The sequence below is a fragment of the Sebastes fasciatus genome, chromosome 9 (assembly GCF_043250625.1).
Source record: "Sebastes fasciatus isolate fSebFas1 chromosome 9, fSebFas1.pri, whole genome shotgun sequence".
NCBI classification, from domain to species: Eukaryota; Metazoa; Chordata; class Actinopteri; order Perciformes; family Sebastidae; genus Sebastes; species Sebastes fasciatus.
Window position 1 is genome coordinate 24142598 of NC_133803.1, and position 70315 is coordinate 24212912.

Here is a 70315-nt window from a genome sequence, read left to right on the forward strand (position 1 = left end):
GTTTGCAAAGAAAACAGGATGGTTGTTATCATAGAATTGTCGCTATATAACGCATACTTGCCAAACCTCATGATTTTCCTGGGAGACTCACGTTTTTGATTGCCCTCCCTCGGTTCCCCCCCGGGGTCAAAATTCTCCCGATTTATGACAAATTTTCACTCTTATTTTCCATTTTGTTATCTTAACCCGTTTCAGGCGCTGTACAGCATGTATAATTGTCTCCATCCGGACGACAAGAGAGCTACTCTTTGGTTTTGAAATCCTCCCTGTTTTTAAGGTCTCAAGGTTGGCAAGTATGATATAACGACATCGGAATGAATGACTAGTACTTGTACAGGTTACTGTATGAAAACAGTCTACCCTGGGGTACCACTTGAATTACAAAAGGCTATGCTGAAAAGGTTATAATGGAATTTTTGCCAAATGACGCCACAAATACACGGCATCCCCGAGCTTTAAGAGGCAATAAAATGCTCTGAGGGGAAAGGTGCCACATTGATCCAAAACTACATCTCAGTAATGATGCGTGTATTCCAAAACTGCAACACACCTTGGGAAGGATCATCCACAACCAGAAAAGGTTCCCTCCGCTATCAAGACATCAAATCTGCACTTAGTGGCTCTTGATAGAACGATATCAGTACAAGCTGATGCAACTCTCCAGGGAATTATGAAATTTACGCTCCGCTTCATCTGCTCAATGAAAATTTCATCAGCGGGAGTTTTTCCCGGGCCAGGAAGGGACACGTCTGAACAGCACCGGTGCAGCTCTCTGGTTGCACGTTGTGTTGTTGTGGAAGCAGATTACACAACAAACACAGGCAAATTACATAAAAAGAGTTTGTTGTATTGGAGCTACTGGAACAAAAAGGTCAGTGTCACAAATAATCCCTCTGCAAATGATCAAAAAAAGAACAAGCAGGGTAAAATACCAGAGAAATGAATATGAAAGATATAAAAAAATCCCTTTTCAATAAATAACAGCTTGCACTGCAGATTTCCCCTCTGAAAAGTTAACAGTATTAAGGACATGATTTTGAAATATTGCCTTTATCTATCGAAATAGCACTGAGTCAGCGTGAAAAGTTCATTTTGAGCTCCAGACCTCGTGACTCAAGGTGTCTTGCCGGCTGTAGGTTATCACTGCTGCTCGGAGAACAGGCGCCTGATAAATTATCAAATACATCTGCACGCTGCAAAGAACAGCCTGCAAACCGCTCCATCTCTTACACCCCAGTAGTCCTCAAAGTAGGGTCAGAAACCCTTTGGGGTCCCACATTTCCCAACATTTTTTATCAAGCGCAGCATTATATTTTATTAAGAAGGGCAGAATTTTAGTTACTACTCCCCAAACTGTTACCCCTATCACTCGGAAGGGCTCTTTTGTGTTTAATCAAAGCTAAAACTGACTTTTCTTTAGGATTCCCACGTCAGCTTTCACTGGTGCTGACCCATTTCTGAGCATTGATATCTACATGCAGCTGCCATCTCCTTGTCGTACAAACACCATACATTTTTAAGCAATCAAATAGGATCTCTGTCTTTCCCCCTCTCTCTAAAGGTGAACTGGGCTGTTGAAATATAAATGCACCCTTCGCTTGCCCTCTCCTTGGCTCTCGTTTTAGCCATCCGGCTACAACATCTTGGATTCTGAGACCGTCTCCTGTAGGAAGTAGTGAGCGTAGTCAATGGGGATGTTAGACACACACTCACATGCTTCCATTATGGATGGGGATTTTGGATTCACATGTCGCTCCCAGGCATATCTGACCCTGTCTTTGTAAAGACAGCTTTGTCTTTTTCAGACATTATGTCCCACCTGTGAGGTGATTAGTCTGTTTTTAGACGTACAGACTCGAGCACATGTTAACAGAGAAAGAGAAAAATCACTTAAAGTTTGGTAGTATGTTAATGAGTATGGATTAAACAGAGACAGGCTGCTTTTAAAACCAAGCTGGAGTTATAAGTTTCTCTTTCGTTGGGTGCAGAAAGAAATCAATAATTTCTGAGACAAGCATAACATGTGGAGATATCTGTAACGGGCAAAGAATACCACCATAGCATTGGTATTGGAACACAGTGTGCATATATAGAGGGACGTCTCCACTTCCTCCCGCAGCACAAAAGTGAAGCCAAAGTATATATAATTTTAGTTTGACCCATAATGCCCCATCTGCTAACATGGAGGGGGCAGGATTTATGACCTTTACTGCAGCCATCTACCAGGGGGCGAACAAAATGATTTGGCTTCATTTTTCGGGGGCGGTGTATGCAAATTGCTAAATTCTCGTGAGATGGTTAACGTTAGGTATTGACCTTGAATGGTTAAGGTTAGGACAGGTCGGGCAGCGAGTCTCGCATGATTTTTTGCACGTTTTGAGAGGGAGACAGGGTCCTTTAGGGAGCAGTCATATCTACTTTCTATGGCAGTCATTCCCAAAGACTGGGTCGAGGTGGGCTAAAGGACATTTTAATAAGTTCTCCAAATAAATTTGCAGAATTTCTTCCAGCCTTTTATTCAACATTTATATCTGCAGTACACCTTTGGAGCTTAAATGTTGATATTGTTCTGATAATTGTAGCCTACTTATAACATTGAATCTAATATGAAAAGGCTACCGTACATTCAGTTTGTTTTACTGATGAGAGGAAAAACACGAGAGCCTGTTAACTCTGCCCAAATGTATTTATTTGATCTCATTTATAGAGTATTTAATATATGTTTTCAATAACACATGCATAAAATTAAGTTGTGATTTATCAAAGATATATCTCTTAAAATGTCTGGTTTACCTGTTCAAGATAAGATAAGGTGATGCGGCAACAGCAGTAAAAATTGTCAGGAACATACCGGCACAAATTCGCTCTTCTCATGATTTATAGATAAAGACTGTTTGTGAATAGTGTCGCGTTGCAGAAAAAAAGTTTGGGAAACACTGGGTTGAAATTCCATACAAACATGCTAGCCTATTTAGTACACTAACTAAAACAATGAGATTTTTTAGTAAAGCTACGCTTCTGCCATTTTGGACTGAAAGGAACTACCGGACGCCAGTAAAACGTCCACGTACAAAGTGCCATACAAAAATTAAAAACTAAATTATTTCTATTCTATTGTCATATTTTACCGAAATGGCCTGTGTTGAACAATAAAATATTATAAATATGATAATAAGCGTTTCATTCCAAAATGGAGGCAGCAGCTGTTGTCAAAAAAACACCAGAGCTTCATCTCTTTGCTTCTACACTCTTTGGCTACCTGACAGAGCCTATATTGGCCTTCCAAACTGGGAGCGCTTGCTGTACTTTATGAGGCTGTCCTGGGGTGAAAACTAAACAGAAAAAGGTGGGGACATTTTTATTTTGTAGCCAGCAAGGTAAGCAAAACAAGCATACCCAACAACACGGTGCAGGAAGAAGACAAGATAGGTTTATATCCGTTTAAGTGCGGTGTTTGTTTGGCGAAGGAAGTTACCAGACAGTTAGCAATGGACTTCACATGACATTATTCACAACTTGGATTAATTTGATTGAAAACCCTTTTGATTATTTTAACCTTTGGACCCTTACGGACTAAAGGATTATAAAGAATCAAAGAACTGACACATATTTGGACTTTATGACTGCTTTAAAAGGTAGGGAGTCACCACTTTTTGCTTCTCTCTTGTTTACCATGCTGGTAAATGTGAATGAATTATGCATTAGTGGTCATTGTTTCCCTAAAATAAAACAAACGACTGAATTGTAGAGAATCTAACCGATCTAACAATGTATGACATGTCCATATTGACAAAAGTTTAATCATGTATAATCTACAATGATTAATGCCAGACTGGTTAGAACTATCTTAAACGGGTCACAGGTGTGATGTTTAAAGGTCCCATATCGTGCACATTTTCAGGTTCATACTTGTATTTTGTGTTTCTACTAGAACATGTTTACATGCTGTAAAGTAAAAAAAAACCATTATTTTCCTCGTACTGTCAGCCTGAATATACCTGTATTTACCCTCTGTCTGAAACGCTCCGTTTTAGTGCATTTCAACAGAATATTGTTAAAAAAGATGTGATAATTGTTTTTTTTCCATATAGCCGAGCTCTAATTAGGACCCATGGCAAACATGAACTCAATAAATAATTCCATAAATTAAAACTGCATATAGGCTGAATTGGCAGGTTTTTACTGGGGTATACATTGGTCTACTTTTGGGTAATTTTCAGCACAAATTATAACAGAAACATAAAACTATGATGTGAAATCATAAAAAAATTTAATTTTAGAATAAAGCACCTGTGAGATATGACAAAAAGTAAACCTCTTGAGTCTGCAGGTTGGTATAGGATTAAGGTTAATTTCCCAAATGGCACCAGTGTTTTTTACATTGCTGTAATATTTCTACAATAACTTATAGTGGATGGAGTGATACTTAGTGGTGGTGATGCTATGACCTTGGCATGCTCTCTCTCTGCAGACAGTTCACAGTCCGTCTGGAGCTGAAGTGGATGTCTGATTTCTCCATGGTGTTAATACAATATATAGTCATATAACACATTATAGATTTAATATCACCGTATCTGTCACATCCACTTGTTAGTCATTCATTAGACATTATGTATACAGTATATACAGCACATCCAGTTTTCTTTTTTTTTTATACTTTATTTGTTCCCTTTTTTCAAGGCTGTTTTCATATATGCAATCTACTGTTTGTAATTACAACAGCTTATAAAACCAACTTTTAAGTAGATGAGCTTACAGACAAACCCATCAAGTACACTATAGAGAAAACAACCTCAACATTCAAAACCAAAACAAAACCAAGAAAAGAAATAACAATAATAATAATGACAAAAAGAAAGAGTAGAGTTAAAAAAAAACAAAAAAACAACAAAGCAGAAAAAAACACATAACAAAAAATAAAAAATAAAAAAACAATAATAGTACAAAAATACGAGAGTAATAATAAATGAAATCAACAAATAAGTTAATATAGCTTAAAGGTCCCATATTATAAAAAAGTGAAATTTTCATGTTTTTTTATTATAAAGCAGGCTTAAGTCCTGTATAAATACTGTGAAAGTATCTAAACGCTCAATCCAGGGAGAAATACAAACAGCCCGTATTCAGAAACTCTGCATTTGAAACAAGCTGTCAGGATTTCTGCCCATTCGTGATGTCACAAATATACAATATTTACACCATTGACACAATTTTAAACGTAAACATTCTAAATATGTCCCAGGTTTATTTCCTGGTTGCAGAGTGTATGTGAATGTCATCAGCTGACAGGAAGTACACATGGACCCAAGCTGTTGCCTAGCAACGCAATTCTGTTGCAATTCCATCAAAATGTGCTAAAACGGAGCGTTTCAGACAGAAAGTAAATACAGGTATATTCAGACTGACAGTATGAGGAAAATAAAGTTTTTTTTAAAACATTACAGCATGTAAACATGTTCTAATAGAAACACAAAATACAAGTATGAACCTGAAAATTAGCATGATATGGGACCTTTAAGAGGCTTAAATAATGGCTAAATCACCTGCAGGCTGCACACATGGCACAACACTGATACACCAACATAATGTACCCATGCAGGTATATAAGTGACAGTAAGTGATGAAAGCACATGATTAGATCTGGATTATTGTGTTAAAGTGTGAACCTTAGCTCTGCTGAGGAGGCTGTGAAGAGGGAGAGAGGAAGAGGAGCACCTTGGTCCTGATCATCTGACGGCAGACGAGCTCCTCCCACCTCCTCCTCCTCTCCTCTCCTCTCCTCTCCTGTCTGCTACGCAAAGCAGCGGCTTGGACGCAACTCTACACAGCACAGCTCAGACACAGGCTCGTCTGCGTGAGCCGGAGACGGAGTCGAGTTATTATCCTCATGGTGTCTGCTGCTTTTCAGATGACTCAGTGATGAGAGTGGCCGAGAGGAGAGACGGACGCTTCTTTTCTTCTTCTATGTGGAGCGGCAGTGCGCAAAAGTGCGCTCCGTGGTTCAGCATCTTCTTCATCATCACCATCCTCCTCATCTTCCTCCGCTCATCCTGAGAGATCAACCCTCAACCCAAAACCAGAGAGATCCTCCCAGAAACCCCCGTGCGAGGTAACCACATTTTCCTTTTCTCCACATTACTTTCTGTGTGAAATCCACCGACACACACTGCTTTAATGCAACACTTGAATCTCCTGCGTCTGACAAAAAGGATGTTTTATGCTTTTTTTGATTAATTTATCAATTATTAAGCTAGAATAAATCCAGTATCGCCTCGCTGCAAGCTGAGTCTCTGTGCACTTTTAAAAACATGATCATTCATTCATGTAAAATGAGTCTCCCTGCAGATCACATTTAAATCCTGTGTAATAGAGTATTGATCTAACTAATTAAAATGCTACATCCAAATAAATGAGTGGTATAAGCTCCCCAAGAGAGCCATCATCATTAGATCCTGTGTGGGTTATATGCCATGTAAAAATCAACTTCACATTTTTTTAATGCATTAAAAGTTTTGAGCTGAAATGTGTTAAGTTAAGTGTAAATTAGATTTAAGCTCAAACAAGACACAAGTTCTGCTTTTAGTGCTGAAGACTGAAAGGTGTCATACTATATCTTGATTAATTAAGCTCAAGTCAAAGGGCAGACAAATGCAACTAATTGCCACCTTCCTTGTTCCTGGTGAAATGTAACGCCTGGATTGTAGCATCACATCTCCTGTGTCTGCTATCCGACCTGCCTGCTGAAATTCCAGCAGCCGTGTACCAACGTCACAGGATGCAAATTGGCACAGGCTGTGCAATTCACCTTTAATTATGAGCATGTGGGTGTTGGCTTATGTGAGCTGCCTGCTGCTTTTAGCTGCAGCATTTCTCAAAGGCGTAAAACAAATATATGAGAAATAGACATTTGTCCCCTTCCCAATGTTTGTAATGTCATCAAATGCCTCCAAAAGCTAATAGAAATCTAATGTCTTCCCCTCAATATTCAGCATTAAACTGATTCCAAAACACACTGGATGTCAACCAGCAACTGTGTGTTTGAACATCCAACATTAGGGATGCACAGATCCAACTTTTTTCGGTCTCGATACCGACAGTGATACCGAGAACCGATCCGATACAAGTGTATGATTAATAAGCTGTGTGCCTCACTGTGTGGAAGTGACTTGGATCAGTCTTTTATGTGCAAGCCAACATCAGGCTTGACTTAAACATTGCTTTCTTAACTTTGTAAAACAAAATGTAACAAATAAATACATTATTAAATACATTATTAATAATAATAATAAAATAAATCATTAATAATAAATCAATAAATAATAAATTAAATAATACATTTAATGCAAAATACTTAAACAGGAATAAAAATTCCAGTATATAATGTATATGGTAAATAAATGGTCACCGATATCCGATCCAGCTATTTGAGTCAGTATCGGCCAATTATCCGATCTGGTGCATCCCTATCCAACATGTAGCTGCAGGTTGAAGACTTCATACTCATAGGGAGAAATAATAATAATCATACTGTGCGGCAGGTGTGTGCACATTATTTTTTTTGCAATTGGCATTTTATTGAATTTTGAGAGACATAGAAATACACACAGACATAAAACAAGAAGTAAACGACAATATATACATAACTTAAAATAGAGGCATTAATCAGTAAAAAGAAACATTAAAATAAAAGTAGAAAAGAGGCTGTGTTGTAGTGGGGATCCCAAGTGAGCAATTGCATGGATGTGTGTGTGTGTGTGTGCGTATCTGGAAGGGAGCTAAGCCATGCATTTGTCTTTAAGAGCCATTAGAAATCTTTCCCATTTCAAGTGATACCTTTCTATCCTGCCCAGCAAAGAAGGATACCCGTTTATATGCCGCCACCTTGGCAGTCTGTGATTGATGATGCATGAGCAGACTTCCATTGCTGGACGAGGAGTCTCCTAGCCAACATAATAGCAGTCTGGAGCCAATCAGTTTAGATACGCATTAGGATTTTGACGTGTGTGTGTGTGTGTGTTTTAGGGTTCTTCCTAAACCCCCTTAAACCCCAGTTGCCCCCACCCTCCCCCCACATCTGACTGAAGATTTCGCCCCTGGGTGTTTGACTGGAATAAGTTCTCTGATGAAATTCAAATGAAACACGCCGTTTCTCAGCAGCAGCGTCAAAAGTGGGCTTTAATTGGTTGGTATTTAAAATAGGATCCATTCTTTTACAGTCTTATAGCAGCACTTAGCAACCATGCTCCAGAAAGTGAAGGTGAGGGTGTCATAATTACTATATAGGTGCAGATTTCTCATTACACTTAGATGTGCTGTATAGCGAATGTTAAAGAGTAACACACAAGAAAATGTAAGAAAATATCGAAAAAAATGGAATATTGCGATATTATGTTTTGTGATACTGTATTGATTGTTAGAAACACTATTGATTTTTAATTAATAGTAGGGCTGTCAATCGATTAGAATATTTAATCACAATTAATCGCATGATTGTCCATAGTTAATCGCGATTAATCGCATATTAATCACACATTTATCTGTTCAAAATATACCTTAAAGGGAGATTTGGGAGTGGACAAATATGCTTGCTTTATGCAAATGTATGTATATTTCTATAACTGGAAATAAATTAACAACACAAAACAATGAGAAATATTGTCCAGAAACCCTCACAGGTACTGCAATTAACATAGAAAATATGCTCAAATCATAACATGGAAAACTCAAGCACAACAGGCAACAACAGCTGTCAGTGTGTCAGTGTGCTGACTTGACTATGACTTACTCCAAACTGCATGTGATTATCATAAAGTGGGCATGTCTGTAAAGGGGAGACTCGTGGGTACCCATAGAACCCATTTTCATTCACATATCTTGAGGTCAGAGGTCAAGGGACCCTTTTGAAAATGGCCATGGCAGTTTTTCCTCGCCAAAATTTAGCATAAGTTTGGAGCGTTATTTAACCTCCTTCTCGACAAGCTAGTATGATGTGATTGGTACCAATGGATTCTTTAGGTTTTCTAGTTTCATATGATACCAGTATCATACCTTGAGCCCACTACAACCTAAAAATTGCAAGATGCGTTAATGTGTTAACGAAATTAGTGGCGTTAACACGAATTTGCGTTAATTTGAAAGCCCTAATTAATAGTTTCCATGCAAAGATTAAGTCAATATTTTATTTTATTTTCAAAGAGATGTGCCCTCTCAGTGTATGTGCCCTCTCAAAGTAGTGCTATGATGTTGGATGTTAAAGGGACTGTGATAAATGCAAATTCCAAAATAAAGATCTGTGCTAAACAACAATGTTAGCACAAATCTTAGTCAAAGGGTGGATGTGTTAAAACGCTCAAATACAATAAATGGAACACAACGACTGCTATAGAAATGATAACTGAAAGGCAACCTGTAGTGAGAAATTAAATTGGTGAGAAAAGTGGAATACAGACTGACAATAAAGGGCAAAAGGTCAATATGAAAGAGCGGTCGCCCTCGTTATTTTCATACCCGACTAATCACCGTGAATGGGGCGACTTTTTATTTGTGTCTAAACTGGGACAGATATTTTGTTTGCTTTCTCTTGTCCTGGAACAAAACTGTGTGAGTAATGGTGAAGTTAGATAGAAGGCAGCAAGCAGGAAGGTCTGCGGGATTCTCCTCAAAGTGTTTATGAGTCTGCTGTAAAGACGATGGTGGTCCAGGGAGGCGTTATGATTTCTAAATCCCCAAAGAAAAGTCAAGGCGTCTCAGTGATTTATGACTGGGCAAATATACAGGGTCAGTGGATGTTACACCATAATGTCAGGAGAGTTTCATGTGGGAAGGATAGAAAGAGGAGGAGGTGGAGGGGATAAACTGAATCTTGTGTACAATTTCCTGTTATTATGTTTTGTTGATGGAGTTCATCCAGTTGGCTCCACTTGAGCAACGAGGGGGGTGGAAGAGAAGAACAATAAAAGTTTTCCTAATCGAGAGCAATAGCAAATAAAAAGAAATTTAATGAGGTTATGATGGTTGAATTAGAGGATGAAATCTGTTAGCTGAGGCATACAGGGGGATCTGATTTAATGTGAATTTACTTTTTCTCTTTTAGTGGTTGGTGGGTTGCTTGATTCTCCCTTAGGAGATAAAAGATCTCTCATGAAAGGGAGCTTTCTGCTGTAAAATGTGCTCGAGGAAATCTGAAGGCCTTCATTTCTGTATTAAAGTTCAACTGTAACTAAAGACTCACCGGACATTGTACACCTGTTCAGCTGCTCATGAACTCAAATACCTATCAAACTCAATGACTTTAGGTATGTAGACATGGTCAAAGCGGTCTGCTGGAGTTCAAACCAAGCATCAGAAAGGTGATTAAAGTGACTTTGAACGTGGCATGGTTGTTGGTGCCAGACAGACTAGTTTGAGTGTTTCAGAACCTGCTGATCTACTGGGAGTTCAAACAGAAAATGATCCGAAAAAGAGAAAATATCCATGAAGAGTCAGTTCTTTAGGATAAAATGCCTTGTTGATGAGGTCAGAGGAGAATGGACAGACTGGTTCGAGCTGATAGAAAGGCAACAGACGGTGATAGCGCCCTCTACATTTTTGTTCTCCAGGGGTCGTGGATTTTTGTTTCCAGCTGACACTGTCGGTGCTGTAATTTGATTGGTGCAATGTCTGTGTGGGCGGGCACTAAAAATAGTTTGTACTATTGCTGTAATTCCACCAGACCCAAAGGCCCGTTGGTGTTAGCCGTTGCTTCGTAGTACCTGTGATTTGAGCACTCCGTAGTTTCACCGTGACTCCACACGTTAACACAGTCGTGTCACAGAAAAAGTCAAAGTCAGGCTAATGCTAGTTAGAATAATTCCTTTGCGTAATGTGAGACAAACACAGCATTGAGTGTTTGGGGAGGTGACTATAGGCTGACTAGTTTCTACTTTCTGAGTGGAAGCTAGTCAGCCGATCTCACTAGCTTTCCCTTTGGGAGTGGAATACAAACTTAACAACACGATGAGTCTTCCCAAATGTTGAATGTTGAATACAGACATCTTAAATCACTAATGATACATAACCAATGATATTTGCACTCTTTATGTTTGCGCATTGCATAGCAATGCTGTTTCTTCAAAATACAGCCCCCCAAAAAAGGTTTTATCTTCTTTAAAAAAAAAAAAAGGTAGGCTAAATTGTGCACAATAGCTGCAGTATCATTTTAGTTTATATTTATCGCAAAAAAACTATTAATTTACACTTTCATTTTCTTCCGTCTAGATTTGTATAATTCTCTCTATACGTGCCTGAGTCAAACTGCTTTAAATCGCTTACAGTTGGTTCAAAATGAAGCTGCCAGGTTGTTAACTAGAACCAGACGTTGGTCTCACATTAATCCTGTTCTGGCATCCTTCCATTAGCTTCCGGTAAAATTCTGAATAAACTATAAGATCTTGTTAATTACATGTAAAGCACTGCATGACCTCGCCCCCAGTTACATTTCTGACCTCCTTTCTTCCTTACTCTACCTCTCGACCGCTCGGATCCTAAAATCTTGGCCTTTTATACATCCCCTGCTCCAACTGCAAAACAAAAGGTGATTGGGCCTTTCCTGTCTTAGCCCCAACCCTCTGGAGTCACCTCCCTCAATCTATCAGAGCTGCTGAATTGCTTTAAACGGTTGGCAAGCCTTTTCTTTATAGATCTCATCCACATATAATTTGTTCATTTTAGTTTGGTCTGTCTCTTGGTTCAATGTTTTATTTGTGTGTTTTTAAAAGTGCTATACAACTAAAGTTTTACTAACTTATTTCCTGACACGAAAAGTGAGGAGATTTCAACTTTCAGTTCAACTTTAATAAATGCTGCCTATGGGACACTGCGAAAGGAGTGGCTTCCTCTTGTTCCCATAGCAACTGGGTTCACCAGGACCATGTATCATTATTTCCTGGGCACCTAGTTAAATAAAAGTCGTCAGCTGTCGTGCGCTTGATGATTGACTTTGATCCGAGCTAATGATCGCTCTGTTCGTCTCGGAGCACCGGGACGTACTCATTATGCTCTCGGCCTGAGCAGAATATGTGCACGAGTTAAAAACTGAGGCCGGATCCGCACTCCTTGATTTTTGGATATTTACACCGCTGTGATTAGGTTACCCGAGTACAATCACTCATCCAGCATTATGATGGTAATGTCATACAGATGTTTGTGTGTGCCTGTAGAGCTGGCTGGATCTCCCGTCTGCCTCCCCTGTGGACTGATTACTGATCAGACTAGCATTTCATATCAGCCTTGTGGGGGGAAATTGGAGGATTAGCAACAACTTCATGCTTATTCCCCCTACGTATCTTCCGGGCCTCCAAATCCTGTTGAAGCCATTGTTATTTTAAGTAGCTTGGCAGTCGAGCATGGAAGCAAGCTCTAATGCGCCCAAGTCTTCGGCGATGTGGAGTGGCAGAAAGCAAGCATTTTGGAGCAACCTCCCGTGCTATTCATGCTTTTTTATGATGTGAAAGTGAGCGACTGAGAGAGGGGGCCATGAAGCTGCCGGCTGCCAGGACCTCTTCACTCCCATCCTCGGTTCATACATAATAGATAAGTCACTGTAACTTACAGTACAGGGGCATAACTAGGCTAATGCCCAGATTTGCATATTTGTGCCGAATTCCATAATTCATGAGCGTGCAGCAGGCAGCGATCCATGGCGCAAAGAGCCACCTTGGTCCATATGCTGTACGCCACATCTCGGGCTGATCCCCTACTTGTGCACCCAACAGCGTTATATTAAAAAGCAGCATCGTGGCTGTCAATGGCGGGCACTTGGGAGCTGCGTCTTCATCATCAAAAGCCTCTGAACCCAGCCTTATTAAAAGGCAGTCAGAATCCGAAGACAGAATCAAACAACGGGCTTTTCCCTTTGCTTAATTTACTGCCGTTCGGAAATAATGGGGCCGTGGGTGAAAGAGGAGGGCGCCGAGACCTTCTCGTGAACACATTTCACGGGCCACTCTTTCATCAAGAGGTTCAAGAAAGCCTGACGCAGCCATCATCCACCGCCAAGTGTTACGGAGTAGATTCATCATTCAGCTTGATGACGGAGCTGAGTTATTTATTCATTACCTTTGTTCTCCGCTCGCCTCACATGAGCAGGCATCTGTCAGCCACATCCCTCATTATTTTAGTGTCATACATCCATATGTTTTTGAGATCACACCCACGTCTTGTCATGTTTGTCAGATTAATGGTATCTGTCGCTTCGGTGGGATCGCGACCCCGTCATGTGGAGTGAGATTTGTTTTGATTCAGATGCCTCTGCTCCGCCATATGTATCAATTTATTTTGTGGGTGTGAGCGCTTTTTTTTTTTTTTTGGTGAGTAACAGATAGTGAGATTTCCACTGGTTTCTGTTTGTGAAATATTGAAATATGTTCCTCATCTGTCTGATGGCCTGAGAGCTGAATATTTTAGCAACATTTTAATGAAATGATTTCACTGGAACAAGGCATTCGCGTGGAGATTTTCAAGATAATCAAGGATGAGGAGGAGCAGCTTTATGAATGTTGCATATTGAAAGGACTCAGATCAACTGCTGCATCCTCATTAAAAAAAGATCAAGTGTTTGTCAGTCATTTTGGAAAAAGAACTACAGGTAGGGCGATGTTAAATTCAGCTCAACGCTACCAGGCAAGCTGAATCCATTTGTCTCCTTTATCTGCTTTCCCTTTTTCTTTACACATCACTGGTAGTAATTTTAAAGGAACAAATGAATACTCATGAGAACAAAATGTCAAGCGTTGGTTGGTCCTCGTGGCTCGCGCTCTTGCCACCACCAGAAGCTGCGTTTGACATTTGTTTCCAAAAGGCGAAGATCTGGGTTTGTCTAAATATGAAATGTGATCTTTAGAGACATTTATTGTGGGAAGGTCAAACACCTAACATCAGCAGCGCAGATAATCTGTGCTTTTTATGAGTTAAGCACAGATGAGATGAAAATAATGACCTCACAGTGTCCTTCAGATCACAATCTGTAGCCCTGGTTCAGCTTTCAACACAAATATGTTGAAGTAGAAAACTGACTACCAAGAGGTCTTTTTACAAATAGATATAGTGTTAACAGTAAGTAAGCATTTAACAGGGACTCACTCAAGTTCTAGGCCCAGAGTAGTCTCCAGAGATAGCTATCTGACCAGTGTTAATGATGTCTCAGTCATGCTGGCTGTCGGAGGGTTTAGCAGCCGTCTCTTGAGGCTGTGCAGCGAGCTGTCCGCGGTGCTGAATGAGACTGTTCATCTTGGTTTCTGGGAGGGAGAACGCCCAGGCGAGCTCCTCTCCTTTTTCTCATCTCAGGGGAATACCACTTATCTGAAACTTGAAACTGAACTTTGAAATATGCTATTCCTCTGTCTTAGATTTTCTTCCTTTTTTTGGCTTAAAGGCTCGGAGCTGACACAAAGCAATTGTTACTGAGCTATGTGTATGTTAAAAGTAGTAGTGGTCGTAGTCGGCATTAAAACAGCACTCACAAGCAAGGATGTAATGCCATAGGATGATTGTGTGTTTAGAAAATAGAATATAATGGAGACCATCTTGCAATGGGATTACACCAGCCACGATGCCAAATTGGGCCAGGGGCGTAAAGTAGGGGGGCCAAATGGCCACTTCCTCACTCCCTACCCCCCTACTTTTGATGCCCTTAAGGGCTTTGCACACTTAATCCGTATTTTTCGTAAGCGCTTTATTAATCTGTCATCCAACAAAAAAAGTTACGCACCGAAACCTTTTATCTAAATTCCAATATCACAGATTTTTAATAACTGATAAATGTTTTTATTTGTATACCATATAGTCTCCACTGCTGAAGTGTTTGTGACAGTGTGTAGTATTATTATCTGGGGATATAAAGATATAATCAGCTTGGATCTGTTAATGAAACCATCATTTGAAGCTCCTTCAGATATCGGAGACATTCAGATTCCTTTAGATTCCTCCATGTTCAGATTTGTATATTCCAGTCGATAGTATATTTGTTTACTCTAATCTTGTAATTATAACATTTGTTTTACAGTATGTGTGTGCAGCAGATGTTCAGCATTTTTATTGTTTGACCAGTTAATAATTATGAGCAGCGATAATTTGGGTGTAAGAGGATAATGATGACTATTTCATATTTGCTTTTAGTTGTTTTTTCTATCATCTATGCAAACAAGCCCAGAAAGCCACATTATCTCCTAATTGGGATTTAAGCTAATGACAGTAAATAAATACACAGCACAGATTTGTATTTAAAAAGCTAAAAGGTTTTTCCTCTCGGTTGTTACCAGTATGTTGAAGTAAAAGAGGATGATTCATTTGCATTTTGTTCAAATGTGTGCTCCAGTATTAATGTACTAGCGTTCGTTTTAGTGTCAAGTAAATATTTCAGGCATACATGCAAAACACATGTTCAATTTATGTGTGTATGCATATTCCATTATTGGAAATACTTCATCTACTGGGGCTCATATTTGAGTATCACATAGGGAGTAGTAGTTTTTACATTCTATCTCCTCTATTTCATATTTGATAAGATCGTTTTGTTGGTTCAAAGAGTGAGTGTGTGATAAAAACGGTCCCAGTTAACAGGATGACTCGGGCAGAGCTCGGCCCAATAAAATTGGGACAGATTTTGCCCCTCACCTTCAGAATGACTTTTCATCTCTCGGCTTCCTCATTACATCACATCCCCTTAATAAACTGCAGTAGGATTACAAGGTGTTGGCCGGAGCACAGTGGGGATTAGGGATGGCATTTGATGTCAGCTTCCTGAGGTTTCAAGGAATAATCCTCATTTCATCACTATATGTAAAAGTACAGAGAAGGTGGTTTTGGCCGTTGTCCGCCATAGCAGTGAAAGTGAGCTCCAGTTTTCAGGGTTGTAACTTTGAAGTAGGGCTGGGCAATGTATTGATTTTACATTGATATTGTGACATGAGACTAGATATCGTCTTAGATTTTGGATATTGTAATATCGTGATATGGTATAAGTGTTGTTGTTTCCTGGTTCTAAAGGCTACATTAAAGTAAAGTGCTGTAATTTTCTGAACTTACCAGACTGTTTTAGCTGTTCTTTTATTTGCCTTTCATACCTAGTCATTATATCCACATTACTGATGATTATTTATCAAATATCTCATTGTGTAAATACTTTGTGAAAGCACCTATGGTGAACCCTATAATATCGTCACAATATCGTCATAATATCGAGGTATTTGGCCAAAAATATTGTGATATTTGATTTTCTCCATATCACCCAGCCCTACTTTGAAGGGACGCTGACGAGAGTAAAAGGTTATATGTACATAAAAGCTTGCATTTTTATATGAAATATATTTAGAGCTGAAATGATTAGTCGATTTATCAATTGAATTAGGGCTGCAACTTACCATAATTTTCATTTTCGATTAATGTGTCAATTATATTCTTGATTAATCGATTAGTAGTTTGGTCTATAAAATGTGAGAAAATGGTGAAAATGTTGATCAGTGTTTCCCAAAGCTCAAGATGACGTCCTCAAAAATTCAGAAAATATTCACATTTAAGAAGCTGCAATTAGAGAATTGCTCAAACCAATTAATCACTTATCAAAATAGTTGCAGATTAATTTAATAGTTGACAACTAATCGATTAATCGATGATGGGCAGAAAATGAATCGGCAAAAATTTTAATAGTTTACTATTTGTCACTTTCAAGCAGGAATCTTTGCTTGAGTCTTCTATGGTAATAAATGTAATATTATTGGGCTTTAGGTAATTGTGATGGGCATTTCTCACTACTTTCTGACATTTTATAGAATGAATAATAAATCAAATCAAATATAGATATTTTTGAGCACTTTGAACTACCATAAAAGCTTCCACCTTCTTCAAATTTAAGTGTAATATTATTTACCATATCAAAGTATCCTCATACAACGGTTCGTATGATTTCTTACGAAAAGTTATTCCTAATTTTTCCTGCGTTTTCCTACGAATATCCAGCAACACCTGACGCACGTGTCAATTTCCGCTCCAGTCTTTTCAAAATAAACTTCAGTCTTCACAGGAAACAATTCGATTAGGTTTCGGCAACAAAACTATTTAGTTAGGTTTAAGATAATGTCGTGGTTTGGGTTAAAATAACTCCGGAAGTGGTGTAACTTAAGTACGGAAGTTACATGTTAAATAAATCAACGTTTACTTCTGGTTTCACACGGGGTATGAACATTGGTCTCTTGGGCGAAAGTCTGGTGTTTTTTGACCGATCCATCCACCTTGACCTCATCCCTATATGGCGTTTGTCGCTCTTTATACTTACTGGTTCACTTTTAAGTGGATTACATAAATACAAAATGATTTCGTAGGATATATACAAATTACAGTGCATTACATTTTGTAGGTATTGCTACAAACAGTGTATGAGAACAGCCTGACTATATACTATATAGATCCACCACTCCCAGTTCCTGAGGTTCAGTGTGCAGCAGATGATATAAGTTGGGGATGTATTGCTGTGTTTGTGTCAAATGCAAGAAATCAGTTGCTATTTGCTCTCTAAACCGCTGGTATTCTGTAAGCTGTGTTTGATTTTTTTCCCCCCTCAAATAGGTGAAGTCACTAGAGAGGTACTTTGAATCGTATTCCGCTCAGAGAAGTTTGTGCAGCCGTATGTGTACATTGGTGATTTCCAGAGCAACAGATGCAGTTGCATCCGCCTGTGATTTAATGCAAGGAGCGTCCCACATGGGAAAACTCATTGCCCAGCAAATTAAACTATTACCTCCCCAGTTGGAGTTAAATACGGAGAAATTACTCATTTAATGTCTGATTACTCCCTAATACAGCCATCTAAACAATGACAACCACTCATTCCCACAAGTAAATGCTGCTTCTTTGCAAGATAAGGGCGGCACAAGCTTGTCAGGGTCACAGTGAAGTTTTAAGAAAAGATGCACGCTAACAACGCTAAAGAATTCATCTGTTCGGATTCATTATGAGATGGCTCTCTAGTCTGCAGATTCGTCTTCATTATCCAGCCAAGCACCAGGCAGATAACGCCGCCTCATTTGCTTTCCGAGCCTCAATTTTCCCCGAACGATAATGCAGCTTCTCTTTTGTGTTGCTGTGGTAAAGACAAGCAAGCCATTTTCAATATGCACGCAGGATTACAAAGGTTAATCATCAATTTAAAGCTAATCTTTGTTAAATACCAATAGAAGCGTGGCGTGTGCTCGAGACCGATATAATCAGGCAAACCCCAAAACAATCCTCTATCTAAATGAAGTGAGAGATGGTTAATCTAGGCTTTACAGCAGGGGTTGATTAGCAAGGAAGGGAAGGATGGCATCTCACTTCTCCACTAATGTCCTATTGTTCTACTGTTTGCTAAATTTAGTTGTTGAATCTTTTGCACTTACCTCAGAAACTTGACATGCTTTTAAGTAGAATTAGGTTGAGAGGGTCACAAACATTTTCTCGCCAAGTTAAAGTGTGCTCAGTCCCAAGTTACCTGCTTTTGCTATGAGGAGCCTGCTGGAGAAAACTCATATACATCTACCCTTACATCATTGTTGCTATGGAATTGAGATAATTATGGAGTTTTAAAATTATGAAATCAAGGACAATATCCCTCTTCCCCCCCGTCTGGGAAAATGAGTAATTCATTTTTGCCTTTTTTCTCAGTTAATATGCAGGCGACTGGGAACACAGGATCCTAGTCATTATCTGGTCTGGTCTGGTGAAACATGTCTGCCAAGTTGGCTGATTAACATTTGAGCTTCCATCCCACCCAACACGTTCTCATCCCCCAACTCGCCACATACTGACGCTTTGTCAGACACCTCAGCATCACTTTTCGTTCGCAGTAAACACATGCTTTATGTTGTGAATTTATTTTTTAGTGTCAAAATGCTATTTCCCCAAGCCCTTCCAAAAAACTGTTTCCCACGTGACCTGACGTAGGTTTCTGCATGATGACGCTGCTACATGTACAGTATATATACAACCTGATAGTCAGTGTATTAACGTTACATACAGTAACTTAGATGGCGGTTGGCCCGAAGCAGACAGTGACCCGGCACAGAAGCGAAGCAATGAACTGCTGTGGACGCCACATTAGTTTGGATCCAAAAGTCAAACATTAACAGAAACAAACTAAGCGATCGATGAACGGGTTGACCAGAAACTCCCCTGTTCCTCGAGGTACAATGACTGTTTTTGTGAAAGGGGTCTGGTCTTGAAGACCGTGATATAACGGCTTGAGTTCCCCGTCGGAAAGGACTGTCTGATGGCAAGGTAAAGTGGTGAAAATACTACACTTAAACTGATAGTAATTTTTTAGGTGGCTAAAATGTGATTTTCTCCCGTCCACAGCCGCTTTACCTCGCCGTCAGACAGCCTGTTCCGACAGTAACTGAAGACGTTATATTGCAGTCTTCAAGACCAGACTCAATTCCCAAAACAGTCATTTTACATCACAGAACGTGGGGGTATAAAAATTATTTATACAACCCCACTTAAAAAATCCGAACTAACCCTTTCAGTTATTTCCAAACTTAGCACAGCTAACGTTGACTCATCTAGTGCTTCACATTATTCATAACCTTATTGATCTGCTTACTTTGGAAACCTGCGTCACTGCTTTTAGCAACGGCTCAGTGGGTGTTTCCATTTGAAGAAATCTGAACAGAACACAGATGGACCCGCCTTTTAAACCACGTCACCACAGCACTTTCTCTAAGCGTTTAATATTGACACAGATGGGTTTACATTACAGTTAATGGAAAGCCCGGTACGTCTCATACCAGCACTAAAGGGTGCCTTGTGCGGTGGTATGGAACACCAACGGCTGTGACAAAGCGTTGGTATTTGGCGCCCTGGGAATGAGAACGGACTGTCCCACCGTGTTCATAATTGTCATGATACCAAAACAAAATGACAAAAGGGTTATATTCTTATAAAAGTATAGGAAATAATAGTAAAGTTCTATATTATTTGGACAAACTTGTTGACTACTGAAATAATCTCCGGACAAAACATTGCATTTCCTATCTCCTGTCTCTTGGGCAGGAATTTAAAATAATGGGAAATAGAATCAGCTCACCTTAATGGCTGAGGCAGTAATTCCATTGACAAGGTAGACTCCTTTAATAAGCCCCCGAGAAAATCAATAACCTGAACTAATTTCGAAAGGACTCCGGCTCGTCTAGACAAACACAGCATTCACACCTAAGCAAACAAGCCTCGCAAAGCCATTTGTGAAAGGCTCTTTTCATTGATATTGCAGTGAGAACAAACCAAAGCTGTTTTCTCATCTTTGCTACAAGATGTAGTAACAAAGGAGGCCAACAAGCAATCCTGCAGATGCCCTTTTGATGTTTCCTTTTATTCCCCCATTAGGGCCCTGATGCTGGGTCCACAAACTTCTCTAATTAAGAATTCGTCTTCAGCAAATTCACCCATAAAATGGCCTATGCTGCAGAACGTGGGGTGATAAAAGGAGTTATTGGGCCTGCGACCTCCTTTGCCTCTTATCTCCCATAAACACTTCAGTTGGTTTTACAGGGCCATGGAGGAGGCAGAACGAGCAATAAGCCAAAGGGGAATAGTGGGGGACTGATGACTTATTCATGAAGAATGGCGCAACATGAGGGCACTGATGAAATTGACAGTGAGAAGTCCTCATAATATAAGTTGTTATGTCGTTTTGATAAGACTCGTCTTGTGCTTGAAGTTGATTAATCTTTGGCCTGGGCTTCTTTTCAACATGCACTCTGGTGATGTTTTTAAGCATCAAATAGAGAGTGCCTGTGCTCTTCTTTTCTGAGATATAAAATAATACCGCATTAGCCTTCCCAGGGCTCTATCATTAGCTTGTGGGTTCACACCAGCAGAGACGAAGCGCTATGAAAGTCACCCTGCTGAAGTGACATGATGTTTTATTCCCTCTATCTTCTTAACCTGATTCTGTCACATCCCCAGAGCTGCACGGATATTGTCATAAAGTCGCAGACAGGTCTATTTAAATGAGCCTGAATTCTTCACCTAACAACTCGGTTTTCCCTTTCACGTGCATTAAATTCAGCTAAATCCAGGACTTTTTCATCTCCGTTTGTGCGTGCTCCAGTGATTTAAACTGACGGTAAATCCCACCTGGCTTTGCAGGCTGAACACAAGGAGAGTACGGTAGGATCGCACTCAAACCGCTGCTTCTGTTATGTTTGCCAGAAAGAACAAGAGGAGAAAGTATAAAGTAGCAGAGAGTGCCAATTCTCGTGGTTATCCTTCCTTGAAAATGTGTAAACAGAGCCTCGCTGGTAGTGGAAGCTCGGCTTAAAAGCAGATGTAAAGCCCAGCTGGCACAAGAGTTTTCACTTCCTCTCAGGCAGAATGGAAATGTTGCACTGAGGTAAGGCCGACTTGCTGCCCGGTGCAGTGGTGTGGAGCGGCGCAAAGGCAAATGCTGTAAACAATGTAATGATAGAGCGTACGACAGCTGCGCGGAGCTATGATGGTTTACATCAGCCCCCCCATCTCTGCCCAGTCAGACCTCTGAAGCACTCCCTGCCAGAGAGGCAGGGACTCTGCACGGGGAAATGGAGCTGAAGATTGTTATTATAGATAAACACTTCCCTCACGATCTAGTTTGCCCTGCGAGTAGGAAATTACAAGGATGTTGCTCAAAGTTGGGCACAGAGGCAACTGATTACATTTGCCTCCGAGGTGCTAGTGTGCTCAGTCACAAACTGTGCTCAGCGTCTCGGCAAATGATGCTGAGCACAGTTTGTGGCCCGTTATGGTTATTTTGAGAATATATATGAAACACATTTTCTCTTAATTGATTTGTTTGACAGAAAATTAATTGGGAACAACTATGATAATCGGTTAATAATTTGTTGTTGTTTAATTAAGCAAAAGTTGAAAATATTTGTGAAGGTTTGCTGTTTTTGTGTGACTCTTATTATTTTGGTCTGTTGGTTGGACCAAACAAGATGTTTGAGGATGTCACCTTGGGCCCACAATTTTTGACATAAAATATTTGACAGATTAATTAATAAAGATAATAATCGTAGTTGCGCCAATGCGGAAGTGCCATAAACTTGCATTATTTCTAATAGCCAGCAGGGAGCGACTCCTCTGGTTGCAAAAAGAAGCCTGATTGTATAGAAGTCTATGAGAAAATGAGCCTACTTCTCACTTTATTTATTACCTCAGTAAACATTGTAAACATGAGTTTATGGTCTCAATTGCTAGTTTCAAGTCTTCTTCAATACAGCATGATGTTCATTTAGTAAATTATGGTCCCATTTAGAGTCAAATAGACCATAAAGCAGGGGATGCTTTAGGGCGTGGTTACCCTGTGATTGACAGGTCGCTACCACGGTGTTTTCCAGTCTGGGAGTTGTCCGTGTTTTCGTCTTGAAAAATGTCTTATTCAGTGTTTGGTTGTACTTAGCTCCACCCTCTCGTGTCACTTCTGGTTGCAAAAACCAAGATGGCGACGGCCAAAAGGCCGAGCTTGAGGCTTCAAAACCATAGTTCACAAACCAATGGGTGACGTCACGGTGACTACGTCCACTTCTTATATACAGTCTATGGTTGCAGTCTTTTATATATTGCAAAAAGCTAGAATATTTTCCAATTTAAAAACAAAAGTTTGCCTGAATCATGATATTTTTTCTAAATGTACTATGATTTATACTTACTGTCTTTTAAAGGGTAGGTTTGCAATTTTTCAAGTCCGTCTAAAAGCAAAAAATTACAATTATCAGGTGCCCATATGAACTTTGAAACAGGTTTTACTTGCCGTAATAATTCCTCTTTGTTCGTACTGGACATTGAGAGATCATTTCCTAATGCTCTTCCAGTGTAAGTGATGGGGGACAAAAGCCACATTACAGTCTTTAGTGTGAAATGTCCTCTGTGTGTTTCCCTCTTGAGCTGCAGTGGAAGAATAGTAGCTTTGGTAAAACAGGAGGAATGATTAGAATAAAACCTATTCCAGTATATATATGGGTTCATATTGTTTTTCAGACAGACTTTAAAATTGTGAACCTATCCTTGATGAAATGTTGCCTGGTACAAAACACAATTCATTAAAAGAATGACTTAGCAAGTTTCAAACTTCTGCACTAATAGATGACCGAAGCCACCTCCGATCCCTCTGATCATGTTACAATCAATGACCGGCACGTGAGGCGACAACTTGAATTACTTATGCAGATGAGGCGGCTCGATACTGTGAAAGTTCCACTTCAAGGTCATTAGCTGTGGCTGAATGACACTCAAGAAATGTGTGTGTGCTGTCTGTGTCAGTTTTTCCATTTCTGATCTGCATATCTCACAGTTACGCTTGACTGATTTGTCATTCGCACGTACGGCACAAACAAAGGAAGCTAATCCTGTCCGTGCACTAATAAGTCGTGTACACTTGGGGTCAGTTGATATCTGCTTTCTGACTTTCTCCAACTAGATCTCACTTTTCTGATTGTGAGTAAACGCTGGCCCACACTAAAAGATTTTTCAAATCTTAACAGGTGTTGAAAATGTGGGAGACCCCCGACATAACGACATGTTATGTTAAATTGAACAGTTTTGTTCCTATAGTTAGTGGAGAGCAACGATTTGGCCGAAACAGCACACCACACACTAACAGATTCATTCATGAACAACAAGAGTCCCAACTAAAAAATGGTAATCTCGCAAAATCTCTCACGATCAAACGTGACTTTAGTGTAAACAAACATGGCGGACGACGGGCAGGAAGAATTAGTGATGTTAGTTTTTGCATTACTGCAAAGCTGCAGCTGCCATGACGGCGGTTGTTGTCATTACGCTTCAGTCAGCTTGGTTCCCAATTGGATATCGTTCTTTCACACCTGACTGCGTCATTGCCTGTCCTCGAGGTTGCCCACACACAACAGGATATCCGATCCTATACTAAACATGCTTATTACACGGCTTTGTTGATTACATGATTCTGGTTGGTCAATCACGGCGTTCTACGGTCTGTTATTGCTTTATAGCAGACCGTTGCTATGTATAACAGACCGTTGCTATGGGTGCAGTTCTGATCTCAGACTCTACCGGACCGTTTTTGTGTCAAATTATTGATTTCTGAAGTAAGTAGCTGAGTAATAAGCGGGATAATGTACAACAAGCGGGTCATTGTTGTAAAATAAACCCCTTCAGGGCGATGCAAGAAGGTGGTCCAGCCCTCTGAAGATTGCCCTGTCGTGGTTTATTTCACCGCAATGACCGGCTCGCTGTACATTAACCCTTACCTAATATTTATGATTTGAACTCGGTGCAGATCGGGGGATGTAAAACCTCTTAACAAACCTCACACCACAGGAATATATGAAGATTTAGAACCATCAAAAAATCAGGGCTTTGCTGACATTTGTTGGGATGGGGGAATTGGGCCTGATTCTCGTGTAGTGTGCATAAGAAACTATAGATGCACTGTTTTGTTACAGCCTCTCTCGGCCACATAGTGTGCTCCCTCTTGTGTGTTTACTGTATATGTGTCGGTGATCTCCCACTGCTGCAGCAGCAGGGGAGCCCCATAACCAGTACTGACACATCTAACTGTATAATGCTCCGACCTCTGATGCGAGCAAACACAGGACACCCCTGTGGGAAACAGCTTTAAGTTGAATGCATTATTATCAGATCGCTAGCTGCAGCCTGCTGTGGAACCACTTCAGCGCTTGGCAGCCAAACAGCACATCACAGAAGGTCCAAATACTAAACCTCGAGTTCTGCAGTGCTGAATACATATTTGTGATGGCAGGAAAAACACTGGCAGATCTGTGGCGTGCGCCTACCAAGAGCATGCTGTTGTGCCAGAGCATGAGAGAGAAGTTATGTAGAACTACAACACACACAGGCTGTAGTTTGGGGAAATAAACATGAGATATCTTAGTTGACCTCCTCGACGAAAATACCATGCCCCTAGTGTGCATATACCTTAGTTAATATGTATTGCATGCTTTGCCCTGGAGTGCAGCTCACACAGTGCATAATTCACGACGTGGCTAAGGTGGGATTACACTCGATGTATTACTTAATGCTGTTTATGAGCTGTAAGATTGATGCCGTTTAATAAACAACACTACAAGATCATAAAACTCTCTAAACATTACGCATTTTTCTGCACTTTACTCATCAGAGCTGAGATATGTTTGTCAGCACCCAGCAGGCGTTCCCATAGTTTTTCCTCATTAAACTATTCATCAGATAGGCCTCATCAAAGATTAAGAGTATCCTCACAGTTCATTACAAGATGCCCTGCTTTTTATTTGATGAAGTAATTCATCCATAATGCATGTGTATATTGCAGTTTTGCAGGAAGCCTGCGAGACTGGAGAACAGCGTCGGCTTTCCAAAGGCTTACACCCAAAGAAGAGGGAATAAAGTTGGTGCATTTTGTTTTGATTAAGTCGGCATTTCAGAGCGTTCCCTCTGCGATGAACTGCGGAGCAATTACTTTACACGGGGAAGATCAAACTCATTGTGAGAACGAGGAAAAGGCTTGATGGAGAAGCATGATAAGAATTACAGTAGCATTAAATCGGTGGAGCAGAATTAGCTTTATCTCGGCGCCGGTGATGAGGAGGCCGTTGCAGCGGGGAGATCTCGACGCTGTGAAAAGCATAGGTGCTTTATCAGAAGTGGCAGGCTGATGAGGATCATCAGGCCACTCTCTGATTGAATTACTTCTCATACAGTCTGTTGTTGTTTCTGACCGACCACGGAGCACTTCCCTGAGTGAGTCAGCGTCCCGAGGATTGGTTGCCTCCACTCATCCAAGGGTGATGACCAAGTCAGCCTATTTTATCTTGCGAAAATGCCTCCTGGGAGTCCAGACAATGTCAGTTGATGCTTGAAATAAATCTCAGAGCGTTAACAAATATCAAAGCTGAACTGGAGGAAGCCTGAGCCAGGGTATGCAGCGAGATAACGGGAGATTGCCAATCCGGTGTCAGTTCAACAATGGTGTGTTCAGGCTTTGTAGCTGGAGGGGCAACGCCATGGTGAAATGACACTTTGTGGCTGAAGACAGCTTTGTTTGAACCCTGTCATTTCTGCCATAATCAGGAAAACCAAGACATGTCTTTATGCAGATTTTGCCATTGTAGCATAAACATATATTTTGTCCATGAGGCCTTCATCAAGTTGGGTGGCTCATGTTCTACTTGTGCACAGATGGCAGTGGGCAGAAGGATCGGTAATTGGAAGAGACTGTATTGCATACTGAACCTCTCTGCAGGGAGCTGGAAACAGTGCTATACTGTGAAAGTTTAACTCGATGTATAGAAGATCACAGTTAACACACTGTAATTAGTGCCCGAGGCTACATGTGTCTGGGTGTACTAGCAAATGACAGATTACGGGCTCTTGAAGTCCGTAATGAATGCCTCTGCTGACAAGTGGGTGTGGATTAGGTCATTGTCTTACTCATGCGCTCCCGAAATAGCCAACTATTGCTTACCATCAGAGCTGCAGTGTAATTTCTTCTCAAAACAAGAAAATGTTTTGTCTCCATCCTCAGTGTCACCGTATGAAATGCTGCTCAGGTGTCACATAGAACCGTCTATATCACTATTAGATAGTGATGTATAATTATGGCATTATGGACTTCTCAGACTCAAGGTTGAAAGTCTAGTGCAGGTTTCCATCATTCGTCCAATTTATTATAAGTCCAGTATCAGATAGAGTTGGGCCAATGAGAAACATTTTTCAAACCGGTATGATATTAAGCCACAACACTGGACCGATATACCAAATTTTACCATTAGGGGTCGCATTTGAGTCAAAAGCCACTTTAACAGCCCACCTTAAATGAGCCTGGGCCGAAACTTGTCGCTAACTTGAGGGCTAACCCCCTTCACTGTAACAAAGAACGTATATTGAAAAGAAGTGAGAGCCAATTGTTCGTTCCATTGCAACACCAGCGCCCAACAGCAGAGCTACGCCTCTGCCATGTTGGACTGAATGCGACTACCGAACAGCAATAAAACATCCACCTACAAAGTGCCTTACAAAAGTAAAACAAAATGATTTCTATTCTATTGTCGTAATGTTAATGTCTCTACCGAAATGGCCTGTGTTGAACAATAAAAATATAATAAATATGCGCACTACACAGACCATGGATGTATAGGAGGTTGTGCCCTGTGCGTTACTAAATAGCCTACATCTACATTAACTTCATCATGTCATGCTACTAGCACTACTAGCTACTGGCCAATAGCTGTTTGTTTGGGAACAGAGACGTTAAAACATCCACCACGGTACAGGCTTACAGCATGCAGCCCATGGGTGTATTATAAGATAATAAAAGTGATGAATTACAGCCTCTCTCGACCAAACACTCGCTAACGTTACGGGCCACCGGGTTTGCAATACACCGGCAATACTACTTTCTAGTAAACAAACCACTTCCCCTGTCCCACCTCTACTGAAATGTGATCTCCTTCATGTTGCCGGCCTCGGCTCACGGCCTGTCAGAGACTAGTGGCTCCGTTAGTCCGTTTACAAACAAACATAATATTATGCTAATCACGTTGTCATATTGCTTATTACTAATACGATACAAGCTGGAGTTAGCGCTGTGACGCCGTCGGCACCTGTTGCTGATGTAGGCTGCTTTTTAATTTTCCAGAACATGTCATAATAACAAATGCCGGTTCAGCCGGTTTGCATAAAATCAAAACGGAGTAAGCTTGTACACCGGACCGGCAAAACCGGAAATCGACCCAACTCTACTATCTGACAATGACTAGTTAGTAGACCGAGACATTTATGTGTAAGGGTGGGATGGAAATTGGGGATTCAAGTAAAAGGGGATGAACAGAGGATCAAATGATGGGCCAGGGCGCGATGTGGGGAGGAACTCACAGCTTCATTGCCCTCCCCTGTGGTTCCTGTAATGAGAAAGAGGGATGAGAGGAGGCAGAACTGAGATAAAAGAGAGAGAGAAACCCACCTGTAGAGGTAGACACATGAAAAAATAGTAATTGATCTGCTAACTATGATGTTGTGAATGCAGGAAAATGATATAAAATTAGTTTGAGATACTTATCCACCAGGTGGCCCCAGAGGAGAGTGTTACTGTGACACAGGTCCCAGTGGCATTGCAGCGACTTACACTCAGTTGCCAGTTTATTAGTTACACCGAGCTAAAACTAATGCAGTCTTATACAACAGTCCTGCAATACATCCTCCCTCCATGAAGGTTATAAATACGGCTGCAACAAACAATTATTTTCACTGTCAGTAAATATGAGTTGATTATTTTCTCAATTGATCGATTAGTTGTTTGGTCTATAAAATGTCAGGAAATGGTGAAAAATGTCGATCAGTGTTTCCCAAAGCCCAAGATGACATCCATAAATGTCTTGTTTTGTCCACAACTCAAAGATATTCAGTTTACTGTCATAGAGGAGTAAAGAAACCAGAAAATATTCACATTTAAGAAGCTCAAATCAGAAATTTTTTACTTTTTTCTTTAAAGAATTACTCAAATCGATTAATCGATTATCAAAATAGTTGGCAATTAATTTAATAGATGACAACTAATCAATTAATCGTTGCAGCTCTAGCTATAATGTTCAGTTTTTGTTGAAACGAAGACGTTTTGATGCAACTTTATGATAATTTTTTTAGGATGTGCATTGTGATGTAATACTAACATAGTCTTGTAAAAACAAAAAGAGCAAGTAGTTGTAGTCATTAGAGTGTCAATAGATCTCTGAACCTCTTATCCACAGATTGACACATGGTCTTGGGAGCTTCCACTCTTCTTTATTGTGACAGCTGGGGGTTAAATGCCTTGCTAACGGGCATCTAAGTCAAGGGCACCTCTGTTGTGTTTTTCTAGAGAGGGAAGGAGAACATTACTCATTCCCTAACTGCATTTTCCTGACCAGCCTGGAGATTGAAAGTGGCAACTCTCTGTTCTCAAGCTATTTACCAGTAATGTAAATAGATGGCGACAACTCACTCATTATTTCATCACATCATGGTCAAGCTGGCTTTGTGGGAGGATTGAAATGCGCAGCAGCACTCAAGGTGTCCCTTTAAATTCCCCTTGCATGCTGATTTCCTTAGTGTTTTGGATACTTAAACCTGCAGTAGGCAGAATATTTTCTGGCATCATTGGGCAAAAATTCCAGATAACTAGACTTCTGCACCTCCTCATGGCTCTGTTTTCAGGCTTTAAAAAAATCTAGCCCGTTACGAGAGACTTCGGCCAATCACAGGTCATTTCAGAGAGAGAGCGTTCCTATTGGCTGTTCATTCAACGGAGGCAGCTGTCAATCACTCGCAAACTCCGAGCAAACGGTCAAACTAGGCAGCGCTGATGAAATATGAATTAATAATCTGTTACTGTAATGCCTATTTCTCGCCTCAAATGTTTTCAGAAACATCTTGGAGTGTACTGTTTAGCTGTAAAATGAGAACGTTTGCTCCGGCTTGTGGGCGGTGCTTGGTATTTCCTCAACAGATCTCAACATGGTTGCCGGGTCACAAACTTTCTCATTTTACAGCTGAACAGTACACTACAAGATGTTTCTGGAAACATTTGAGGCGAGAAATAGGCATTACAGTAACAGAATATTGATTCATATTTGATCAGCGCTGCCTAGTTTGACCGTTTGCTCGGAGTTTGCGAGTGATTGACAGCTGCTGAAAGACGGCAGACTCCAGCTCGGCTGTGATTGGTTATTTCCCTCCAGTCTGTGAAATCTTGCAGATACCATTAGGAGCATCGGAGGACACAGAGGCACACAATGTTTTTTCAGATTAACTGTCTCATGCACTACTGTCAGGATATAGTGTTTTATAAAAATAGATTTTTTTAATCATATTTGCTCTAATTCTATCCACTGCTGCGTTAACACATAGTTGCAGCTCCTGGTTTTGTTCCAGAGTAGACCTAATTCCCCCTAGAAATTAAACATGTTTTGGAGTGTCTGTATGAGACGTATTTGAATCTAAGGTAAAGAGAAGAAAAGATCATCTTTATCCTCCGTGAGAAGCTCAAGTCTTACGTCGTTGTAACAGAAATTAATAAATCGAGCCAGGCATCCTGCTGTGAACCAAAATGCATCCATAATTTAAAACCCATCCTGTATGTGGGAGTACAGCTTCAGAGTAGCAGTTGGATGTGTGTGGGTGGGTAATACATTGTACTGTTTTTTTTTGTTTTTCTGAGGGCCTGTTGGAGAGAATGGCTGAGGAAAAGAAGAAGGAGCAAAGGGGAAAGTGCAGAAAAAAATAGAATGGTGTTGAGTGCTTTTCTGTGTCCCAAGTGATAGTTTTTTTGGGGGATAGGTCACTGTATCTTGCAAGAGATCATCTAACAATTCTGTGAGCTCGTGAAACAAGAGAAATACAAGAGGCCGGGATGGAAAAAGACAAAGAAAAAACCTGGAGATAAGGAGGTTTGTTTCTGCACTCTTCTACCAGCCCGTTCACACGTTAAGGCGTATAAATGCCACGATAATGTGCAAGGCGTTTAGCGTGCAATAAGTACACCTTTATTGATTACCACGTTTCATTTGTACGCCATGTATCCTGTACTGACGGCGTTGTAAACTCATCTGCATATAAATGCTACGGTAAGAGTTAGTGACGTAGTATAAACAGCAAGAAAGACCCTGGTGGTGGGTGGTGAGGTGGACAGGTCCAACAAACACAGGACTTTTAACAAGGAGACACATATTCATGACCGTTGTTGACTGGTATTTGTTAATGACTTAGTTTACTTACTTATTTTAATCCCAACCATGATGTTTTTTCTCACCCTAAGTTGTTTTCTTGCCTAAACCTAACTGCAGACGTTTGCGTGGCGTACAAATGATACGCGAAAAGGCTAAAATGCGTACACATGACACGCAGAATGACCGTGTAATGTAATGGTATTTATACATCTTCCCGTGAGACCAGGTTGCTTCTACTTCAGATTACATATTTTGTCTTCAGCCATGCTGAAAACATATCCAGCTTCCATCGTAGCTGCATTTGTGTATTTATGATATGAATAATATCACCAATTAATACTTTTAACTTCCTCACTTGAAATCAATCCATTTAATAGCACAAAAGCCTCACTTTGCAATCAAGCTTTATTGCAGTAGTAATGATTTTGTACTAACGTCTCTAATGAGCGCTCATTAGAAAACAAAGCTGCCCTGTGCCATACCTGCTGCCCGTCACAGTTAATGGCGGGGGCCCTGCTGAATATGAATGAGGGTTTTATTCTGTAGACGTATAGAGGCGGCTGTTTGGGTTGATTAGTGGGAACCTGGTTTCCTGTGGCACTAAGAGGACCTGTGGAGCCCTCCTCTTAGCCTGGTGGGATATAATGAATAGTGCAGATCTGTTGGCTGTGCTGTCTGCTCAGGCAGCACTTTTGCTCCGGTGACAGACAAGTTTTAAAGCCTAGATAATGATCGACAAGTGCAGCTCTCGTGTGGGGAGGCTCTGTATCACAGGTTCAAGTGGTTGATTTTGTTATATAAGGCCTTTGTCTGTACAGAGTTCCATTTTCATTCCCACTTACTCATAATCATACTTCCAGAAGCATATCCCTGCATGCAGGGAGACATCTTGAGCCAGCCATGTCTCCTAAAAATGATGTTCCCATACAATGAAACTGCATTGTTAAAAATGGATTTTCTTGCAGATTTGACGTTGGATTTGACGGATCACAAATACCTTTTTAATGATAGTCTGCGGAAGTGCACATAGGGAGGAGATCGGGATGGATGGATAGGTCAAACAAACACAGGACTTTCACCCAGCTGTTAATGTCCTGTGTGAAACCAAAAGTCACTGTAGACTTATTTTAAATCTACATCTGTAATTTAAATAACGTAATCAACATACTTATTTTAAGCCAAAAATTATGTTTTTACTAAAACTAACAAAGTTGTTTTGTTGCGTTTTAGTTTTTTTTTGTTTCAATTTATAACCACATGTTTAATGCCAAATTCACACCAGGCAGCAGTGAAGTGTGGCTAGCCGCAATAATAATTTTTTTCTGTGGCCAGGAGGCGTGTTCATGTGTTTCAGGCGGGAAGAAATTCTTTATAACATAGTACATGTCCCAGGAGTTACAGGATCTGTTTACTGATTGGCTACGAGTCCTCTCTCGCCGCACTTTGCCGCTAAAAGTTAAACTTTTCCCAACCTTTAGTTTGGCTGCACTTCGCCGCAAAATCAAACGGCCTCAGTTTGCTTAGCTCGGGAGCGACCGCCGCTGCTTTTCATACACAGCTCCCCGCAGGCCGCACGTCGCTGCTGCTCTGGTGTGAATTCAGCGTAAAACTGCGCAGAAAATAGGTTTCCTCTCGAAACGTAATTGAGAATGCAGTTTAGTTGTATGAGAACGTAATTTTGCAGGAGACAGGGTTGCTTGAGCAAATCACAGAGCTAATGCACACACAAACTCATTCACTTCACTAATCATTGATTTAATTGACGACAGCGCCAAGTCCCCTTTGCTTCCTGTCTCAAATTGATCCCCTCTCATTACCAAACTGATTGAAATTGAACTGCAAAATACTGAAACTTACCAATGTCTAGCCATTTTAAAAGGGAGGGTGGAAATGATATAGCAGTTTTCCTCCAGATGCCAGCTGCGATACCTCAATGCTCGGTATTTGCTGATACAGATTATCCGACACTGCTGTTTTTTCCTGAAATGTAAATTCTGTACACATTACTGTGACTGGGATCATTTTTATTGAGGCTAACGTGAGGCCAGAGATTGATGCGGCACTAAAAACTGAGTTAGTGGCCTATTGTGACTGAAAGAATGCAAGTGCAAATATGTTTTATTGACACTGACAATGATACCAAATCTACTTAATAAAGTAATATTATAATACTCATCCAGCGTATAAGGTAATAACAAAAGTATTTGATAAAATACAACCCAGTCTATATATAGTATTTCCAGTTTCACCCGCATTTCACCAGAGCTAAATTTCACCTTGCCAGCTTTGGTTTCGTCACACCTTCGTGCTCACACCTGTAGAGGATTCAGATGCTGCACCTCCAGAGTCCCTGGAGGAAAATGAACAGAGGCAAAACATGCAAACTGCATACGCAAAGACCAGAGCCCAGATTTGAATCCAGACTGTCCTGCTGTGAGGCGGCAACGCTCACACTGAGCCACCACACACACACACACACGCTGATGCTACTCTCCGGTGTCACTGAGGCCATGGTTCTTCCCTGCCAACCTGGATGTGTAACCTTCCTCTGGCCCCACAGTGTTCAGTGGAAATAGTCTCGGTTAAGTGGTCAGCCATGTGCCTGAATGAAAAGCTGGAAAAGATATGCATCAAGTGCTGCATAAAGCAATAAGGCCCAGTGGAATGTGAAACAATGGATCCTTCCAGGTGGCGGTGCGCTGTGAGAGGAGTGGGGGGAATTGGATGAGACAGGAAGCTCGTCTGGCTGCCTGGCTGTTAGCATTGGACTTGGCAGCTCTCTGCCAGGGAAACGCTGACAGGCAGGCGTGCCTGTCACAGCACATAAGTGCCTCCTTGCACAACCCCGGGCCCTGCAGGGCAGGTCAGCTCTCCTGCGCTCAGCTCACACGCCCAGTCCCACACTCAAGCCTCAGACTGGAGTGTGAAGCGGGGGGCATGTGTCACAGCCTTTATGTGGTTGACAGACTCTGAAAGGTGAGAGGAAGGCCACCGGTGACAAAGTAGAAATGAGCTATGCACATACTTCCCACGTACTTTGCCTAATATTAAGGGCTTCTTTAATTAAATTGTACTGAAACATAATTAATAAAAACAACTCACGTACACAGATTTCATCAAAGTTATTTTTATGCATGCCTCAGTAATCAATGATTATCCTCAAATTTAATTTGTTGACACAGACCGGTTCTCATTATCCTAAAATGTCATCTTTCTTTTACAATGATGGATCATTTTGGAATTAAACTATTAATTTTTTTTATCTGTTACCTTGGTATTTTACTGTAGAAACTCACCGGGGATTAGGCAAGACGGAAATGTCACAAGATGATATTTCAGAATCAGAAATACGTCACACTGATCCCTTGGGGGGAATTGGGATGTTACATTTGCTCTTATATATATAAGCATAAAGAAAAGAAGTAAAATAGAAGTAAAAGAGTATGTAAAATGTAAATTATGTACATAATGCTACAATATATAACAGTATATATAGAGTTATATGTAAGGGTTTAATGTACAGAGAGCAGGTCATTGTTGTGACATAAACCTTGACATGGCGATGTGGCGGTCTTGCATCGCCCTTAAGTGGTTTATTTCATAACAATGACTTGCTCTCTGTACATTATCCTGCTTATTACACGGCTACTTACTTAAGAAATCCATAATTTGACACAAAAACAGTCCTCCACAGTCCGACATCTAAACTGCGTCCATAGCAACGGTCTGTTATACATAGCAACGGTCTGTTATAAAGAAATAACAGACAGTAGAACGCCATGATTGACCAATCAGAATTGATTATCCAACAAAATCGTGTAATAAAAATAAATAATAAAAATAAGAAATGAGAAATATAAGAAATATGTACAAATATGTGCATCAAATACATACAATGTCAAACCACAGTGTAAATGAGTAAATAAAGTATTGCACAGTTGAATTACTGCACAAATTATTGTACAGTTAAGTCAGTATTGCACGTAAGTAATAAGAGATTATGGGGTAGTAGCTTCTGACAGGTGAAATCAGTCCAGCTCCAGTCTATTGATTCAGAGTGTTTGACAATCTGAGGGCGGAGTTGTAAAGTTTGGTGGCTACAGGCAGGAATGACTTCCTGTGGCGCTCTGTGGTGCATCTCGGTGGAATGAGTCTTGCACTGAATGTCCTCCTGTGTTTGACCAGCAGGTCATGGAGTGGGTGGGAGACATTATCCAAGATGACATGTAACTTGGACACCGCCGTTAGGGAGTCCAGCTCCAACCCCACAACGTCACTGGCCTTGAGGATCAGTTTGTTGAGTCTGTTAGCGTCCGCTACTCTCAACCTGCTGCCCAGTTTTGTCTAAAAGGTAACTCTCGCGAGATAGTTAAGGTTAGGCGTTGACCTTGAATAGTTAAGGTTAGGTATTGACCTTTACGGGTTACCTTCTTGACATGACCCTGCTGCCCCAGTACACAACAACAAACAGGATAGCACTGGCCACCACTGACTCATAAAACATCCACAGCATTGTCCTGCAGATGTTGAATGAACTCAACCTCCTCAGAAAATAGAGATGGCCTGATCTCGTGGTTGGAAACGGGTCACCAGTGCCTTTGCCCTCTTCAAATCCACTAAATTGTGTTTTAAAACAAAAATGTATTAGTGTGGATGTAGTTCGTTGGCCCTGTCCAAGCTGCCTTCAACTCCTCTGTTGCCAGTCGGCCTGAAACCAGTGATGGTCTCCATGCTCCTCCAGACCTTTCTCCCAGCTTCCTCCTGTACTCTTTAGCCTCCATGATCTTCACTTTCAGCTCCCTTTGTATTGTTCTCAGCTGCCTGTTACCATTTCTAAAAGCCCTCTTCTTTTGTCAGCCTCTCTTTATAAAGAGGAGGTAGAACAGACTTTCTGTATTTCTTTTCTGATTGACAAAATTGGACAGAAAACGCTGCAAAGAAAAAAAAGTACTTAAAAGTGCAGCCTCCCTGCTGCTGTAGACCTTTTCATTCAGTTGCTAGGGCAACAGCTTTGGGCCAAGTTCACTTACGGTCAACTGCTGCATTAACAAACAATGCAACAGGAAATACGAAGGGGCCCATTTACAATGTTTATGTTGTCAAGTTTGAAATGGTCTATAAAAAACATGGAATATCACAGTTCTTTGATAATTTACGCCTTTTTCATTTTAAACCCTCAATAGATGTAATTACAGTAAATGTCATGTACAGAAAGTGAAGCAGGAATTCAGCATCTTACTGGTAGTGAAGACAGATCACCCTCTGCACGCTAAAATCACATCACAGTGTGCAAAAGTGACCTCCATAGAAGAAGAATCAAATGATCTGTAACCAGGGCTGGGAGGATACACCTATCTCCTGATTCAATACTATCACGATACTTGTGTGGCGATTCGATATGTATTGCGATTTTTAAGTATTGCGATTCGATATTATGATTTATTGTCATTTTTTGTTAACTTTTTTAACACTAGACCATGGGAAAAAGTTGAATCATACACTTTTAGGGACTTTCACTTTGGAAAATATCTTAATTAATACAGTAAAAACTGTTTGATATTCAGCATGTATGTAGTCAGAGATGTCCTGAAGTCAAATATATCAGTCATTGTCAGGCATTATTTATCATTTATCAGAGAATAAAGACATTTCCCTCACAATTTAGTGGTATTTTCTTTTTAATTTATAAGGGACATGTACTGTTTTATACTTCTGGTGAATATAATCGAATCAATCTTATTCCATATATGTATTTTGTATATACAGTTCCCTTTATTAACACCTTATTTGGGAAAACTGGACATAGTCACACGTGTCTACTTCCGCTAACTTCGCCAAGTCTGCCGCTAGCTCTTACTGTCAGCTCCGTTCTCTTTATATGACCATGGTCAGCTCCATCGGGGCCGTTTGAATGCATTTAACATAAATGTCAGTATACGGGTGCTCTACAGTTGTAGCGTCGGCTGATTTGACCACGGAGATGAGAGTGACGGCTGGCTTGACCGCACGTTACCGCAGTACGATAACGTTTCCTGTCTATGACAGAGTTAGCATGCAGCTTCAGCTCTGCTTTTCCTATGTATGAAACCCAAAGTGTTTCCACTCTTTACTGTATGTGTAGTGTTTACCACTTTGGAATGTGAGAGTGCAGGTCGTATCCACTCGGAGCCTCCGCCGTTTTCTACTTTCTCATTTCGGCTCGCTGCAGCCGGCTGCAGTTTGTTTTGGTTGACGGATACGGAACGGATATGACGTCACGTTTCTCAGACTACAACAATAAAAGCAGTAACTTTTTAAAAAAAGCAAATTTATTGATTTCAAAATTGTAAAAAAAAGAATTGCGATACATAGGTGAATCGATCTTTTTTTCCCCACCCCTACCTGTAACCCATTTTTGGCCTACAATATAAGTGATGAGTAATACACAATCTGTCTGCTGTATGTATCCAGAATAGTACTCTGTACTAGTGTGTGTGTGTGTGTGTGTGTGTGTGTGTGTGTGTGTGTGTCTGGCAGTCTGTTCCCAGGCAGGGAATATCTTGGTTTGTTGAGATTACCTTACCGTGGCCTTTGCTGTGGAAGCTGGATGTTTGCATAGCCCTGCCCCGTTGTTTTGACTAGCGCAGTGTAAGCAACAGCTCTCTCAGCTTTTTGTTTTTTAAATTAATTCCATGACATATAAAAAAAATGTGTTCTGCTATTTCAGCTTCTTGCTACAGAGCAGGGGAACATTTTTACATATGTTATTTCTTGGCAAACCATTTCACAGAGCATATTGAAGGCAAGAAAACAGGGCAAATATTACAATATTAAACAGCCCTTGTGATAGAAGATAAAAAGTGAAGACGAGACAGCTAATTTGAATTTTCCCGTGGTTTTGAAGGGCTCCTCAGCAACATTGTACGTCTAATTTAATGCTCTAAATCCTTCTCCTTGTGTTTGCTGAATTTCATTGCCCCAGTATTGATCTTCCTTGGCATGTATCGGAAATCAAAGTCACCTAGAAGTGAGAACTCATCTGATTCCCTGCAATAAATTTGTCTTTATAAGTCTCCAAATGCCTCGACTTCGGTGCTCCGGTGGGGTATCGATTCGAGTGTGGATTTTGACCCTCTAAAGGAAGACAGAGCGCTGGCCTCGTCTCCTGGCCTTCAGCCACAGTTGCATATCTCAGGCACATTTTTTAACGAGCTGTCTGGCTAAATGTTTTTCAGCCGGAGAAATTACAGTTTCAATTGAAAGTGACTTTATAGAGTTCGAGGAGAAAGCAGATGGGAAGCGGGAAGATGAAAAGAGACTCAAAGAAAGATGAATTGAGATTATCCTTTTGAGATGATACACTTATAACAGACATGGATTGTATTTATGGCTGGATTGCTTTTTCAGGGGAATGAGGAAAGTGCCATTTCAGTATAATACAGACATTCATTCTGCTTTATATGCCTGAAATCTGAAAGCCTTTTCTTCTTTTTTTTGTCTTTGTTCTTCCCTACAGATGTGCTGTGGACTGCCGATGATTTCTCCTCCTCCTCCGGTTCAAATTCAATGGCAGACAAAGACTGCACTTCTCACTGCGCTTGTTATCACTGAGCTCAGAGAGACAGATCTCGTCCACAGCTAAACCATTGTCTCCTTTCCTTGCTTCTGTGTCTTTGCCAATCTTCATACCATCACCATGACTTGTTACCTGGCGTCTGCCTTTCTTCTGGTTCTCCAGACATATGCTGCCCCGCCTGATCTCATCCAGACAGGATTTGGCATTACACTGGACCCTATGGACCTTGATCCTGGACTAGCAGTTAACGTCTCTGGAGATGTACCCTCCTCTCCACCCCCGGGGACGAGTAAAAGAGCCCCACACAGTATCATTATTGGGGTACGCAAGGGGGGCACGAGAGCTCTGTTGGAGATGCTCGACATACACCCTGAGGTTGCTGCCGCCGCCACCGAGGTGCACTTCTTCGACTGGGATGAGAACTATGCCAAGGGCTTCGAGTGGTACCGCGACTTGATGCCATACTCGTACCCACACCAGATCACAGTGGAGAAAACTCCAGGCTACTTCACGTCAGCCCTCGCGCCAGAACGCATCTGCGCCATGAACTCGTCCATAAAGCTGCTGCTGATCTTGCGAGAGCCGGCCGAGCGGGTCATCTCCGACTACACCCAGGTGTACTTCAACCGGCTGGAGAACCACAAGCCGGTGCAAGCCATCGAGAACCTGCTAGTGCGCAACGGAGCCCTGAACATCCGGTACAAGGCCATTCAGAGGAGCCTGTACGACGTCCACATGCGCAACTGGCTGCGTCACTTCCCCCTGGAGCAGATACACATCGTAGACGGGGACGCTCTGATCCGAGACCCGTTGCCGGAGCTTCAGAAGGTGGAGCGCTTCCTGAACTTGCCTCCAAGGATAGTATCCTCCAACTTCTACTTCAACCAGACCAAGGGGTTTTACTGCATCCGAAGCGACGGTCGAGAGCGCTGTCTGCACGAGTCTAAGGGACGTCCTCACCCGGCGGTGAACAGCACCGTCCTCCAGCAGCTCCGCTCCTACCTGCAGGAACACAACCGAACCTTCTTCAGGCTGGTGAAGCGCACCTTCGACTGGCAATAAGATCACAAATCAGACTCACGGGAGCCACTACCTTGTCCTGCGACGACGACAAAACGGGGGCATAAAGCACTTTACAGAACTGACATTTAAAAACCCCTTTGAATAGCCTCTCAATAAGAACTGTTGTGATCTCTGGTTTCAGCAGAGCAGCTCTATATTTACATGATAAGGCAGAAAAATTGTAACTAGAGGCGTAAGATTAAATGGAAGAATCTCCAAGCTTAATAAGTCATTTTCTCTGTGCTGGAAGCGTTTAAGTGATCAAATTGCAGCGAAAACATTTATGGACCTGATGAACTTCTTTTCCTCTCTCTCTCTATCTCTCTCTCTCTCTCTCTCTCTCCCCCTCTCTCCCTCTCTCTTTCTCTTTCTCTTGTTTGATATTCTTGTTCTTGATAATAAATTGTTCTGCTTTCAAATGTACCAGAAAAGTGGCATGTTTCTCTCCATTTCATTCTGGCCATGAAAAAGCCCCCGGAGCCCTCTCACCTGTGTTATTTAGGGAGCATACGAAGATCGGCAGAGGCATTAGAATAAGCCTTTGATTTGCTGTGGTGGAAGGTAGACATTAATGCGAGGAAATGGGTACCCTGGAGCAGCGCTTTAGTAGTACAGGAATCACTAATGGCTTTGGACATTGAAGGTAGCCTGTGCCTGCAGCTAAATCAGTCAAATCTCCATAGTCAGCAAGCTCAAAAAGAAAAGAAAAATCCAGGGAGCTGCTGTTGCATTTTGCTCTAACAACTTGCTCAGGTGTTAAATGTAGTTGTTAAATCAGAAGCTGTAAAACATTCACAAATGATACTGTTTCTGTGTAGATTATGTCTTTACTGAATCATACATCGCAGGCAGTTTTTCCCAGAAACATCCCATACGACAACAGATGAACATGGGTCATGTTTCTTTCATTGATTCGGCTTTAAACAGCAGCCAAAGCTACAGCTCCACTGGGATCTAATGTTCATGTGATCTCCCCTCTCTGTCTGCTGGAATAAGCACTATAACTCTCCTGAGGCGGGTAGTCGCTACAGTGGATCTATATCCAGAACAGAAGATGGGAGGGGGGGCATATAGCTGTGGGCTATATAGAAATATGTTGAATATTTATATGAATAGTGTAGTACGCTGGTGACCCGGGGTTTTAAATTATAATTAGACTGGGAAATGTGTGTACACAAGTTCTGTGTGATGACAAAGGCAGTGCTAAATCCCCCCATACCTCGCGCTCAGGGATTTTTCTCCCTTCTGCTCACCAGGGGGCACTTGGACTCCAGAGTTACTCATGAGGGAATGAGGAAATGTGTCTAGACGTGCTCTTTCTAGGATCCCCCTCTGCCGGTGCAAACACAGGTGAAGAGCCTTTGACAATTACCTCCTAACCCTGGCCGACGCCTGTCTGCTCCGGTACGTATCACCCTGCCGCTCAGCTGGAAGAGAACGAAACAAGCGGCCTCGCCACAACACACACACACATACACATGCGTTACCACTCATTCCCAAGGTGTTACATTGGCGCAGCACACTGTTTCCATTAAGCAGGTGGGCAGGAAGGACAAAAGGGCATGTTTTGCTTACAATATGAGAGAACACACCGAACAAATCCCCATTTATAGCCTTTATTTACTTGACGCAGAGTTGAGTGAGTATGCTTGCTGTTCTTACAGAAACACTGGCAGCTGCATAGTGCATCTGTAGCTGTCTAATGTAGGACTCTAAAGAACTGCAGTCAGCAATGGGTTGTTTAAGGCTAAGGATATTTTTTATCAGCAAATCCCCCTGAAGCTCATATCATTGCAACAATATGACTCTGTCATGGAGTTCTGTAGGAAAACGCTTTCATACAGTGTTCAAGCTGTGACTACACTGTCATTTGTTTGTAGGTTAATCCCTAAAATAATACTGCCACAGCAAATGTATCGTGTGTTATTCTTACTGTTTATATATCAAGACCACAATGGAGATTCTGGTCTTTAGTGTGTTATCCTTGAACAAGAGTAGACAGCCCCGCTAGCGGCTCTGTGAGGCTGTACTTATAGCACAGTGGTGCCAGAGCTAAATGCTAATGACAGCATGCTAACATGCTCACAATGCTAAGCCCGTTTGCATGAAAAGGCATTTGAATGACACGATAATGCGCTAGGCATTTAGCGTGTAATAAGAACGTCTTTATTGCTTTTGGCGTCATTTGTACGCCATGTAGTCTGCACTGACTGCAATTTAAACCTATCTGTGTGAATATGCTACACTCAGAGCTAGTGACGTAGAATAAAAAGTGAGAAATGACTGCATGTGGCGGGCGGGCGGGAGGGGAGGTGGATGGGTTCAACAAACCAGGAGACCGTTGTTCGAGACCGGTGTTTAGCTTTGTAAGTTACATTAGTGTTTTTTCAGTGACGTTTGTGACGTGTTTTCTGCACCAATATTTTGTTGTTTCCGCACATATATAACTTAGTTTACTTACTTATTTTAAGCTCAACCATGACTTTTTTCCTAAACCCTAACAAAGTGGTTTTGTTGCCTAAACCTTACTGCGGATCTATCTAGAGCCAGTTGGTGTAAGAGTGGCGTAGATCATTTGGAGCACAGCCAGTGAGTAGAGTGTGTACGTGGGAAGTGAGTGGTGAAGCAAGAGAGAGAAAGAGCGGCAACGAAAGGAGCAAGTAATGTTATTGACTCCGGACCAAGCAGGAAAAGTTAACAGAGTTTGGTTTGTCCATTCTTGTCTACTGTAGAAACATGGTGGACTCTGTGAAGAAGACCCGCTTCCTATGTAGACATAAACGGCTCATTCTAAGGTAACGAAAACACAACGATTCTTATTATCAGGTGATTATACGCTAAAGAAAACATACTTATTAATATTATACTCCATTTCTGCCATTAGATCCCCCTAAATGTTACACACTGGTCCTTTAACTACATCACCACAGCACTTTACTGTTATGTTAACTTATTGAGATATTTCAGTCTAAAAAGTAGTGGACCAACCAAATACAAGCTGAAAATCTTGCTTTTTATTGTCATCTGAACTAAACTGAAGCCAGCATTATCTTCATCATATATTTTTAAAGGTGCTAAATTCAGAGCATCAATATGGCAGCAAACCAGCAACCATCTGGTTACACAGTCTGCCACTTAAATATGAGGCCGAGATCGGCTGAATTAGAGCTCTCCTATTAAAAACTGCAATATGTTGTGCAGCACCGTTTGTTCAATCGCCTACAGCATTTTGAGTACTGCTTTTTCTGTTATACAGGAAAAAGCACATGTTGCTTTGGTTCTGACACGCTATAATGCAAGTCATTTAAAACCCTTGACACTAACAAGTTGCTTTAACTAATGGCCATAGTGAGTCACTTATCACCGCGTGTCTTTGATAACTGCCAACCTCGGGCGTAATTAAAGGTTTGAGGGGTGGTCTGGAGCAATCTGCTGTAGATGTTTTGGCTGGTCGTGTCATCCTAGAAGCCTCTAATGATCTGTCTGGGATTGTGATTGATGAAGCACTTAGCATCGAATCAAAGCACAAGGAACGCTTGCAGCTTGCTAAGCTGTTTCCAAACTAACAGCCACTGTATGTATGCGCGATACAAGTCTATTACGGAGGTGTCCTTGATGCGAATTAATGACCTCAGTGTCAACATTAGAAGCAGAACCTAATGCACATTAAGAGTCGACTGACATGGCTCAGCAGGTATACACAAGCTATAAACAGCATGGGTCAGTGAGTCGGGCTACGTCCTTAGTTTTATTTTGTTTAATTCATGAACACTGCAGCATTAATTAATAACACACTGAAGGGTTCACTGTTTAATGATGATACAGTCCTTTTATAGGATTTCAAAGATAACCTTATTGCCAACTGAATGAGCATCTTTGTGTTCTCTATTAAATCCACCGTTACTCCACACAGCTGTGCACACAGGTGCGACCATCTGGATGATGCCTCTGAGCTCGCATCACTATGAAGCTATTTCTAAAAACATCAAGGTGGCTCCTTTTGCAGGATAAAAAGAAAAACACTTTCATTCAATTCTCTCAGCCTAGACATCACCCAGCAGCATCAGCGGGGTGTTTTTAGTTCCTCTATGTTGCTGGCTCAAATGCAAGAAGCCTGCGGGGAGTGATGCATACAATATAGCCAACAATACCGTACACAAATCCAGCCCACTGAAGCCTTTTTACATCTTGCTTGATCAGGAAAAGAACAATGAACATAAATCTAATGAGATCAGGGACCCGGAAACCGACATGTTTCCCAAAATACACGTTGGATTATCACGAACACAAAAAGGCTCGGAAACATAAAAATCGCTCAGATAAGTGTGTTTTTCACACGTATTTTACAGGCTCCTTGTTTTTTTCTCCCCCCTTTGTGATTACTTATTCATTTGTTTGTTGATTTATTTTTCATTGCCTCGGGTGCAGAGGGCATGTGTTTGATGTGCTCTCATGGCAGTCTTTACAAAAGGGGAAGGCAGGCTGCTGCTGCTGCATTCAGGTCAAAGGGAGGAGAAGGAGACATGTCTGCTCGTTCGCGGCTGCATTATAAAAGCCTCTGATTAATCCTTTGAGGCGATGAAAAGAAAAGGATGTAAAAAAAAAAGCTGAGGTGAGATCAGGGCTACGAGTGCAGAGCTCATTGTAAAAACTGTCTGAGTCGGCATGTGTGAGTGGTGGCAAAATGAAGCGCAACTTCCACTTGCTAGTTGACCTCTTGTTGATCTGCAGGGGACAGAATCTCAATAGAGAGTCACTGCTGCAGCGTTTAAGCCCAACCTATTTGACATTTCTTTGGAATTACTGCCAAATTAACCCAATATTTACCTCAAAATGTATCAAAAATTACTTTATTATAAACATGATTTAATAATTATATGCTAAAATAGCATATAATCGTTAGAATATAGAATATAGAATATAGAATATAGAATATAAAACACTTCTGATCAGGCACAAATCTCACCATTGTGTGACTTATTGTCTACACAAATGTAACCTGATAGCTAATGTAATGATTCAGGGAGTTTTATTTAAGACATTTTAAATAAGTTATTTCCTAATTGTTATCTATTTACCAGCAGACATGGAAATAAAGCATATCAATTAACTTTGTATTCTTTTCCTGGAAATGTATTAAATAAATTACCAGCCATTGAGAAATAACGGAATATAATTATTAAATAATGTTTATAATGCAGCAATTTTTTATAAATTTTGAGGCAAATATTGGGTTTTTTTTGGCAGTAATTCCAAAGAAATTTCAAATAGGTTACTTGCTAATTATCACCAAATTACCATGAAATTTGCAGACCTGTAAAATGAAGTGTTATAAAATATGCTAATGATTTTGCTTCATCTCCATCGCTACCAGTGGCCATAACATAAACCTATAGTATTGTTATGTTACCCAACAGGGTGCCATGTTTCTGTGTTAAGTAACATTGAGGATATGGGAAAAACACTACAAGAACCAGCACTCTCGTTTTGAACTCCACAAACATTATACTTGTGTTGCTATGACCTAACGAGACACCCTTCATCTTTTTTAGCGTCACTTCACACTCGGCGCTCCGTTTCTCCATATGTCTGAGTGCTGATACAGCATATAGATTTTGCGTCTGTTCTTGAGGCTCCAGTCACTTCTGTCCCTCAGCCTCTTTTATCCCTCAATCCTCCCCAGCAGCTCTTGTCTATTCAAATCAAGGGCTGGCGGAACAACGCCAGAAGGCATTTCACTCTGGAATATGAAATCTACTCTCCTTTGGGTGTACAGTAGAGCCCTGAGTCCCCGCTCTGATCCCGCTCTGATCCCTCCACAGCCAAACAACAACAGTCGGAGTGCACATGGCAGAAAGCATATCATTTCACTGCTGGCTTATACTGTTGCAGCCCGGGCCCTCAGGAGCCAAGTGTCACACAATTGCTATTTCCAGCCATAGCAGGAAGAGGGCAAGAGGGAGCAGACGAATGCTAGAAGGTCTCTCTGAGCTCCATTGAAGTCTGTCACTCTTTCTGCCTCGCCTTCTCCGTCAGCTGGGATTCCAGCTATAGCGCTGGATGCTTAGCGCCTCTTTCGTTCATTCATCTTCTTTTTCTGTACTTTTTTTTTTTCCCATGGTTGCTTGGCTGCGGCACGTCATGGGGGGAAGGTGACATTTTGACTCTGCTAATTTTCCAATGACGTCCCTCATCACTGTCTGGATTTCATCGTTTCGAGCTCTCTCCGCGAGCCCACTCACATGATGGATCAGGTTCTTATTTTTAGAACATTAATTTACGTTATACAAATTAAGTATGCTTCACAAGTGACTCGGGCACCTTCCTATTGCTAATTCATTTCAAAGCAGCCCCCGTGTGTTGCTCCATTTGCAGGCAGAGTACAGAGATGTGGAGATAAAGCTCGTTCAAAGGGATAGCACAGACTTCAGAGGAAGCGATAACATCGGCTCAGTCCCCCTGAAGTCCTTAGTAAAGTGAACAACCTACCCCTTGGGGTGGTTGTTAATCCGCCAGCCTTGTGGCAGCTAAAACAGGTAAATAAGCCAAATGGAAGGGCAGGAAGGAAAGAAAAACTGAAATGAACAACCTCTCAGTATCACTTCTTGAAAAAGATTACGAAAATTATACTTTTATTTCAAACACTGGCATGTTTCAGAAATGTCTTATTCAGCGTTCGGTTGTGCTTAGCTCTACCCTCTCGTGCAACCCGTTCTCACTCTCAACTCGTCAAATACCGCCGTTTGGTCAGTGCCCCTCGGCACTGGAAACCGACGCACAGAAGCACCCTTTAGCAACAGTATGTGACGAACCTGTAAACCCATCTGCGGCGTTATTCGACTGTCAGAGCAAGCGATGAGAGTCCGTTCAGGGCGGGTGGTGGATGGGTCAAACAAATACAAGACTTTCAACCAGGAGATTGGTGTTCGTGTCCCGTGAGAAACTAAAAGTAACATTGACTTATTTTGTCACGTCGGTCTTTAGTCACTTGACTCGTCGGTATCGTCTGTCCCGTGAGTCCCGTGAGTCCCGTGAGTCGTTAGTTAGTGAAGTTAACGTCAATCAAGACCGTTTCCTAACCCTACCTAAGTGGTTGTGTTGCCTAAACTTAACTTCCTGTGAAAATGGAAGTTTATTTTGAAAGGACACTGCGCATGTAACAAGCGTATATTGACACGCCGTCCCATGTCCGTCCAAAAGTAACGCAAGAGGGGTACCCCGTGCATCGGCCTCCGATCCCAAAGGGCACTGACCAGGCGGCGGTATTTGACGAGTTGAGAGTGAGAATGTGTTGTCTCGTGTCACTTCCGGCTGCAAAAAAACAAGATGGCAAAAGCCAAAATAACGAACTCGAGGCTTCAAAACAGAAGTCCACATGGATGTGGGTGAAGTCACGGTGACTACGTCCACTTCTTACAGTATATACATTCTTACAGTACAGAGTTGGTCAGCTGATTTAATTACCTGCTTAATCAGAATGCAATAAGAGAAAACACTATCCAAGAAATACTCAGAGATGTATGAAGGGGGAGGAGGTCAATTTAGCCACTGAAATGACATTTAGTGTCATTAAAGCTTGTAGAGATTTGAATTTAGTACATTGCTACATACCTGCATGAGGCAAGATACGTACCCCTGTCTTATCAGACTACGCCACAAAGTGAAGCTGCAACAGAGAAGAGACTCCCATCATCGCCCGTCTGTGACATTTATGGTATTTTCCAAAATTAAATTCTGGTGTCAGGTGGTGGTGACTGGTGCGAAATCTTCTCTGCCTGCTGGAAAGGAAGTATTAAAACTTGACAGTGAAATACAGAAAGCTGGACTCACCGATGTTAGACGTTATGCCTCGCGGTCCCTTTGGTATCATTTGGTACCATAAAGTGTCACAGACCAGCCGGTCGGCACTTTACTGATGTTACACTGCAGGGTTTTGGGGGGTATTGAAGTTCAAACAGTTTTATACTTGGAGCTGCTGATGGGTGAAGTTGCAGCTTTATAATACTGTATGTCACAGGTACTGCAAATGGTGCAGTTTTTAATATTGTGTATCAGTTTAAAGCAAGACTATGCTGCTTTTAAAAGATTAAGAAAAGATGATCCTACAAAGGAAAATATGAATTAATCAGGAATGAAACACTGTTAATAGTCAGTGTAGTTCACTCAGGGGTTTTTGCTGCTACAGCCTGACTTGGTCTGATATGACCTGTAGCTTATGGTGGCTATGGTAAGCAAAGTTTACGTGTTGCTGTGTAGCCGACATCACTGAGTCAGTTCACTCATTTCATGCTTTATTCACATCTACTGCAAGTAATACACCTACTACACCTCCTAAGTACCTCACACATCCCCACCCCAAAACACCCAAGCCATCCCTCCAAACCTTCTAAAAACTTCCACCTAATTTAATCTTAATAAGCATGCTGTTGTTTAAAACTGAATATTCCTGCAATAAATGAATTATTAGAGCACCGAAGCGCGCTAACAGGGAAAAAACTTGTTTTACTCAGAGAAGCTTTTCAAACTCTGTAACTTTGTTAAAGTAGCCTTGTAATTGTTTTTTCAGGTTGCACCAAATGTGAGGCTGAAATATGGAAACGGCAGATTTTGTTATTCGGTGGCACTGTAACAATCTTTGGGATTACTCCACATTTGGGAATTATGTGGAGTAATTCACAAAGATAGTGATGCTTTCAGGTGAAGATACCCAGATAATTAATGTATTAAGTAAAGGCTGTTTAGGTAAGGAACTGTTCTTTTCTGTGGAGTTACATTTTTTTTGCTAAATGTAATCAAGTTCTTTCTGTCTATTATTGAGTCCTATAACCTTAATTGAGTTCATTCAATAGGAATCAACCATTTTCAAGAAATTTCTAGAAAACAATAAGACAGATATCTGCACTAGAATCAAGAAAAATGATTTAAGAAAATATGTTTGACCACATAAATGAACAACTAAAAAAGTGCACTGAGAGCGCAGATCTCGGCCAGGTGTGTCTCCCGCTCTTCTCCCAAACAGAGTTGAATTGCACTCACTTGTCCCTCCCTTGTGGCTCCTTTACACTCAAGATGGCGGGATCTCGTATCGTGTCTAACTTTAGTGGATCATAAGATATTGAGTATGTAATTAATCTGCAGATTCTACAGTTCAAAATGAGACCAAACTTTTCTATGGATGTCATTTTTTGAGTCATGACAAAGGCCAAAATGTGGCCAGTTAAGAGGAGTGAGGAGTCAGCAGTCAATGACGGTATAAAACAGTCGTTAAAATAGGTTTTTGAAAATTTGTAAATCACCGCAACCACAAGAGGTCCTTGAGCATACAGTCATAAATGTGCACAAAAACCATTAGGCTGATGGGTCCAGTAGTATGCAAGGACACACAGACCAAACACAAGATCTCACCCCAGGCTTATGCATGGTGGCGATTAAAATATATATAAAAAATCTAAACTTAAAGTCCATTTACCAGCTTTTTAAGAGCTTTCAACCACTTTCATCGGCTTCCTCAGAGTAAGGAGTGTGTTCAGCTGTCATGGAGATATTGTCAATCCATATTTAGGACCTTGAGTTAACACTTATTCCAAGGTCAACAATTAACTTTCACACTCAAATTGAAAATGATTTGCTTGAAATGGCAGATTTGTTCTTTTTTTTTTAAGAGAATAAAACTTCAAGGACTCGATTACAGACAAAAAAGACTTTGATGATGTTTTGCAGTGCAGCCCTCAGAGTGGGTCATTTGTTCGGTTGCTCAAATCAGTATGCTGAATAAATCATAAATTTAATACTAATAATGTGAGGTATTTACATGTGAAATGTCCGTGTTTATTTTAGTATTTTCTATTGCCCATGTGATATAATAAAGCAGTCTATACACCCAATCAGGGAAAGCCTTCATATTTAACGACCCAGTTTTCGGTAGATTACCGTTGCAAATGATGCTCCTGGTGCAGGTTCTCATTCGGACTTTATTACAATGGCTTGAAATAATTTGGCCCAAATCCACCCAGGAGGGTGTTTTCATCTCAGGCAGAATGGAGTTTGACCTCCCCCGACAGAAACCGAGGGGTCGGCATTATCATGCATATAAACATGTTGTTTATTTATGCTCCTCTGCACATAGCTCATTGATTCAGAAAGTGGGAGCATTTTAACACTACGCACACACACAATTTTAATGAGTTTCCCTCCTCAGCCAATAGGAGAAGACGTGCATGTGTGTGTGCGTGGTGGCCAGTAATGAAGGGGTGTAGCTGGTCAGCTTGAACACAGCCTTGTTAAAAAGTCAATTAAAGAGAAACAAAGCAGGAAAAGGGGGGGGGGAAGAACTGTTTCTCCTTGCAGCTGTTTTCGCTTGCAAGGCAGCGAGCCGCCTTAGCGAATGAGCGCAAGGATTATTTATAGGCAAAGCTTGGCTCTCTGAAGGGAGAGACGTCTGAGTCCAAGATTATGACTTTCTTTTTCTGTGGAATTCAACATCAAACCCTGCTGTCGCAATTTACAATTTCACACTTGCTCTCCAATCTTCTCCAGTCTTCGTGAGGAAAGAGTTTATAAGTGTACCAAAACTGCTAAACTGTGTCAAGTTTTTAAACTGTTTGGAGATATTCTAAAACAAACATACACTTTAGTTGTTGATGTGTGTGCACTTTAAATTCAATCAACTAGTGGCATCCGCAGACATTTTCCGGGGCTAGGCCGATCGCAGAAAGGGCAACTTGGACAGGCTATAAAACTGTCAAATGTCTTCCTCAGTCAGAAGATACAAGTGATGTGTTTCTCTCCCATGTGTAATCTTGTAAACGTATATTTATTACAACGATGCAGCAATAATTCTCAATTATTTGCCAATAAGTTGCCTTTTCGTTCTCCCAAAAAAAATCAATATTTGAACTTTGCAGAAAATCCATGTCCCGTGTGACTGCGAATATATCCAAACTCTGGCAGCCGTCCGTTCATCCTCTCAGACTTCAGCAGCGACACATCTAAAGCAAAAGGCAGCAAAGAGTCAGGCTGAGCTGTAATTACTGGCCTGTGGATGCGTTCAGGGAGGCTGCTCCTCTTTAAGGGCGTAGAGGGCACTGAAGACACTTTGGTTTATCACACCAGTGCTCAGTGCCCTGTCCTCAGTGAGACTCTCTTAAGTTATTCTGCTTTGATATTTTGATTAGATGAGAAAGTCTGACCCAATTTTAATTTAGCAGACCATAAACAATTGCTGGCAAGGATACAGTCAAACATTTAAAGCCAAGTTTATTTCTTGATCTGAACTTTTTTACGACGAGGAGGAAGGTTATCTCAGGACACCCTCTTTGCAACCGTCTGTGGAAATCAAGACTAACACCTATCTCTGTCTCTCTGTCCAGTTGCCTGCAATGTGCCCTCATCTCAACTAGAAGAGGATACGGAGACTTTGAATTGACTCAAAACCCAACACGTTCTCATCCCAACTCATCACATATTGACACTTTGTCAGACCCCTCAGCGTCACTTTTTGGTTGCAGTAAACACGTGCTTAACGTTGTGAATTAAACAAAAACACCTGCTTAGATTTAGGCAACAAAACCACTTAGGTTTAGGAAAAAACATCCTGGTTGGGCTTAAAATGACTACGTTTGGAAAGTGAAAATGAGACTTAATCTTGTGAACATGGGACATGAATGACCAGCTGATTGTAACGTGAAAGTGAAATGTAACGCACGGGACGCAAACAGCGGCCTTGTGTTGTTGGACCCATCCGCTAAAGGGTGCCTTGTGTGGCAGTGTCGAACGCTGACGGCCGTGACAAAGACCCCCGAAAGAGATACACACCTGAGGCAGGGAGGATAAAACAAGCGCTCCTGTCTGAAAAGGACCCGCCCCCCTCAGGTGCATTCACTTCCACTCACTGAGACACTACATATTCTGCTTTCCTCCCTTTGTTCTTCCTTTTTGACCTCTGACATGATGTGTGAGTCTTTTGTTAATTTACTTCTTTAAAGCTTTAGTTTGCCTCATTATTGCACATTATCTGTTGAGATGATTTGATTGATTGTTAATGAGTTTGTTAGAGCTAAAACCACACAGACGGAGGCGACGAAAGACATAAGAAATCTGCCTCTGAAAATAAACTGCTCTGCTGTTGCTCCTATCATTAAGTCAAGTCCATTGTATATTTAAAGAGGAGTCTTTTAAGATGCCCGTCATCCTTGCCCCTACCGAGGTTGTTTAGACAGAGCCCCATTATTACAGGACAAGTTAGTGAAAAGCCACTTTTCTGTCTTGGCTTCTTTGGCTTTCTAAGGGTACATACATGTTTGTTTTTTTGTATTTGTGGCATTGGTAGCATGTGTGAAAGCCGTTCAGTGGTTTTAAAGGTTGTTGTTTCAACCGTGTCTCCTAACTAATAGTCTACAACATAGGGCAACCTCTGCGTCTGAAAAGTGAAGCCAATAGTGAAGTGCCTTAAACTTGCATTCTTTCTAATAGCCAGCAGGGGGCGACTCCTCTGGTTGCAAAAAGAAGTCTGATTGTATAGAAGTCTATGAGAAAATGACCCTACTTCTCACTTGATTTATTACCTCAGTAAACATTGTAAAAATTAGTTTATGGTCTCAATCTCTAGTTTCAAGTCTTCTTCAATACAGCATGATGTTCATTTAGTAAATTATGGTCCCATTTAGAGTAAAATAGACCATAAAGCAGGGAATGCTTTAGGGCGTGGCTACCTTGGGATTGACAGGTCGCTACCACGGCGTTTTCCCGGTCTGGGAGTTGTCCGTGTTTTCTTCTTACAACTTTAACCCTTTCAGTGTTTTCAATTCATGAAAGTTAATTGTAACATTTTGGTCGCCCAAAAATGTCTTATTCAGCGTTTGGTTGTATTTAGCTCCACCCTCTCGTGTCACTTCTGGTTGCAAATACCAAGATGGCAACGGCCAAAATGCTGAACTCAAGGCTTTGAAACGGCAGTCAACAAACCAATGGGTGACGTTACCGTGACTGTCCACTTCTTATATACAGTCTGTGGACGGGACCCTGGTGGTCAGACTTTGGAAACGTCCCTTTTGTAACATGTCATGTGTTTTCCCACTTGGGTGTTGGGTGTGCAAATATTTGACAATTTATAAAATAATCTGTAACTTTAATAAAACTGTATTGCTGCACATAGGCAGCTTGATTTTTTACCTTACAATATACTGAAATTGCTTTTCCACATGCACATTTTTAATGACTCCATCATGTAATAGCCATCGCATAAAAGGTTGTTTTTTAGAGAGAATTTGCAATGTTGCCTATTGAATGTTACCTTTAAAGAGCACCTTAGCCGACAGTATTTCAAAACTGTTTATGCCTTTTTCAATAAGAGGAGGGTCGTTAAGTGGATGTTCAAAATTTGAATATTAAAAAGGCTTTCTGGCATGAGAAAGCTGTACTATTCAATCTATTAATGAATAAGAGATAATTAATGCACTATAATTACAAACTCAGATTTTGGCCCATGTTTTGAATTAATTGAATAGATTAAGAATTAACCCTAACCTTGGTGGGAGACAACTTGAAAAGAAAGTTAATGAAGAGGGGTGAAAAAAAGAAGCAAGAAATAGATTGAGTATCAGTGCAGAAGATGAGAATAGGCACATTTTAATTGAAATGCAGATAATGACACGGAGAGCTACTTCAGTGGGAAGAGTATGGCGGTGCCTCTTCTAGTGGAAGCTGTTTACTCTCCACTGGGACCACCGGAGACGTCTGAACTCATCCTCCTGTGAAGGGGTTGGATGAAATAGCACAAGAACCTTCACTTTCTCAGCCTGGTTATTATGATAAAATCTTCTCCAGTGCTGTTACACTATTTATAAATCATAGAAATCCATCCACAATGTCTTCGCAGTGAAAAGCATCCCAGAGGGGCTGGGTTATGCAACACATTCTTCCTGAATTTGACTGAAATATGAGTCCATGAGGCCCTCCTTATCCTCTTTTATGCCTTTATATTTGCATATCCTAAATGCACATTTGTGTCTTCCATTTAGCATTCCTGTTTTTATCTTTCGATATACAATATGCATGTCAAGTGCAAACACTGGTTGAGAAGATATTCCTGTCAGAAATACAACAGAAGACCAACTGGTGCCTCTGGTTATATAGTGCAGCCAAGCATATTCACATTGTTTAAAGAGGACCTATTATGCTTTTCTCCTTGTTAAGGAGATGTTTTTTGCCTGTAGTGCCTCGCCTTAATTAATGCAGTTTTCATTTCTTTATCCCTGATGTCTGGAACCTATGTTTCGGTAAGTGTGTAGGAATATTTCATTGCAATGCCAAGAGGATTATCTCTAACCATTCTATACTGTTGTCAAGGTTAGTTTGAGGCCGTTGGATTGTTGTAAATAGTTTACTTCACTGGAAGTCAAGTCTGTGATGTTGATGAGACTATGTCCTTAATGAGTATGCACCTGAATATTGTGTTGAAAGGTAACAGTGGTCTATACAGTGCCAGGTGTTCATGTAAATGCCTTGATGAAATAATGTAGCCAGAGGCTCCTTTTTATACTGGTTTAAACCAAGCCCCCAGGAAGAGCACCGGTCATTGATCCCAACTTTCGTAGTGGCCAAACGGCGGTACTACAACTTCTGTGTCCGTCAAGTGATGCCATTGGGCTCAAAAATACTTTTTCCCATAGACTTACATTGGGAAAGACACGTCTGTAACTCAGCGGATATTTTTTTTTTAGGTAAATCAACTTCAAAGTACGAACACTCTAATAGCCCTTATTTAAATCATTAGGTCCTAAAAGTTGTAAAACGCACTAATAACCGAAACCAGAATTATTTCCCTTCCGCCGTTCATATGAATGAGACCCAGATCATGAGGACAGCGCAAGCCGTGATGACAGTGTGACGTTGGGACCCTGTGACCGCGGACGCTACTGCGCATGTCTGATGGACACAATGGATGCGGAAGATCATCGGAAGATCCGGGTACTTTTCCAGATGAGCCATTTTGGCATCATGAGCAACTTTCTTAGGAATGAACGGGGTCCCACCTTTAAACGCCGCTGTATCCAGTTCTTTTAATACATCCATGGTATAAACAGCCTGCAATTAAATATGAAGTTGACAAAAATAAGAGCGACTTTTAGAGGTCACGTTGGAGCTTAATTATGGAGTAAGGTGACAGGCTATCATTGTTCTCTCATTTTATTTATGTGTATTAATGTGGCTATTTTGTGTTTGGTTTAGCTTGCACTTATGCAGTTTAATATTTTATTGTTAAATTTTTTGCAACATTTTGGAACCATGTTGGAATTAAAAGACACATTTATGTGGATGTCCATTCAGTGTTGCGAAATCTGCAGTTCTCCGGCTGCAAAATCTGTTGTTGGTATACCAGCTGACGTGACAGTGACTTACTTGGTAACTACGGAAGAACTACAGACTGCTAGCTCAGCTAATGGATGAATTAATTTTTTATGTAAATTTTGGGGTAATTTGGCAGTAATTCCAAAGAAATTTCAAATTTGTTACTTGCTAATTTATCACCTAATTACCATGAAGTTTGCGGATCTGTGAAATGAAGCGTTACCGAATCTTAATCTTCATCTGCCTGCCTCTTTTATCCCTGAGGTGAAGAGCACATTCTGGTAAAGGCAGGAATATTAAGAAGATTTTTCGTAGTGCTGATGTAGGAGTAGTGAACATCCCCTCCTACCCTTTACACCTGTCCTCATCATTCTGATATTTCACACAGGCTCAACAGCCATTAGCTAAAAAAGTGGGTCCTGAAGTTTAGGTTGCACCTGTCCAGACCACAATCTAACACCTCCTCTGTGTCGTACCGATGGGCTGTTGAATATATCACATCTGTCCTCTCCCAGAACCACCTTTTTTTGTGTGTGTGTGTGTGTGCATATACTGTATATGTGTGCATGAGGCATCTTGATTGGGGGTGTATGTATGACAGCCCCAGCAACACCTGGCCTCCCCAGCAGGAGGCCGTGTATCTAATAATGAGAGAAAGTGTCAGGGACACACAAGGTGCATCCAGCAGAGAGAGGTGTACAAAGACGACCACAGACTCCTTCCTCAACCACACACACATCTTGTCTCCCTTTCCCCTACCGTAAACCACAAGGGGGTAAGAGAGATAATCACATTTTCTGTCAAACTGAATAGGTGATGGCAGCTCCAGGGACAAAAAAAAAAAGCTAGTAAAACTACAACGATGCAAATGTGCCTGTTTGTTTCTTTTTTCTGCAAGCATCAGCTGTCATCCGGTTTCACTAGAGCAGTAACTCGGTCCTCCCTGGAAGCTACCCATGAATCAAACCCTGGTCACTTGATTGACAGCTCATTACCCTCCCCTTAACACAGACAACAACCTTGGAAAATAGAGGTAACGCCGGAGGAATCAAGTTTAGTTTCAGGGTGTGTTTGCGCTGGGCTGAGACCAGGAGGGACGTGGGCACAGAGGTGGAAAATATCTTTCATTTTTTGGTAATTGTGCCGACTTTTATGTCCTATAACTTTAATTTTCTTAAGATAAGAGATAAGATTAATGAGTAGCCTCCCATGACAGAATCTAGATTGTTGTTAATAAGACCATAAAAGGGACTGCTGCCAACTTTTTAGCTTCTAACAGATACTGAGTTATTCAAGGGCAAGGTTTTTTTTTATCTTGATGATTCATCACTCGCTCTGCCTTGAGTAATTACATTGACTCTTCCTATGACTTGAGAAAAATGTATAGGAATTTGCAGTTCTTCTTCGTCCACAATCAGGGTTATTATAGTAAACTAAAACTGAAACTAAAACCAAAATAAGCAGTAAAAAGTATTGTTAGTAAACGGAAACTAAATGAAAATGATATCCTTTAGGAAAAACTAAACTGAAACTATATTTCCTGGTTAAAAACGAATATAAATGAACGTAAATTCATTTCAGTTTTAGTATTTTAGCTATAATATATGACTACCGAAAAAAGGACGAAGCATGAATTTACGTCAACTCTCATGACATTAAACTACAGAAATTGAACGGACTTGCTGTTCCAGGAGATGACGCTTTGCTGCAATTTCTACACTAAAGTAGCACAAAGATTAAAAAAAAAAAAATGTAACTAAACTTAACTGAGCAAAAACACTCTGAAAACTAACTTAAACCAAACTAAAATTAAATTAAAAAGTCAAAACTAAAATAAAATAAAAACAAATTTAAAATTCAAAACTATTATAACCTTGTCCACAATACACTTCTTCCCAGAAAAACAAAATGCTACAGCGGGTGAAGGCCGAGGCACTTTGCTCTGCAGGGTCAGCACGACCTGTGTTTTGGTTAACCTTCATCAGATATTCGGTGTTGTTGTGCCACCAGACAGTTTCAGGCCGACGGTATGTATAGGATGTATTTTGGGAGCGCACATTTGTTTGAGGACAACATGAGCGAAGCTGTGATAATGTTGCCTGAGAAAAAATGCCACATGCGTTCAGGGGTGCAAGCTGAGACGAGCATGAGCCCTGAAATACCAACCGCACACCCTGCAGCCTTCATCCTCTCGTTACAGCAGTATCAGAGGAGTCTGAGAACTCCCTGTTCCCTGGAGAAGGCCCAGCAGTCGCCCCACCGCCCACCTTATCTCCCAGTTCCCACCACCAGCGGAAAGGAAGGTCTTTCATACGACTCTTATCACCAGACTAGAAGGGAGAGAAGGAGGTGGATGAGGGCGGGAGGCGGGAGGCGGGAGGTGGGAGGTGAGAGCCCCCGTCGCGCAAGGCCACAGCCCTGCTTTCCCATGCCCACGTCTGATCATCAGTCCCGTCAGGGCGAAGCGTACAGAGACAGAAATCTCACCTCAGTCGGCGTGAGACATTCACAAAAAGGAAGAGAGAGAGAGAGAGAGAGAGAGAGAGAGAGAGAGAAACAGGGGAAATGTCAAAAACCTAGACGACCCTCACATCTCCCCACTGCAAACACCTCACAGCACGGGCTCCACATGAGATTAGATAGATAGAAAGGATGAGACGGAGCACCACATTTCCATTTCCATCGGCAGCTCTGATGTGCTACTATTTATGTCTGGCTTGGCTCATACCTTAACACACACCTAAAGTGAGCAGATGCTGTTAATTTAGCTGCTCTGGTAGGAATACTATTTGTGTTTGGGTGTGTGTGCATAAAGTATACATCAGACCGGCACCCACGGGTACTTCGCTAAAGTCAAGGCCGTGCCCCCTTTATGGGGAAAGAAAACCAAAGATCTCATAGACTTCAATGCAATTTGACGTATGTCAAAGTTCGTATGCATTCATCTCTTGTTAAACAAACATTTAATACACATGTTAAATAATTATTTTGCAATCTTGCCTGAACCTGATTTATCGCAATATCTTAATAAAGTAAGGTTGATTGCCACATTTGATTGAATCACATTAGGCAAAGTGTTGTCTGTTAATAGCCAACTGTTATCTGGTATCGATGTCACCCGCCCGAACCAACCACAAGCCGAGCACGGCCGCAGCTTGTCACCAAGAGAGACTCACAGCTGCCAATCATGACGGAAACCATCTTTGGGAAAAATGTATTTGCCATGTACGTTGACTTTTTATTTTGGCCCATGCCCCATCCACTAACATGGAGGGGGGTGGGCTTTATGACCTATACTGCAGCCAGCCACCAGGAGGCGATCCAGATGTTTTGGCTTCACTTTTGGGGAGCTGTCATATTGTCCATCTTTATATACAGTCTATAATTTAAATATGCAAATGAGGAATTATCTAATGCTAACTTTTGGTGAATTTAGGAGAAGTCTACAGATGCAAATAGACAAAGTAGTCAAATATAACACCTAAATGTGTATTTTGGAGGTTTTCCTTCCACTAGTCTGAAAAAAAGACACGTTATGGAAGCAAAATAGCCCAAAATCTCATAATTGACCAGTGCATGAATACGATGTTTTAGCCTGTAGTGTCTCGCCATAAGAGGACGTGAAACTGTGTTTGAATAAAGCAAATAAACCCAATCAGTAGAACATATAGTGAATCTGAAACAGTTTTAGGCAACACAAAAACAAACTAATACAATATTAAACATTATGGAAAACATATCCATCGTATTTTGATGTTAACATACACTAACATAGATGTATGTCAGACATTTGATAAACCAGACTGTGAGAGGATCAGTCTAAAACTTGGATTACGTTTGAATGACAGCGCATGAGTCACAGGGTAAACACAGGGATTACCAATTTTGGCAATGTGGGCGACTGCCTCGGGGGTCTCTGACTCTCGGGGGCCCCTGAAGGCCCCGCGTTGTTTTTGTGGCAATTACTCTGTGCTAATTTGATTAATGAAAACCTCTGTGCAGCAGCCGAGTCAAAGGCCCAGAGAGGCTGAACGATGTGCGAGCACTAAATATTTCATTAAACGGCGTTTGATCTTTAATTGCCATATTAGTGCACCATTAGCCGTGATCAAACCAAACAGAGCCATTCAACAGCAGCACACCACATTAAAGCGCTGGTGATGCATGGTTACTCTGTGAGTGTCAGTCAACTCAGACAATAGCGTGCCTTCACTCTCTGACAGCTCCCCGCCGGGCTCTGTAATGTCTGCTTTACTCTCCGCGAGGCTTATTACAATCGCTCCGGCAATACACGTGTGCAGAAAAGAGGGATTGTCATCATTCATTTACGCAACTAAACAAAAACAAACAGAACCATTATTCACATCTCTGTTAACACAAGTCGATTTTCTCACTGTATTAAAGAAGCTCGTTCTTCAATTCGCTGCAGTTAATAGCTCAAGTCATTTATATTTTATGTCACATTCAAGGGTATTAGCTAATGTCTTTATTCACGGTGACTTACGATGAGCGAGCAGGTGGGTTGTGTTGTCTTAAAGCTCTTTCACACATGCAACCTGGGAGCATTATGGCCTCAGGAGGGAGGGGGTTCACTGTCAATATGAGAATATGATCAGCTTCAGTCCCTGAGGAGCTAGCTTACATGAGCATCTTAACAGTAGTGACGGTTGCGTCTAGTTGCCTTCAAATGGGGTTGTGTTTACCGTGTTCACGAGAAAGAGCCATATGAACGCCCCCCTCTTGTGGTGTTCACGACCTTGTATGTGGAAAGTTTCTGAAAGCTCAGAGTTCGCGAGTTGTGACGTGTTTGTTGACGTTGTCAGAAATGGCGGAGGCCTTGGAAGTTGATTTTTCGGCACATGATAAATTAATATATTGTAATTTTAGTCGTATATTGTATTGTTGATATTCCCAACTGCCTCATATTTCATGTCATTATGCCTTTGCATTTCCTGCATTATGTTACCCGCTTGCCAGCTTGCTAAATTGTTAGCCTCTGTGGCTTCCAGACGCCGACAGTAACGTTAATATTGCCGTTGCTTAGCAGCGGTGTTCTCATGATTTAACCACTTGAACGCCAAGCACATCGTGTACACGACTTCCCATGTTGTCAACACAAGCTCACGAGTTTCATTTGAAGGCACCAATAGTTCCCTCAAACACGGTACAGTATAACGAAGATGCTCACCAGAGAAGATTTAGAAGTGGGTGGCTGACTGAACCAGAGTTGGTTATTATTGGAAAGACGATTTTGGTGAGTTTTATTCTGTTTCTATCAAGTTTGAAGTGTGTTTTATGCTGTCGCTGCCGCTATAATTGCTGATCTCCCAGCTGAAACTACAGTAGCAGGGGAAGGGGAGGGCACACACACACACACACACACACACACACACACACACACACACACACACACACACACACACACACACACACACACACCTAATGTAGATTTGTGTTGGAGGACAGTATGATGGCATAGACAGAAATAAATATTGTGAAATTGACTTCTATTACAGTTTGATCTCTTTTGATCTCTTATCTGAAAAACAACAAGAGAGTTACATAACTGACACCGTTTGAAGGGTGTCAAATGTCTCTTAGCCGCTAAATGGGCCTCACAAAAAAAAACACTTCATGCTTTCACTCCCACAGTGTAAATGGATCGCTGTATATAATAAATAACAAACCCGAACATGAACTTGATCCATCGTGGGTGTTATTAGATTGAATGCCATTTAAATGGCTTTTGTCAGCTATAGAAGAGACAGGCAGCAGTTTGGTATGTGAGTTTTTCAGAGCTGCATGAGACCAAATCATCAGTGTAACAGGTGCATTAGTTAAAGAAATTGCAAAATTATTCTTGAAAACAACGCACTGACAAAGAGATAAAGATCAATAGCACAAATTTAAACCAAAAGAGAGATGTGACAGACAGATATGGTGTATCAAGGACGCAGAAATTGCTTCTTTTAATTAGCCTGCAACCTAATTCAGTTCACTTTTAAAGCTGTTTGATGTCTTTTTATCTAAGTTTTTGTTTTGTTTCCTGCACATCATTTTACTAGTCCGCTGTGTTTGAAATAAGTATTAACTATTACAAACAAAACGTAGCCTATGTAATACCACGGCACTCGGCGGCTCCCGTTACCGCAATCTTGGAAAAGGAGGAGTGAGCGGAGGGGTACTCAATTGGTTGCAATCTGCAACCACACCACTAGATGTCACCAAATCCTACACACTGTGCCTTTAATGAAAAGGGTATCACTTATATATCATTTACACAACTTCAATTTTGCCTAAAAGTTCACGTCTTCTGTCATCTAACATTTTTTTTCCCATTTTTGCTCATTCGTGGTAAAAAATCTAGTCGCACATTCCACCTCACACGCATTAAAGACATTACGCTCTTCATGCAGAAGAATGAAGCGTGCTCCCTTTTCTACTGGAGAGAGTTTTGTTAGTATGGAGGAACAAGTATGCTCAGGGGGGGTGCTGGGTCCTCATCAGCATTGCTGAGTAGCTGGGCGAGATAGAGAGATAGAGAGATGGAGAGACAGCGTACTGGGTCGACCCCACTGGGAGCGACCTGGGGACTCGCAGCCTTTTGAAGTGGTAATTTGCCCGAACCCGAGGGAGGGTCGCCAAATTGAAATGTCTTTTGACAACGTCAGACAGCCACCGTTGTCGTCTGATTGAGCCACCTTCAGGGATGGAGAAAGAGGAGGGGAGACGGGGAGGAAGAGATTGAGACATAGGCAGAGAGAGAGAGAGAGAGTAGCAAGGATAGAGAAAGAGTCGTTTCACTGGATTTTTTTATTACATCTCACTGTTAAAAGAAGGACAACAAGCTCATATCTATTATGGCAGGTTGTGTATGGTGGTATGATCCTTTATCAGTTCTCCGTTTAGTATTTCATTGTAGGATTTTCACATACACGGTATATAATGTCCAGCCTTAAATAGTGATGTCTCTAGGATAAATAAGAAAGAACAGCTTATCTATTGCTATTGAAAAAAAAAATATCTAGTAACATGCTACATTTTGCCGGCAATCATGGAGCCAAAGCTTCTGCTGCTGTCGCTCTCTTTGTCAGTAACTCTGTGTCAGATACAGTAAACGCCTGCAGTCAAAGAAGAGAAGCAGAAGAAGAAGAGGTGGTTGCAGGCAGTCTGTTCACCAGCCTTGAATGATATGAGCACATGAATTAGAGTCATGAGAAAAGCTTGAGGTCAAAACCCCTGCCCGGTTTCCATTACAGCTGGCTGTGAACTACAAATAGATTCCTGCGCATTGCAGAGAACAGAGACAGTTTACAAACATACGAGCAGTGAAAATGAAGCCGGAGATGTTCATTTAAATGTAAAATGAGGTTATGCACTCGGAAATGTTCGCGGCCACACAAATTGTGGAAGGGAAATATCGGCTTCTATTGGTTTACGTCTCAGATTTATGCAGTTTAGACACATCTGACCTCCTGTAATCATTGTTTTATTCAACTGCTTCTCATCATCCTCTTCCTACCTCTTCTCACAGACACACCTATGCAGAACAGATGAAAAGAGCCACTATCGCTCAGAGGTGAGGGGAACTTATAGCCTCGGCATGCTTGAACTCATGAGCCTCCTATTGGGAGCCAGGTGGCAGCGTGGTGGCCCGACTCCTCAGAGGACCTGGTTGAGGTGCTTGTCTCACCTCCCCATGGCCTTATTCTGTCAGCCCCCCTGCCTGACGCAGATTGGCCCCTACATGAGGGACCCAGGGAAACCCCCCCTCGTCTCCATCTGTTTTAACATCTCCAGCATCCTGCACCAAAGCACCAAATCAAATGATGGAGGGAGGGGAAATAAAGATTCACTAACTGCTGGGAGAATAAAAGGAAGAGGCCGGATCCGGCCTCACAGAGGTATGCAACAAAGCAGCACTTTCACATTGATAGAGAGTGTTAGAATAATAACAATCACTAGCATTGACTTCGCTACTGAAAGCATTCTTTGTATCTTAATGACCTTGGGCCACTGCGGTTCACATAGCAGATAAAAACAGTCTTTCATTGTTCAGCAGGTTAAACTGTAGTACATGCAGGGCTCCAGAGCTTTAACTTTTTACATTGGTTGCACTAACTTTTTCATTTAAGGTGCACCAGCACATAATAGGTGCACACAAAATATGCAATAATACATTTTAAAAGTTTTGTCATTTCCCATAGGCCTACACTAGGGATGTCACAATACCAGATATTTAGTAGTGGATACCAGTGAAATTCGACAATTCTCGATACCAATTCGATACTAAAACAGTAAATACCATGTACTTCAACATACACTCCTTTCATTACCGTTTGCATACTGTTTATTGTCAGGAAGTCAAAGGTCCAGTGTGTACGATCTGACGGTATCTAGCGGTGAGGTGAGGAGATTACAACCAACTGAAGCCTCTACCGTGTGCCAAGCGTGTTGGAGAGCTAACGCTGGCCGACGCAAAACGCGAATATCCCTCTCTAGAGTCATTTGTTGTGAAAGTAACGCAGGTCATTTAGAGCAGAGCCAGTGTGCAGAGCGTGTGTGTATGAGGGAAGTGAGTGGTGAAGCAAGAGTGAGAGGGAGCAGCGGCAACGGGAGCGAGAAACGTTATCGACTCTGGCCCAAGCAGGAAAAGTCAACAGTTTGGTTTGTCTGTTCTTGGCTACTGTAGAAACATGGCGGTGCAACATGGCGGACTCCGTGAAGACGACCCGCTCCCTATGTAGATAGAAACGGCTCATTCTAAGCTAATGAAAACACAACGACTTTTACTATCAGGTGATTATACACTAAAGAAAACATATTGCTGTGAAAACATCTCCTTCAAACAACCGTATTTATTCAAGTTTCTCGCCAAAAAAATTTTTTTACAAGATTACATTGGAACACATCATGATGACGATGATTATTTACCCTCGCTCATTTTTAATGAATAGAGCCTGAACGCATCATAATGTAATGTAAGTATGTATGTATGTAAAGTTGAATGTTCAAGATTCAAGATCTTTAGCAGTGAGTGTCCTGTTCCAGCTGAAACAAAATCATGATTTGCAAATAATGGCAAATACTTTGCTGCCAATAGAAATTGTTCAGCTTGTGTGCTTCTTGTCTTGAATGCCCTTTTGTTACCTTAAAATGCAGTCCTTGGTTTTTCGTAGAAAACGACTTGGAGATGAGAAATTAAGTTATTTATTCTTCATTATTTGCCATTAAATTTGGCATTTCAGTTTGGCAAAGTAGCACTAAGCACAAAGTACATCTGAGGCTGATGGGAATGTCATTACTTGCAGATATTTGGCCTTGAACCAAAAAATATTGGACTATCTTGAAATCTTGACTCGGGTCCAGTTTCACATTTTAGACTGGTCTGTATTAAGTGAGGCTTTATTTTTGCTCTTGGATTAGTTCAAAGCAAGTTAGAAGGTTTTGAATAAACAAAGAGTGACTTGTTATAAGCCTAAAAATAAGCCACCCTATCCCCCAGGGTGACTCAGAGCTAAGACCTACGTCTCCATGGTAACCATGATCATGCTACTGGTGAGTGGCACCAAATGACGAAGGTTTTATAATAATATAATGGAGCGAGTAATGAGAAGGGAAAGAGTTTTATTAGACAGTTCAGTAAGATGTTGGAAATAAACAGCATGAAGTCTGATTATTAATTTGATCCAAGCCAAAGTCTATCTTGGTGAAGACCCTCACTAGGGGTTGCGAAGCCTTCTTGATTTTGAAAGGGTGTGAGATTCAATTAAAAAAAATACATAATACAGACAGAGAATTGGATTAAAAGTTTCTAAAAAAACAACAGGAAAACTCATCTCTGATGCAACATTCACAGGAAATAATCTGCTTAAAAAATTCCTCAGAATCGCTCATTTTAAACAAACTTTCTGCAGTTATTGCGTTCACTATTTTGATTAATTGTACAGTTCATCAGCTGTTCTGTACTGTTATTGTTATGCATTGAATATAATATGAAACATCCATAAAATATGTCACTTAGTCAGGGGTCGTCAGTTTACTCAATGATATAAAAAGGGGTCCCTTAAGGAAAAAGGTAGGGCAGCACTGGACTAGAGGATGATCAACTGGGGACCATGAAGATGTAGAAACATTTCACTAGATATTTGCAATTTTTGAACTGCTGGTGGCTCTAGATGAAAAGTCAGGCTATCACCAAAGTCATTAGGATTCATCCTCATAGATATCTGAGCCAGATTTTATGGCAATCCAACCAATAGTTGTAAGAGACTACTGACTATAACAACAGATATTTGACCAAAATGGTGTACCATCCAACAGACTGACTAGAGCTAAGCTGCTAGCCCGGCTAATAACAACATCCTGACACACTGACTTGCATTACTACATATCTTGAAAGTGATTTGCACAAATACAAATATACAAACTGCACAGCAAGTGTTTCTGAGTCAAACTGAGCCTCTGTTTGTTGCTAATAAGCATAACAGATCCCCCCAAATTGCCAATACAAGCCTAAAGACAACTACAGGTGTTTGTTTTGTTGCAATTCAGGAAATATCACACCCTCATCCTGTCAAACTGTCAAATTCCTAAACCGCGTCTCGCCTCTGCTGTTTTGTGCTGAGTGAACTCGCTCCTGCTCCGTGGCAGATGCGTTTAGATGAACAAGCAGCTTTTGTTGCCTTTTTTTTCTGCTTAACTCTGCAAATTTGCCCCGCTCAAATGAAACACTCTGCAAAAAAAAAAACAAGACTGGATTTTAGAAGCTGCATGTTGAAGTGTACCCAATTAAAAGCAGCCCCTCGTGAGACATGGAGGAAATGAGTCCGACGTTTTGATGAAGGGGGGGGGGAATGCTGCATTAGGGTACACTTGTTTGCCATTGTGTTTTTTTTGTTTTGCAGAGTACTGAGAGGAGGATGCTGTATTTTGGATTTACTATGGTACATATTGCAGGCTCTCCGTTACTACTGCACGCTCCGCCGTCAGAGCACAAATATGCCCTTGCTCATCAGACCTTGATCAAATAGTTTTGTGTTTATCTCACCAGAAGGGCACGGCTCACGGCGTCGCTCAGTTATACTGTCAGTATTAGTCTTCCGTGTTACTGTGTGTGCCACTCACTAGGGTCATTCACTGTAAACCTACATGTTATTCTGAGTACATTAACACAAATATCTACATTATACTGTATACAACTAGTGTTTGACCTCAGTCTGCTGTCAGTCAGGGCTGGAAACTGATGCCACCAAGTGGTGGTTTGGAGGATTTATACTCATACCTGCCTGGGAAAAGGTCTGTAGCAATAACATATTATTATGATAATTAAATCTGCATAGCACAAGTAAAGCCACTGTTTTTACACTTTTAAAAAGAAAACACCTTTATACTGGAATGATTGAATGAATGACATTTTTATTATTGTCACGCATACAGCTCTGCCCAGACCCCACAAATTAATACAAGCCAAATCCAGAATCCCATATCTACATCTACAAAGAGGCCAAAACTGAAGAAAACCAGTTAAACGCAAATATTGTCTTCTGAATAGTTTTGTCGCAACTTTTATTTAAATTATTTTATTTTTGTATTTGTTTACTTTATTAGTAATTAGTGAATTTATTTATTTATATTTATTTATTTATATTCATTTTTATTATAATTTTTATTTTATTTATGCATTTATTTTTATTTTGCTATATTGATATTATTATTATTACCATTTTTTCTCATTTGTTTTTGAATACTTTATTTTTCAATTTACAGTTATTATCAGTGATTATATGTACATATTATTTGTTATGGTTTAGGCTGTTGTAGTAATTTCTCTTGAGGAAACAATAAAAAGCATGATTAAAGAAAAGGAAAGAAAACTAGTTCAAATATGTTTCACAGCACAATGCACAAATCCCCAAATGTACTGTATAATACAGTACTGGAGAAATTAGAATAAATTCATTAAATAGTCTCTCCTTCTCATCCTGGCTGTGTGGACAAAGTTAAACATAAAAATTCAACCATTTGAATTTTTTTTTTATCTTCTGTACACCAGAACTCATTATCCATTCCTCCCAGCTCACATAATCTGATTTTCTTCTGAGTAATCATTTTCAGTCTGAATCTCAACTGTTCATAAAGATCTTTGGATTTTAGATAAGTGAGATAGAACCTGTGATTCAGGGCCATACTTTTGTTTAACCCATTAGTGCCTGCAACTGAATTTTTTAATTTCCTTTACTGATGGTGTTCTCTGGGCTTGCCTGAGCACAAATGTGAAGAACTTTAAAAAATCGGTCAAACTGTTTGGCTGAAAAGTGAGTTTTTCTGATCATACTATATCTAGTCTTTGGGCACATCGAACTACTGTTTCTGCAACAGACTCCATTATATTATAGGAAAAAACTGTAATCCCATGTGCCTGCATACTAGATATAGTATGATAAGAAAATGGTTGTATCTCAGACACTACAAGGAGCACAATCAAGTATTTGGTATCTATGAACTCATAACAAGTTGAATATCAAATATATGCACACATATGCAGTATTAAAAAAATATTTAATATGGAAAACATTGAATAAAAACAATGCAAGAGTTCTTCCTCATTTTTAAAAAAATCCTGACTTTGACCAGTAATAAGTGTTTTTCATGTGATCTAAAAATGTCAAAGTTGTACTGTTAGATACTGTTAGAAGTATGTCTGTACCACATTTAAAGACTTTTGACCAATCAGAACAAATGTTGTGGCATTTTTCCTTATCATATAGTCTTTGGGCACAAATGGAGTTAATATGCATATATGCCCTTGATGATTTTGGGTTTGATAGGATCTATCTTCTTACCATTTATCTTCAAATTTGAATAAAAGATTGTTTTTAATGGAGTTAACATTACGTCACACATTATGTCCGCCTCTTATATGATTGAGTTGGGTCAGCACATACTTTTGTTGTGTTAATATCTGGTTTAACATATGCAATGATAAAATAAACATCAACACTGAGATATAGAAACTGCTTGGTAAGACGTAAATATTATGCAGCTCTCTTCGTGGTGCTCATCATAGAGAGATACAGAGATGTTTACTGGTTTGGTGTGGTCTGAGATGACCTTAACTGGGCCAACATGATCCCCTAAGATAGATCATCCCTTTACTAAAGCCTGTGATATGAATGCTGCTCTTAACAAAACTCGGAGGCTCGGAGAGAAGAGTTTCATCTTCGCCTGGTTGCACTGGCCTTGACATGCCATAACACTCCCTCCACTACACAACGTGTGTTCCTGGATGTGTGTGTTTGTCAGTGTCTCACTTCAGCACACCCTGAGAGTCCTTGTCTGGAGACCTTGAGTGCTAAAAAGCATGGGGGCCCCTCTTCTGGGAGAGAGAGAGAGAGAGAGGGAGCAAAAAAACCCTGAACAGATAAGAAACTTCTCCAGCGGCAGGAACGTGCCGTCCTGAACGTTTCACTTCTTCCACGCTCGGCCTCTGACGTCTACAGATAGGAGATAATAACTGTAACACTGTTAACCGGAGTCGGTGGGATGGGGGAATAACAGACAATGAACTTTGCATAGGCATCCGAGCTATGTGTATCAATGTTTTTTTTCTCTCCGGAGGCATCTGTGGTGTCCACAGGTGTGTCGCCATGGCTCCAAACCAAGGAGGGAGGATAAGTTGCTGAGTGAGCACAGACAACAGCTACACTGTCTTTCTCAAACGTCTTCAAGGTCCCTGTGGAGGGATAAATGGCCGAGAGGAGGTGCCTTCCCAGGAGAGACACATCTGGAGCTTTATGGGGTAAGTCGTCTTCATGCCTCATTCATCCTAAACTGATTGGTTTGATTTAAAATGTTGGAAACTAGAGATTTAAGCAATGTTTTTCTTAAAGGTAGTATATGCATTTTGTTTCATTTTTCATTTGCTGCCTCTACATGTCAAGAATATCTGAGTTACTACATCTGTTCTGCAGTAACTAACCAGCCTTTTATCCATCCCTGCCCTCAAGGCTCCGGCGTGAGGCGACATGGCAGCAAGGGCTCTTTGCACTCGCTGTTCCTTTTTCCTATGCATATACCTTTTTCATATGTAACTTTAAAGAGGTATAGGGCATGGGAAAATGGGGCTGCAGAGGTATTCCACAAGGCAGACAGCCGTTTCATCATCCTCTCCACATGACAGCTGACCTCAAAGCGCACTCACACACCCACACACCGCGGGCTCTATGGACTTTACTGTATAGAGAGAAAGACTGTGAAGCGTATATTCTGACACACTGACCGCAGGTGATTTTTGTTACTCTGTGATTTGTTTTTCGTGTAACATCATAACTCAAATTTCGTCATATTCTTTCATGATGTTTTGTGGAGTGAGGTGATATTGCTGCATTATTGTTCATTTAAAAAAATCTGTTTGCTTCTGAATAATTGGTTTGCTGTTTTTGATTTAATAAAGAAATCTTGGCATTAATACTGGATTTATGCATTCTGACTTTTTAAACTATAAGTAAAGGGGTCTTTAAGTTAAGACAATACAGACGTTTTAACTGTTCTTATTTTTACTTGCACATAAATGACTTAGGGTGGTGATACACTAGGCATTTTTTTGGGTAACTCTGATGGGCAACAGTGCCCAAGAACTTGCCTCAGTATTGCTGCTTTAACCCCATAAAACGAGACATTTTTAACCATTTTTCGTCACCTTTTTGTCTGCCGCTAAAAGTGTTGTCATTATGCATTGTCAAAACTGCCCGGTGTGTCACCAACAAATAACTTAAGCTCTACTAAGGCCTCTATTTATTCTTATATGTTTTCAAGTCTAAGACTGTCATTATACTATATAATTATCTATTTCACTCTTATTGAAAAGATTGAAACAAAAGGAAGTTATGGAAGAAGTACTCGGGAGTACTGACAATATATAAATACTTTATTCCAAGTTAAAGCTATGCATTCAAAATCCTACTTCAGTAAAAGTCTTAGCAGCAAAATGTGCTTAAAGTATCAGGTCTGCAGGAAAATGGACACTGTGACTGATATATTATAGATTGTTGGTGCGTAAGTGCATTTATTTCACTTTACTGTTGCAGGTGGAGTTAGTTTTAACTGCTTTACATACACATATAGGTAGTTTAGTCCAGCGGTTCTGACCCGAGGGGTCACCAGATAAATCTGACGGGTAGTGAGATGATTAATGGGTTTGGAAAGAAGAAAAAACTTCTGGTAAATGCTCTGCTACTCAACTTTGAATTCCTTTTTTATAACTTTGGATTGAATCTTTGCTTTTTGAAATATTAGATACATTTATTTTTGGGCCTCAAGCAGTTATTTACATAAATGAAACCATCTGAGAAGGTTAGAGGGGAAATGTCTCCTTGGTTGAAAAAAACTCATAGACATCTGAAATGTGTCAAGGAGCTCAACTTGATACTGCTTTTGAGGGTGACGAGCCAAAAAGGTTTTGATTCAGGGGTGCCCAAACTGTTTCCCTTGGAGGACCAAAACTGAAACTCAATGGTGGGCTACAGGTCAAAAGTAAACACCTACAGTATATATTGTATCGTAATGTTAAGATGCAAAATGGTACGAGGATCCCTAGTTCCCCTAATTGAATATTATTTTAGCTTTA

The 70315-nt window shown here is 40.9% G+C and overlaps 1 protein-coding gene and 1 long non-coding RNA gene across 3 annotated transcripts; both read left to right on the forward strand.

Annotated features, from left to right (window-relative positions):
- The first annotated feature begins 5761 nt into the window (after positions 1-5761).
- Positions 5762-39764, forward strand: hs3st1l1 (heparan sulfate (glucosamine) 3-O-sulfotransferase 1-like1). Of its 2 annotated transcripts, XM_074646861.1 has the most exons (3): positions 5762-6109; positions 30215-30443; positions 38218-39764. In XM_074646861.1, the coding sequence occupies exon 3, from the start codon at positions 38398-38400 to the stop codon at positions 39337-39339; it is 942 nt and encodes a 313-aa protein (XP_074502962.1). In that variant the 5' UTR covers positions 5762-6109; positions 30215-30443; positions 38218-38397; the 3' UTR covers positions 39340-39764. The 2 variants fall into 2 exon arrangements, with proteins under 2 accessions (XP_074502962.1, XP_074502961.1); XM_074646860.1 differs by lacking the exon at positions 30215-30443.
- Positions 39765-67919: 28155 nt separating this feature from the next.
- LOC141773512 (uncharacterized) lies at positions 67920-69157 on the forward strand. The gene is made up of 2 exons (XR_012595143.1): positions 67920-68488; positions 68697-69157. It is a non-coding gene; the product is annotated as an uncharacterized LOC141773512 (long non-coding RNA).
- Positions 69158-70315: the final 1158 nt, after the last annotated feature.

Excerpts from the sequence above, each read along its gene's own strand:
- hs3st1l1 (XM_074646861.1), top strand. The coding sequence starts at position 38,398 with ATGACTTGTTACCTGGCGTCTGCCTTTCTTCTGGTTCTCCAGACATAT.